Source organism: Neovison vison, chromosome 1, assembly GCF_020171115.1.
Source record: "Neovison vison isolate M4711 chromosome 1, ASM_NN_V1, whole genome shotgun sequence".
NCBI lineage: Eukaryota > Metazoa > Chordata > Mammalia > Carnivora > Mustelidae > Neogale > Neogale vison.
The window spans coordinates 119,989,932-120,062,020 of NC_058091.1; the positions used below are offsets into that span (position 1 = coordinate 119,989,932).

General features: G+C 39.9%; 3 protein-coding genes, 1 non-coding gene and 2 pseudogenes across 4 annotated transcripts in view; 2 read left to right on the plus strand and 4 right to left on the minus strand.

The window, feature by feature from the left end:
• Positions 1–2,537: 2,537 nt before the first annotated feature.
• Positions 2,538–6,681, minus strand: LOC122911259 (HLA class II histocompatibility antigen, DR alpha chain). The gene is made up of 5 exons (XM_044255767.1): positions 6,517–6,681; positions 4,812–5,057; positions 4,068–4,349; positions 3,597–3,761; positions 2,538–2,957 (listed from the first exon to the last, which is right to left on the minus strand). The coding sequence occupies exons 1-4, from the start codon at positions 6,596–6,598 to the stop codon at positions 3,607–3,609; spliced, it is 765 nt and encodes a 254-aa protein (XP_044111702.1). The 5' UTR covers positions 6,599–6,681; the 3' UTR covers positions 2,538–2,957; positions 3,597–3,606.
• A 5,766-nt stretch (positions 6,682–12,447) lies between these two features.
• On the minus strand, positions 12,448–12,599 carry LOC122896930 (annotated as a pseudogene).
• An 18,880-nt stretch (positions 12,600–31,479) lies between these two features.
• Positions 31,480–45,257, plus strand: BTNL2 (butyrophilin like 2). The gene is made up of 6 exons (XM_044238038.1): positions 31,480–31,558; positions 32,443–32,790; positions 34,401–34,682; positions 35,842–35,862; positions 43,602–43,949; positions 44,968–45,257. The coding sequence occupies exons 1-6, from the start codon at positions 31,480–31,482 to the stop codon at positions 45,255–45,257; spliced, it is 1,368 nt and encodes a 455-aa protein (XP_044093973.1).
• Positions 39,352–39,515, minus strand: LOC122896738. The gene has a single exon (XR_006382425.1). It is a non-coding gene; the product is annotated as a U1 spliceosomal RNA (small nuclear RNA).
• A 7,746-nt stretch (positions 45,258–53,003) lies between the features above and the next one.
• LOC122904779 lies at positions 53,004–53,298 on the plus strand (annotated as a pseudogene).
• Positions 53,299–56,041: 2,743 nt separating this feature from the next.
• The window catches only part of LOC122899871 (butyrophilin subfamily 1 member A1-like), an 18,936-nt gene continuing 2,888 nt past the window's right edge, over positions 56,042–72,089 (minus strand). Inside the window, exons 2-8 of the mRNA XM_044238051.1 lie at positions 60,151–60,432; positions 59,866–60,033; positions 59,510–59,530; positions 59,388–59,414; positions 58,600–58,626; positions 58,366–58,392; positions 56,042–56,945 (exon numbers count right to left, since the gene is read on the minus strand). Of these exons, the coding sequence (XP_044093986.1) occupies positions 56,290–56,945; positions 58,366–58,392; positions 58,600–58,626; positions 59,388–59,414; positions 59,510–59,530; positions 59,866–60,033; positions 60,151–60,432 (1,208 nt within the window). The 3' untranslated portion in view covers positions 56,042–56,289. The remainder of the gene's footprint in view (positions 56,946–58,365; positions 58,393–58,599; positions 58,627–59,387; positions 59,415–59,509; positions 59,531–59,865; positions 60,034–60,150; positions 60,433–72,089) is intronic.

Consider the following 72,089-nt stretch of genomic DNA (forward strand, 5'->3'; position numbering starts at 1 on the left):
AGCCTTTGGTACTGCCGCTTGTTCTTTTTTTTGTGGTGAATTTTTCCACCCTGTCATTTTGTCCAGATAAGAATATATGAAGGAGCAAGTAAAATACTAAAAGGGTGGCAACAACCCCAGGAAAATAGGCTTTAACCAAATCAGAAGAGATCCCAAATCGTGAGGGGGGAGAAAGGGGATAAAAAGATGTTCAAAAAGAAAGAAGGAAAAAAAAGAAAAAAAAAAGAAAGAAAAGAATTTAAAAAAAGAAAACGAATAAAGAAAAATATAAAAAAGAAAAAATATATATATATTAGATAAACTAGTAAAAAACGTTAAAAAAGAAAAGGGTAAAAGTTAAAAAAAATTTAGCAGAAGAAGTGAAAGAAAATGAAAAAGAAAAAAATTAAATTAACTGCAAGACTAAAATAATCACAGGGAGAAAGCCATGTGTTCCGTGCTTTGCTTTCTCCTCCTCTGGAATTCTGCTGCTCTCTCCTTGGTATTGAAACTGCACTCCTTGGTAGGTAAACTTGGTCTTGGCTGGATTTCTTGTTGATCTTCTGGGGGAGGGTCCTGGTGTAGTGATTCTCAAGTGTCTTTGCCCCAGGCGGAATTCCACCGCCCTTACCAGGGGCCCGGCCGAGTAATCCGCTCCGCTTTGGTTTCAGGAGCTTTTGTTCCCTGAGCGCTTTCCGTAGAGTTCCAGAGGACGGAAATACAAATGGCGGCCTCCTGGTCTCCGGCCCAGAAGAGCGAAAAGCCTGGGGCCCCTCTCCTCAGTGCGCCCTCAGAGAACAGCACCTAGTAACTCCCGTCTGCCTGACCTCCGGCCGCGCTCCGAGCTCACTGAGCCTGCGGCCGGTTCAAGGTAACCCTGAGCTGCGAACTTACTGTCAGCTCTGTCTTGTAGCCGGCTTTCCTGTTCCAATACCCGCAAGCTCTGCAACACTCAGACACCCCTGATCCTTCTGTGACCCTGCGGGACCTGAGGCCACGCTGACCCCGCATGGGCTTCGCCCCGGTTTAGCCTCTGGAGCGATGTCTGTCAGCAGAACAGACTTTTCAAAGTCCTGATTTTGTGCTCTGTTGCTCCGCAGCTTCCCGGGAGCCGGCCCCTCCCCCCGTGGTCTGTCTTCCTGTCGCTTTGGATTCACTTCTCCGCCAGTCCTACCTTTCAGAAAGTGGTTGTTTTTCTGTTTCCAGAATTGCTGTTCTTCTTCTCTTCGATCTGCCGATGGATTTGCAGGTGTTTGCAATCTTCAGATAAGCTATCTAGCTGATCTCCTGCCAGCTGAAGTAGTCTCAGCCTGCCACTTCTCCGCCACCTTGAATCCTCCCCTTCTGAGATTTTTTATTATCCAGGAGTAAAAATTTTAAGAAAAAATAATGGAATTTATAAATATTTTTGTTCACTAAGCATGGTACTTAATTACTCTTCTTGCATTTGCCCTTTAATTCTTATAATAATCCAGTAAAAACTACCATCAGTATTTTCATGAAAGGAATCAGGTAGTTTGAGTTAAGTTAGGTATGTAGAGTAAGATGAAGCCCAATTTTACACCCATTCAACAACCCTTATTTGCCATTCTACAAAACTGTCAGGATAATTGATCTTCAAGGTTTGGGTTAAGCTCTGGTAATCAATTAAAAATAAGTATCAAGTAATAGTTTCACAGAAAAATGGACAAAAGCCCACTATGTTGCAAACATTTTTTCATTCAATTTTAATGTTGTATTCCACCCAACTTCCCACTTTTTACTTGATTTTTCTTCTCAGGGATACACATTCAATTCAAGGTTATTCAGGAAAAAGAACATTCTTCTGTTAATGAAACAGGTATCAATGACCATGTTAATAAAATGGGTAATGATGATCCACAGTGTCCAATCCTATTTTTCAATAAACCTGAATGGGTGCCACTGATATGTAAATCCTGTCACATATATGAATCCTCCTCTCTTCTGCTCCCCTCTCCACCCCCATTTGTTCCCCATTATTGGTTTCATTCAGTATTTTAGGCTAAACACCAGGCTTTGCTATTCATTCTATCAAATATCCAGATATATCATTGACTTCAGGGTCAAGAACCAAAACCACATTCTGAAACCATTCCTAAATAGAGCTCTCTCAAAAAAAAATTCTACTCTAGGGTTTTAGGGTTTTCCAAAGAGGGGCTGGACCATAACAACTCGATTACTTGCAGATGCTCTGAATGAGGCATGGCCTTAATGAACATAGATATTTCTTTTTGAGGGGGGGTATTTATTTATTTATTTATTATTTAGAAAGCATGAGCGGGGGTGGGGGTAGAGGGAGAAAATTTCAAGCAGACTCAGATCTGCATGGGGCTTGATCTCACTATGCTGAGATCATGACCTGAACCAAAATCAGGAGTCAAACATTTAACTGACTGAGCCCCTCCAGGTGCCCTGAACCTAGATATTTCTGATTGCTTACTGAACTTAATACATACATTCAACATTCACACATTTCAGGGTGAAAGAATCACATATATGTCCTAGTCCCTGTGAAGAACTGGCTTAGACACCAAAACTTCATCTCAGACCCATCAAATAGTTTATTGTTTTCAAAAAAATCACAATCACAGTTTGAAGAAACCCAAGCAATAAGTGTAGAAGGTATGTCTGTATTGAACATTCACAAGGTTCCATAGCAGAGACAGGATCCTATTGGAGAGGGGGGGTGGGCTATTCCAGAAGCATTACCTGGTGATATTAAAATGATGGTAGAAAATGGAGGCAAACAGACCCCAGAAGGGGCAACAAACAAGGAATAACTAGATATCAGAATCTGGACAGAGAAGGAAGGCATCATTTTTCTTAGAATAGCTAACCGTCTGGACAATGTAGAAGAATGGTTGTCTTCAGCGAGGTAAATGGTTAGAATATTGCCATGTTTACAAAGCTATTGATGCAGATTTCTTCTTTGATCTTCTCTCTAGGAAAATCATTGCCTGTAGTGGGAAACACATAGATACTAAAGAGTTAAGATGATTATTTTAAGACTTGGGAAAAGTCTCTAAATATTCATCTGACCTCTGCCTAGAAAATACAACCTTTCAACATGAATTGCATCCCCTACTCTCCATGTGAGTATGAATGAGCAGACCATGACTTAGCTTTCCCTTATAAGTTTTAGCTACTTTTCAGATTGGAGAAGCAAAAAGCAGGACTTGACCTTCAAGGGATTTTCATTTCATGCACCAAATCTGCCCTAAACCCAAGTGAGTCAAATTCTGGTAATATTTTGGAGTTGAAGGCCTGTCTCTGGAATTACAAACCAGGAAGTGCCCACATCTTTTGTAGATCATCTGATTCACTAGTCTGATGTGAAACAATGACCTTAGGTAGTGGAGATAATTTCCAAGACTGAGGTTGTGGTGTAAGTTCATATGTATGGGAAAGAATTTGGGACCTAAAAGCTTTGGGATACCAGATGACTCCAATGTCTGATTCTGCCCTAGCAAAGATAAATCAAGAGTCATGACCTTCCTATCACTTTCCTTTAAAGATATCACACATCCTTCTCCCCACTCTGTTTCCTTCCTTTGGGTAATTCCATCCATGTTTTCCTCTGACCACATCAAACCCACCTGTAGTGCCTCACAGAGGCCCTCGGCGTTCTCCAGCATTGGCCTTGCGCATGCCCTTGATGATGAAGATGGTACCGACAATGATACCCACCAAACCCACAACCAGACCCAGGGCACACACCACATTCTCAGTTGTCTCTGGGAGAGGGGTTGGTGGTTCAAACTCTGGGAAAAAATAATACAGACCGTAGTATGGAAGTAATGACTGTGGTATGGAGTAGCACTTAGAACCAAATGTAGAGTACATAGTCAAAAGAATAGTCATTCATCAATTAAATAAGAGGAAGACAGAATGATGCCTTAAGGGAACACTGATTAAAAAGCAGGAGATCTGAATAATGGGAGAAGACAAGGAATAGAAGTTATAGCAATTGTTATGGACAAGTTAGGGAACTCTGGGTCCTAAAGCATCAGACCCATGCGTCACAGGAGGAAATCATAAAAGAAAGGAGAACGAAGAACGGTCCATACCCCAGTGCTTGAGAAGAGGCTCCTCCAAACCCCAGTGCTCCACCTTGCAGTCATAGACATCGTTGGCTGAGGGCAGGAAGGGGAGATAGTGGAACTTGCGGAAAAGGTGGTCTTCCCTGGGCAGGAAGACTGTCTCCGACACTCCTGTGGTGACAGGGTTTCCATTTCGAAGCCACGTGACATTGATCACTGGTGGGGAGAACTTATCAATGAAGCAGATGAGGGTGTTGGGCTCTCCCAGTTCCACAGGGGTGTTTGAGAGCACGGTCACCTCCGGAGGTACTGAGGAGAGAAGACAGCAATTAGCTTTCCCTGCTTAGGCTAGTCCCTCTCCCTCCCACGGAAGCAGAAAAAGCAGTGGAAACTCTGCCCCGAGAATCTGTGCCATACATGGTCTCAGAGGCCTATCTCTGATGCTCTCTCACAGGAACTGGAACCAGTGTTATGGTATAAGAGATAGAAGGATATTTTAGGTACTGGAGATGATTTCATTCCTGGTTCCTCCAGCATCGATTAGGGGCAATGATTGTGTGAGTGACTGTTGGTGGCAGGGACAAGATGTGAGCCCATCAGGAAAGGAATAAATTCATGTAAAGTTCTTGAGTCTGTGACCTGACATGTAGGCACTTGCTTATGGAGAGCCTAGGCCCCTAGGAGGAGAAGTCAGTTATAATAAAGTAACAGAACCAGCTGAAGCATCTATTTCAAAGTTAGGATTCCCTAGTCTAGGAGTGCAGGAGGTACCATTGGTGTTTGGGGTGTGGTTGGAGCGCTTTATCATGATGCCCAGGTTAGCTTTGTCCACAGCTATGTTGGCCAAGGCACCCTGCGCCTCAAAGCTGGCAAAGCGTCCAAATTCTTCCAGCCGCCACACTGTCTCCTTCTTTTCCATATCCACGTGGAAAATCTCATCACCATCGAAGTCAAACATATACTCGCCTGATTCGTCAGGGGTCAGATAGAACTCAGCCTGGATGATCACATGGTCCTCTGAAAAGGCCAGAAGGAGAGTTAGGATGAAAACCAGGAAGGGAGAGGAAGAAGAACCCAGGATGTGAGACAAACATGTAGGTGGGGGCAGTAGAAGGGGATTGCCCATATGGAGGGGAAGAGTGATGGAGAGCACGGATAAGCTGGAAAACGAGGCTCAGGTGCAGGATATCCATGTTGAACAGAGCGGGGGGTGGGGGGGAGAAGTAAAGGGGTGGAGCTAGGGTGGACTGAAGGAAATGGGGTCTGAAAAATCCCAGAGTCTTTTGAAGCTGTTGTTAGGTTCCATGTTATTAGCTGAGAAATGCTTCCCTCTTTGGAAATCCAGCAGCAGCTCCTAAAAGAGTATTGCTCACTCACTGTATTTTCCCAGGTATTAAATACAGTTAAACAAGAATTCTAGGGCATCTCTCAGAGCAGTGTAATATTAAGAGGAGGGAAACACTGTTTAAAAGTCTGGGTTTTGAGCTCTGGATCTACTTAAATCTTTAATTCTTATTTAGGTATTTATTTACTTACCTAGTGTTCTTGAATTGATTATTTTACCTTCTTATATTGTTTTCCTGTTATATTCTTATATTTCCCATTATATCCTTTTGTGGTTTTGCTTCTAGCTTGGATTTATCTTTAGAATTAAATGAGGGGTACCTCGGTGGCTCAGTCAGTTAAGTGTCCAGCTCTTGATTTCAGCTAAGGTCATAATCTCAGGGTACTGAGATCAAGCCCCAAGTTAGTCTCCACCCTGAGTGTGTAGACTGCCCAATTCCCTCTCTCCTTCTTTCTTTGCCCCTCCCCACCCAGCTTGTGCATTCATGCTGTCTCTTAAAAAGAATTAAATGAGATGAGGTAAGTAATTTCTTAGTATATCACCAGGCTTATAATCAGCATTTTATGTTAAAAACTGCTTTGCATTTAAGGAACAGAGCCATCTCTAGCTTCCCCTTCCAGCCCAAGGGAAGAGCCTCTATTTTTTCAGGTATGCGTTCCCATTTGTGGCTCTTTCTAGGCAACAGAAACCTACAATTGCTGTCATGGGTTTTGGAGCTGGATTATTACATTACCTATTTTCAGTGTACCTGACAACTTAGTGGGGTTCAGTCTGATCTAGGTAAAGATATTTTTTCACAATATATCTTCACAGCAGTAAACAGTTGCTCTGAAGATAGCAGAGAATAATAATAGAATCTCCATCCTTACTCACAGTTCTACCTTTTTGAGAAAATCACTAAGTAGCAGTGACCATAGATCATAGATTCGCTGAAGTGGTGAAGGAGACTTCAACTTATGAAAAGAGCAGAAATCCTCCAAACTACATTTTAAAAAATACTTTCAGATTTAGACTACATGATGCCTGCCACAATTTTCCTTCACTCCAAAGACTGTCTTGTAAGTATTTATAGTTTATTTCTCCAATGCTCTCATAGCTTATATCCCAAGTTTTGCTATGCTCAGGACTTACCTTTGATAGCCTGTGATTCTTGGAGACCCATCAGTAAAGTCATGATGAAAAATCCTAGCGCTGGGACTCCATTTATGGCCATTTTCTTCTTTGGAGATTTGTTGGGGCTCAGAAGAGCTTAAGAGTAGGGTAGAACTGACAAGAATAAAAGAAAAGAGAATATAGGGTATGGTAGGGTCATTGATTAAAATTCAAATAGGTTGAGCTGAAGCCAATCAGAAAAAGTTTTGAGATGACACATCTGTTGCTAAGGGAAGAGCTCTTGTAAAGGGTCAGTAAAGGAAAGACTTCATTCCTTAGATAAACAAGTAAAGCTCTTAATCAATCAATCAATCAAAACAAAAATAAATCACACACAACTAAACAGAAACAGCAAAAAATCAAGTTTTTGAAAATAACATTCACCCACAGACTGTTGGATTCCAATCCAGGTTCTAGAAAGTGATGTGCTTGAAGCACATTAGTGCTTATTATTTATTCTCACATTAGTGAGAATAAAATCAATAGAAACACCGTACATGACAGTTGGTGACCAATTATGCCCCTGTATTATGACAACTGAGGAGTTTATTTAAGGGACAACAAATCATCTAAAGAAAAGTTAAATTGTCATGCTATGGAGAATGTCTTATTCTTGGCAGCAGTGGATGACAGAGTTACATGCCAGAAAATTCTTAACACTCTAAGTTTATCTTCCAGTGTCCTAGACTCCCAGATGGCCGACTTAGCCCAAGAGCTGGGTATCCCTGGCACTGTGCTATATTGAGAGAACATTAGAGGAGAAACTCTGAATGCCAACACTCCTAAAGCTGGAGAAAGATGGTAGAGATACCATAGGTAGTGTTTACTGGAAACAGTGGACTACAATCCCTACCATCTTAAATATGACCAGAGATTGGGGGAGACTGCTGGGGACCCTTATTTGAGGACTCAGATTGATGAATAGGGTGGACTAAATTGGGCAGAGCTCACTTTACTAGGAAGGTTAGAGATAATAGCCCGCAGGAGGGCTTTATCATAATTTTCCTCATGTCATAACATTATGAAAGCTCTCATGTCATAAATTATTGAAGTTTCAATCCTAAGAATTTATTCTAATGTTCACCCTTGAGAAAACTGAAAGTTAAGATACTCTGACCCTCATGTTTCTGAAGGTACAGTGCAGTAGAAAGAAAAATTCAACCACACATAGACAGGGCTGGAATCTGAATACTTCCAATGAAGAGAGACCTGGCAGCGAGGCAGCCCATCAGATGATGCGTTCACTGCTTAATATCAGTCACGACACATATGCTCAGGGGGGATTTTCTGTGCTCTTTTGCTGAGATCTTATCCTGCTCCACAGTTCCCCTCACAAATCATGAGGGAAAAACTCTACACATTACCGATTATCTGAACACCTCTAAGAGCTTTGAAGATTCTCTGACGCTGACTTCTAGATCACTTGGAAGAGACCCACGCAGCACAGTTTTGCCCTAAGATTGTTAAGGAAAACACTTCTTAGAGACAAAGTGTGGGGCAGATGAGAGCTCTACAGTAACACTCCCTGCTGAGAGTCTGGTCCTATGATTTAGGCTTGCTCTCTCCTCTTCCATAGGAAAAAACAAGTATAATTTCTCTATGCTTGCCCTTTGCTTGTTACTATACTGCTTGGTTCTTATAAGTGGCTCACTGAATATATGGTAAACTCAGAGACACTTTAGAGAAGAATATTTTACTTGTCATAACAGCATCTTCAACCCAAGGTGTTGCTCAGCAACTTATGATATGGCTTAGTTTTAAAACACTGATTGGTTCTCCTCATGAGATTACCAAATTTGGAAATCTTTAGAAAATACTTTCATTTCCCTTTCCCTGTGACAGTAGAGAAGTTCCTATCCAGACACTGCTCGTGGTCCCCTGTCCCTGTACTCTAGCTTCCTACGTCTGAGGGGATTTCTGAGGGCACCTGAGTGAGGTCTTCTCATTGACATCAAATGGTGAGGAGCCACTGCCTTAGTCCGAATTTAGTCTGAGAATAGAAGGTCCTATAGACACTCTAAGCAGAATTCTTTACTACAGTATGTCTATATTACAGGGAATTACACCTTTAAAGTGTTAGAAAGCTGGAGGAGCACTGGTCAGTGCAGAACCCTAACTCCAAGAGGTCAGGAGTCTGTAGGAAGGCACTACCGACATCACAGCTCCTCTAGAGCCCCAGGGAAAGGACTGTCTTGGCAACACAAGGCTGCTGCCAAGAGTCCTTTCTGTGACACCCTTGTGTCCGCTGCATGAGATAGCTTCAGCCTACCTGCCACCTCCCAAATCTCACAATACTTTCACCAGTAGTGTGTAGGCCACGTCCAGATCCTGAGCAAGAGAATCTGGGGAATGTAATACTCTTAGACTCTATTCCCTGTGGTGTAGACAAGACATAAAAGCTAATGGGAATTTTTGAAATTATTAAATGCAAATATGTATACTTCACTCTTGCTCCTCCCACAGTACCAAACCTAGAACCGGAGGGATATTTATGGGTGATAGGTTAAGCCTTGGAAATGAGATAGCTTTCACATGGAACCTAAAGCCACAAGTGTGCATGCACACACGTGTGTGTGTTGCGGCAGGGGGAAGTTGGTAATTTGGAATCTACATTTCAGAATATTTTCCGGTTAGCCGACCACAGGTTCCATTGCTATGATTTGAGCAACTACAGTCAAGCTGTTTTATAACTCCCCAAGTTTTTGTCTGTTCTAAAAGGCACAAGCAGAATTCAATAACTGAGAGATTGTGAAGGAATAGATTAGGTTGGAAAATCACCACAGAAGCCCAAGAGCCGTTGCTTCCAATAGCTGCCCCCATCTGGCCAATTAATGATTTGACTCATTCACTCAGCACCAGTTCCTGTATTTTACACATACTGGAAACTTGTTTTCAGGGTCACTTCTAACTCCACATATCATCTTTGGGGCTCCAAATCCAGCATAAATACAAGACATTCCATTTGCAATGCAAATGCTGTTTTGCAATGCAAAGTTTTCATCTTCTGAAGATGTGCCTGCTCTCACCTGTGAATCCTCTTTTCAGCTATTCTTCCAGAAATAGGGAGACAGAGTCAAGACATGTAAGACAGAGTCAAGAAATGGCAATAGAGTATAATATAATAGAGTAGAATATAATATATATTATATATAATAGAGTATAATATAATACAATAGAGCATAATATAGTAATATTATACTCTATTCCATGAGGTCTAAAGTGCAGAATCTCATCTAGGTCTGAATGATTTTATAGGACGCAAATGATGTGGTTGTATGCAGACACCTATATTGTATGCATGTGTTTGGGGGTGAGGAGAGCTGGAAAAGTCTGCATTTTTGATCAATCACATTTATATAATTTTTGTTTAACAACTAATTCTTGAAGATATTTTATTGATGAGTTTGGTCAGCAATCATAGCCAAGGAGTTAGATTCTAAACATGCAAAACACTCAGAATTTAAGAAGACAGAGAGTGTGAAGGTGAGAAGTTAAGAAATATGAAGAATGAGGGGCCCTTGGGTGGCTCAGTGAGTTAAACTTCTGCCTTCAGCTCAGGTCATGATCCCAGGGTCCTGGGATAGTGCCCCCATCGGGCTCCCTGCCAGCAGGGAGCCTGCTTCTCCCTCTGCCTGCTGCTCCCCGTGCTTGTTCGTGTAAGAGTGGGTTAGTATAAGGATGGCCATCCTGAAGGCCAGGAAGCCATTTTACTGAGCGTCCCTAACCAGCCCACACACGCAGGTAACTTGAGATGAGAGAAAGTTGCTAAAACCTAAGAAAACAACTTAATCATATAACACCAGGGCAGTTAGGTGGTGGTGCCATAGGGACCAGATGTTAAAGAAAAACAAAGAGTTAACTTGCAGAGATCACAATCCTGCAAGACAGGAATCTCCCTTGGTTTGCAAACGTCCTGGTGATTTACAACAAAAAGGCCATCTCTTCAGTGGCCCAATTTCCAGAGACAAATGGCTCAGTGCCTCAAGGCCAAAGGTCGCCCTCCCTACCACGAAACTGTGGGAGGCTGAGGCAGAAGGAAATGTAGTTAAGGTGAAAGTTCTTCTAAACCTAAATCTCACTTAACCGCCAGGGTGATGCAGGGGTGGCAAAAGGTTAAACAAAGTTAACCTGTCAAAGTGGGGCACAAGATATGTGTGTAGCTATGAAGAAGTGCCTTGAAAATGCTATATAAACCCTTGGCTTTGAGTGCTTGGGGTCCATGTTGAAACCCGCTGCGCAGGGTGGATAATTGGACCCCAGCTAGCTGGAAATAAACCTCACTGTGTGACTTGCATTATTGAGAGTGTTCTCTGTCTAATTGAGGGGTGGTCGACTACGCACCCTAACAGTGCGCAATCTCTCTTTGTCAAATGAATAAATAAAATATAAAAAAAAAGGAAATATGAAGAATGAATCATTAGGCCCCAGACCTACTGGTTTAGGGGAAAGTGGTAGAAAATGACGAAAAACAAACAAGCTAAACCAAAACAAACAAACAACAACGACAAAACAACTAGTTAAAGCTTCAAGTCTACGTGTTGTGAATGAACGAAGAAAAATCTTTACACAAAAACAGAAGTCATAAGAAGGAGGTGGCCCTTGTTAGCCCTGGATGGGGCATGGGTTCGCACAGAGCGTGAGGGGAAATGTTAGTGAACACAGTAGGATGGGGGATAGCACGAGTGGGTAAATGGCATCTCAAGAACAGATCATTTTCAGAGTTAGGATTAATACATGAAAAGTGGTTACTGCTGAATAAGGTGTTAGAAAAACTTAGAGTAATGATAGAGAATAACTTATATTTTAGATTTCTGAGGGTTTTTTTGAACTTTGAAATTTTTAAAGAAAAAAGAAAGGACAGAAATAGGCCAGGGGATTGTTCATAATTTTATTAGAATTCTTCTTTTTGGTGCACTCTTCCTCACCAATTGAAAATATTACTAATAATAGCTATATTAAATCTTACTATTTTATTTGCTAGATAATAATTATATTTCTAATTTATTCTGAGAAACCCGATTTTTAAAGAAATCTAGTCTTTTGTTCAAGGTCCCACTTAGGAAGTAGGCACCGTGCTATTGCACCCTGGGTTTGGATGGATCCAAAGTACACATTCTTCAGTGATACATCTCCTAAAAAAGGATTAATTAAAGATAAAAATTAAATGTACAAAAAATAAATTGAGTCTCTAATTGTGTAACAAGTAACATGTGGCACCAAGAACAAGTCTGTTCAAAACACTGAAACCACTTCAACCTCCAACACAGTCTTGTGGGGGTTCTTTTCTCTTGTACACTGTCTTACAGGTGAATATTTCAAAGGTTCTCAGGAAACATCTTTCCCTGGTTTGTCTAAGCCACGGTAAAAGTGGCATCAGGCTTCTCTCTTGTGGCCAATGGCATATATTTCCTCATATTAGCATTTGAGTATTCAGGCAGCTTATGAAGGTCAAAGATAATAATTCTGGATTCTTTAACTTTTATTCCTCATGTACATATTCAAAAATGCCCAGGTGTGTTGACCTAATTAAATGCAACTTAATTGCTTAAATGAAACTTTAAAAATTTAAGGTCTGTTTATACTAATTATCACCACGCTTTTAAAAAATTTCATCATTTATTTATTTATTTTATTTTTATACTTATTTTAATTTATTTTTAAAATTAGCATATATTATTTGTTACAGGTGTACAGGTCTGTGATTCATCAGTCTTACACAATTCACAGCACTCACCATAGCACATACCCTCCCCAATGTCCAGCTCCCAGCCACCCCCTCCCTTCAAAACCCCTCCCCTCCAGCAACCCTCTGTTTCCTGAGATTAAGAGTTTCTTGTGGTTTCTCTCCCTCTCTGGTTTTGTCTTGTTTCCTTTTTCCCTCCCTTCCCCTATGAGTCTCTGTCTTGTTTTTTGTTTTTTGAAAAGCACACAAACAATATGGAATATGCTGCTTTCAAATAATTTGAAGAATTAAACAATGTCTAAAAAAGAAAAAAATCAACTGTAAATAACTTTGATTCTTCTGGGTACACTTGATCTTAGCCAAAAGGCCAAGAAGCGATTCTTCTGGGTAAATGCTCAACACTCTTTCTACTTCTCCACGGCAAATTTTACCTTCAGCTAATTTTCTAGCTATTTTCTGGAAATCTGATGAAGGATCAGTGTCAGCTGGATTTATAGACAAAATTGCTTGTGGTAAAAAGGGCCTTTGCTTGGTAAATTGTATCTTGCCTTGGAATACTTGCTGAACTGCAACGAATGGTGGGAACCCAGAGTCTGAGCATTGCTGAATGCAGTGACTGTTGTAGTGGGCGTGCCCCTGCAGGGGGATGGAAAGTTATGCCCATGGAGGTGCTATCAGAGGGACTGGTTCCAAGGGAGATAGGGTGCTAAGCCAGGGCAGAATCCACTCCCATAGATGTAAATTCTAAACTGTCCCTTGTGGATGGGTGGGCAGAGACTGCATTTTGGACTTTCTCAAGAATATCTCCTACCCAAGAGAAACATCTGCTGCTCCCCCCTTGGCATGCTTTGATTCCTGCCTGTCATCCTACTAAGTGAATCTGAGGGCCAAGTATGGCCTAGGGTTATCACGTGATCTGAATATTTAGTGTAAGAAGATCCCCTGGGTCTTGATATATGAGAGTTTTGAGTTTATTTCTTTTATTTTTGTCCATACGTGTGTGTGTGACACTGATTCTTTATGAGATTTCCAGAAAATAGCTAGAAAATTAACCTCAGGTTAAATTTGTCATGGAGAAGTAGAAGGAGTGTTGAGCATTTACCCAGAAGAATCAAAGTGATTTACAGTTATTTTTTTCTTTTTTAGACATTGTTTCATTCTTCAAATTATTTGAAAGCAGCATATTCCATATTGTTTGTGTGCTTTTCAAAATAAATAAGATAGAGACTCGTATTTTCATGATATCCATGAAAATGTATATATATAATATACAAATGATGTTATCTTATAAATAAATATAGTTTCCTATGATATTTTGAAATATGCATATTTTCATAACTTTGACATAATCTCACATCTGCTGTTTTAGATTAGCTTTCTTTTTGTTAATAAACAATTTACATTAAATAAACATAAAATACTTATCTAGGGATAAGTGTGTAGAATTTTAACGTATGTTTTCAAAGATGTCAAAATGAAATCTTGTCATTTTCAATGATGTGGATGGAACTAGAGAGTATTATGCTAAGTGAAGTAAGTCAATCAGAGAAAGCAATGACCTCACTGATGTGTGGAAGTTAAGGAACAAGGAGAAGGATCACAGAGGAAGAGAGGGAAAAAATAAAACAAGAGGAAACCAGAGAGGGAGACAAACTGTAAGAGACTCTTAACCATAGGAAACAAACTGAGGGTTGCTGGACCGGAAGGGGGTGGGAGGATGGAGTAACTGGGTGATGAACATTAAGGAAGGCAGGTGATGTAATGAGCACTGGGTATTATATAAGACTGGTAAATCACAGACCTGCACCTCTGAAACCAATATTACATTAAATGTTAATTAATTGAATTAATATAGTTTAAAAAAAGCAACTCCCCCTACCCCCCAAAAGAAAGAAATCTTACAGAATAGCAAAGGAAAGAGAGCTTCTATCTGGCTGGGTGATCAAAGTAAGTTTTATAGAAATGACTGGGGGCCACCTGGGTGGCTCAGTGGGTTAAAGCCTCTGCCTTTAGCTCAAGTCATGATCTCAGGGTCTTGGGATCAAGCCCCACATCAGGCTCTCTGCTCAGCAGGGAGCCTGCTTCCCCCTCTCTCTGCCTGCCTCTCTGCCTACTTGTGATCTCTGTCAAATGAATAAATAAATTCTTTAAAAAAAAAGAAATGATTGGGAGTAAAACTATGGATCTACTCTTCTTTTCTGTGGCCATTTTGATAGTAGGATGCTGCTTCTTTATCATTAGTTTCTCTCTTAGCATTGCAAGTCACTGCGCTATTTTTCTGAAAATATGCTTGCTGGATGTCTTTTGCTTTTGTGAAGTGCGTTATCTCATGGAGGTTGGACTGTTTCTAATGTAACCTTTTTTCTTCCCCAGGTTGGTGCTTAGTTCATTCCAGCCCTAAAAAGTTTATTTAGGTCTGTTCTAAACTGCCTTGCATTGTGATGTCCAACAACTCAGCTCATCTAGTCTGTGTGTGATACATCAGCCTGGCACTCTAAGAGTTTGGGGGAATTTTTTTTAGCATATTTATTTATCCCTTGGTATATGGTGCTGTGTTTATGCCTCATGTTGATGGGTTGTGTATCATTTTTTAATGGGAAAAGTATGACTTTACCAACATTTTCTGAACAACTAAATTTACTTATGGTTGGAGAAAAAATGAAAGATGTCAAAATTTTATGGTGAGAGATTTCTGGTATTAGGACAAGACAGAGTAGATACAATTCTACCTATTCTTTTTATTAAGTACAGCTAAAGACAAGCAAAAGGAGACTCCAAAAGGTAGAGAGAAGAAGGCAGATTAACTGTAGTCCTTGGGACTGAGGAATGACATATGGTGAGTTCCTTGGTTTTGCTTTTTGCCTAATATATTCAGGAGCAGATGCTGGAGAATGTGGAAACTAAGGAACACCAATAGGCAATACCAATAGACAAAAATATCCCGAGGAAATGATCCCCCCTCCCACATATAGAAAAGGGCAGCCTACAAGGCAGAACATGTAGGCAATAACCACACTACTCTATTACAGAAAAATCTGTGTCCCACCCTCTGATTTCAGGTAGAAAAAGGCTGAGTGGGGAGCCTAGACTATCCCCCATCCTGACCTTACCCATTGGGATTGTGTCAGGCAGGGGAAACCTACTTGGAATCCAGGACTTTCACCACTGCCTATCAGTCATGGACCACCTCCACTCTGTGGCATTAGTGAAGTCTCTACAGGAGGCCTGGACTTCTACCCAACCCAGTGTTGATGAGGCAGCCCTTGCCTTCCCCAGGGTATTGTCACAAGAAGTCAAGTGGAAATCTTGGACTTTTACCACTACCACCTGCAATGCAGTACTCCTACTGTCCTTGTGTCAGTGGAAGCTGTGTGCGGACAGTGACAAGATGACCCTCATCCACCAGCCTGGGTAGCAGAAGCAGAGGCCTCATGGGGAGCCTGAATTTTTATCCCAACTGTGATGTCACAAGTCATTCCTGATACCTCAGGAATCAGTGGAGCTAGATGGAGAACGTGGAATTTCACACCCATCTGCCTGTAACGAGGTGGCATATCTTCTCCTCCTGGCCTGGTATCTGGGGAATGAGGGTAAAATGAGATCTAAATAAGATCCAGAGTCTTTTAACATAATAACAAAATGTCCAAGACATGCTAATAAAGTATTTGTCAGGTCAAGAACCAGAAAAATCCTAACAAAAATAGGAAAAGACAATCAGCACACAGCAATGCTGAGATGACATGCATGTCAGAATTATTTTACAAAGATTTTAAAGCTAACATCATAAAAAATGTTTGGATGCATAATTATGAGCAAGCTTTTAAAAAGTGGAAAAACCAGAAAATCAAGCAAAGAATTAGAAGATACAAAGACCAAATGAAAAATTTTGAACTTAAAATAGTGATTGAAAATGAAAATCTTGGGTGCCTGGGTGGCTCAGTTGGTTGAACAACTGCCTTTGGCTTGGGTCATGATCCTGGGGCCCCAGAATCAAGTCCCAGGATTGAGTCCTGTATTGGGGTCCCAGCTCTTTGGGGAGTCTGCTTCTCCCTCTGACCTTCTCCCCTCTCATGCCTTCTAAATGGCTTCTGGTCTCACTATCTAGATTTTCAGTGTCATTAAAAGACTCCCTAAAGTGTTTGTTTCCACATTTACACAAATAAAGAGTAATACTAATGTTCCTCTTACTTTGATCACTTCTTCCTCATTTTCCCATAGTAAGATCATAACCAAAGCCAAGTCTCCTTATCACCACCATTTGGTGATTCATCAAAGTGGCAGTAAATTTGGGGGTGGCTAGTTCCCCCGTACATTCATAATTAAGTCCAACAATCGATGGGTTTAACTTCCATGTGTCATTTAATATTTGTATTTCTTCTGACTTATCCCAATCTCTCTTACAGAAAACACTGAGAGAGAGAGAGAGAGAGAGAGAGAGAGAGAGAAAGAGAGAGTTAGTTGTTAAAAATCCATGTAATTGCCTTAGGGTGATATTTCTAGTCTTTAAACTGTCTTATAAATTTTATTTCTTTGCTGAAAGTCACTCCTACTGCCTATGAATGTTGCTTTTGGAATCAAGAAATCCTACTTCTTTGTTTTGCTCCTGACTGGGTGGGTAATTTAATTTTCGATATATGTGGATCGAAGAAACACTGATTATCTTTACTCTGTAAGTGCTCATAGCTCCTGCTCCTCTGGTGCTATCCTGTCTGTAATGTTTTGATGCCCAGTGCCAGGGAGATGTGCTCCTGCAGCCTCTTATCCCAGTACAAAGCTATGAGTTTCCCTAAAGGGCCCTCTGGACTTCAGTTAGCAAGACATTGGCAAAGGGACCCCCACGTCTTACATGGTTTGATCCTCCCTTGGACTCTGTGGCTATTCCTAAGATTCTGGGGAAAAAGGTAAGGATACAGCGAGCAGTGAGTCTTCTATGAAAAAATGAGAGAAGGGTTAACATCTTATCCCTCTGGGCACGTGTTGTCCATCATTCAGAAGGTCTAGTCTTGAGAGGATCTTCAGTAGCATCAGGAGTCCCTGATGGTGACCTCATATGAATGGCGGAAATGTGTTCCATTTATTTCTGCTTACACCATGTGACACATGGATCATGCAGAAGTGTACTCATTAAACAACTAGTGCATCATTGAACAGTCAGGCACCGGATGATGACACTGTCCCCATGAGTGCCAGACACTCCTTTTCCTGTCTCATTTAGGCAGACTTTCTGTTAGACTTCTGTGAGACTGATGTCATGTGTGGTAAAATAAGTCAACACATCCAGCTACAACACCATGTTTTGCAATGGATGAGACAGCAAAGCAATGGATGGTCATGGCCAGCAGCTGGAAACCCATACCTGCTTTTATGCAGAGCTTTGTATCTGTGTCTGGAGACCAAAAGGGAAAGTCAATGGTGAAAATCAGGTCCTTAATCAAACTGCACAGTGTCAGAGTGTCTGCTTTATGCTGGCTCCCACCTAGTGAAGGTGTAAACATAAGGTTTCAACCAGGATGAATGTGCAGTGACTGGTGGTGAAATGAGGATGGAGGGTAGGTGATAAGGTTGCCAGTGGCCCCCATCCTTACCAGAGATCCAGTACTACAATGCAAGAGACACTGGAGAAGAGGTAGGAGACTCAGACATATATTCTTTTTTTTTTTTTTTTTTTGTGAAGAATTTGGTACTTTATGGTGAGTTTCCCTGAGAGAGAATCCTGTTCTTTGAATAGTATTCAAGTTCTAGAAGCATCTCTTACCCTTGAAAATCTGAGAAGGAAGGTGGCACTACTTACATGCTCAGCAACATTAAGGTTGAAGGGCTTTGGCAAGTTGGAGCAATACTGGTGCAGAAAGTCAGTCCATAAATCCATAAAAAAATGGCTCTAAGATTGTTTCCAATGTGCTAGGGTGCATGCTAGGGTTTGAGGGGGCTCTAGTATTTTCTTGATGAAAGTTTCTGCAATACTTCTTCCTCATTTTGTTTTATTGCTTCTCAGCCCCACAGTGAAAGCTGCCCAAGGTGTATGTGGAGCTATTCATGCAAAATTATGCGTAACAGGAAAAGACTGTTAAAACAGTCCAGATGCCCATTACAGTGACTGGCTGAGCAAATGTAGCCCCACAATGCAGCATAGTGCAGCTGTTAAAGTAACCAATAAAGGAAGGGAGGGGAAGCAGAGAGGTCTTCAAATAGAAGACTTTGGGCCGGGCTGTGCAGCTACTGGTAATTGGAGCAGCAGAAGCTGCAACAGAAGTCAGAAGGTAGAACTGGTTTCAGAAAGAAAGTCTGACTGGGCGCTGGAGCAAAATATATATAACTGTGGATAGCTGCCTAATTTCTTCAGCCATTCTTGGATTTCTGTCCATTGTTAATCTCTGTTAATCTAGATGTTTCTTCCTGATCCTCATCCTCATCTCCAGGTTGCCAATTCTGCTGAGACTGAAGCATATTGGACTGCAGCAATTCTCCTATACTTTCCCCATTCCTCACAATATATGAAAAGAGGAGTTTGGAAGAGAAGATCTGGGACATTTTAGGACATAACTTGGTTCGTCTCCATCACTTTGAAGTCATTGTGCCTACTTGAAACCTAGTGCATGTTCTTGGCAAGCTTGCCATCTACTGGTCACATGAGGAACTGCAATAGCCCGCTTGGGCGGGGCGTAGAGGGTGGAGTGCAAGAAACCTAGAAAGTTTGGCAGGGCCAGTGGGTGCAAGTTCGAGGGATTTAGTAGGTTGATGTACTTTTCTTAGCCCTCTTTCTCTCAGTCTTCAGAAGGTTCTCCTCTTTCCAGTGGAGGACATGCCTCGCTATCTCTGGGGATGCATTCTCTGGGTGCCGGAAAGGGTGGAAAGGCGTTAACACACATTCATGATTTTCCTAATCCTCCAAGTGAGGCATCTGTGCTGGTCTGGTAGTTGACTGGTGCGAGTTTCATCCATACTTGTATCTCTTCTCAGGACCTGACTCCTATAGACTAAAACCCACAGTGGAATCCATTTATTTTAATTTTGCCATTTTCAAAAAATCATGGTTGATATTAGTGATTTTTTTTAAAACTTCTGCCACTTTTTTATAAAAGTAAAATTAGAAGTAAAATTTTAACTTAAAAGTATATAAATTTTTTTAAATTTGAGAGGAATTGGTTTGTCAGAGATGTTTTGGATTCTGAGCAGTGATGGATGGGACAGTACCTCTTCTTTTCAGACTGTAGGTCTGTCAGAACAAGGATATACCTCAGTCCCCCATCCCTACATGTCTGGGTCTTTCAAGTACCACTATGCAGAAGTTGTATTGCCTTTTTGAGAAATTCTACTGACTTCTCAAATGAAAATGAAAATACGACAGTTCAAAACCTTTGGGATGCAGCAAAGGCCATCCTAAGAGGGATGTATATAGCAATACAGGCCTTTCTCAAGAAACAAGAAAGGTCTCAAATATACAAGCTAAATATACACCCGAAGGAGCTGGGAAGAGAACAGCAAATAAAGCCTAATCCCAGCAGAAGAAGAGAAATAATAAAGATTAGAGCAGAAGTCAGTGACCGTAGAAATTAAAAAACAAAAAACAAAAACAGAACAGATCAATGAAAGTAGGAACTGATTCTTTGAAAGAATAAAATTGATAAACACTTACCCAGACTTATCAAAAAGAAATGACCCAGATAAATGCAATCATGAATGAAAGAGGAGAGATCACAACCAAAATTGACAAAATATAATTATTAAGAGAATATTATGAGTGTTATATGCCAACAAACTTAGGCAATCTGGAAGAAATGGATGCATTCTTAGAGACATATAAACTACCAAAACTGAAACAGGGAGAAATAGAAAAGCTTAGCAGACCCATAACCAGAAAAGAAATTGAATCAGTAATCAAAAATCTTCCAACACACAAGAGTTCAGGTCTAGTTGGCTTCCTAGGGGAATTTTATCAAACATTTAAAGAAGAATTAATACCTAGTCTTCTGAAACTTTTCCAAAAAAATAAAAATAGAAGGAAAATTTCCAAACTGTTTCTATGAAGCCAGCATTACCTTGATTCCAAAACCAAAGACCCCACTTAAAAGGAGAAGTACAGATCAATATCCCTGATGAACATGGGTGCCAAAATTCTAGTAGGATCCAACTGTACCTTAGAGGGATTATTGAGGCACTTGTGTGGCTCAGTGAGTTAATCGTCTGTCTTTGGCTCAGGTCATGATCGCATAGTCTAGAGAATGAACCCTGCTTCGGGATCCCTGCTCAGTGGAGAACCTGCTTCTCCCTCTCCTTCTGCCTGCTGATCCCCATTTGTACTCTCTGTAAAATAAGTTAAAAAATCTCAAAAACAAAAACAAAAAAAGGATGATCCATGACAGCCAAGTGGGATTTATTCCTGGGTTGTAGCAGTAATTCAACATTTGCAAATCAATCAGTGTGATACACCACATTAACAAAAGAAAAGACAAGAACCATATAATCTTCTCAATAGATGCAGAACAAGCATGTGACAAAATCTGGCATCCTGTTTAAAATAAAAATCCTCCAGCATGTAAGGATAAAGGGAATAGTTCTCAACATCATCATAAAATATGTCCATTGACAGAGGAATGGATTAAGAAGATGTGATACACACACACACACACACACACACAGAGTAGAATATTACTCAGCCATCATAAAGAATGAAACTTTGCCATTTACAGCAACATGGATGGGACTAGAGGGTATTAGGCTAAGTGAAATAAGTCAGTCAGAGAAAGACAAATACTACGTGATTTCACTCATACGTGGAACTTCAGAAATGAAACAGATGAACATAGGGGAAGGGAAGGGGAAAAAAAAAAAAGATGAAGTCAGAGAGGGAGACAGACCATAAGAGACTCTTAACTCTAGGAAACAAATTGAGGTTTTCCAGAGGGCAGGTGAGTGGGAGGATGGTGTAACTGGGCGTTAAGGAGAACATGTGATGTGATGAGCACTGGGTGTTATATGCAACTGATGAATCACTAAATTCTACCTCTGAAACTAATAATACACTATCTGTTAATTAAACTGAATTTAAATAAAAAATTTAGAAAGAATTCTACTGACTTCTAGTAACAAATCTATAATGTGGGGAGATTTTGCTAAGAAAGCTAAGTCTGGAGGAGTGTCCTTGAGGACACTGCAGTTACCTTTTCTTCTGGCATGAACTTTAGAAGTCACAATCTTCATTCTTCTCTTAATGCCTCCTCAGTCCATAGGATGTCACTTTGTCACTGACTCTTTGTCTTCCTTGGCCAGATGGCAATGCTGTGCTTCCCTTTGATCTGAAGGAGCACTGTCACAGTCTTAAGCCCTGGAGATCTCAGGAGGGGAAGCTCAGTTCCACGTCCATTGTGTCCCCTGATGAGGCCAAGGTGACACTGGGTAAGGTAGGTAGGATGAGGAGATGTACACACCAAGGAGACCTCATAGCTCTTTCCCAAGAGTTCATTCTCAGATCACCCCCATCTTGATGGCCCAGAGATATCGCAGAAGGTCTCCAGTATAGTCAGGGACACAAAAGAACTTGTTTCTCTCCCAGCAGGGTTTCAGTTGATCTTCAGGCTCTTTATATCTTGGAACACAGTGTTCTGAGGTGTAAGATCCCAGAAGTCAGGGTCGTTGACTGGATTCAGTCAGCTTTCTCCTGCACCCTAACCCCAACCCTAACCCTAATTTGACCTCTGACCTTGCTGATCCTATAATGGGCAGCCTGAACTCACCATTTAAGCCTTAAATATTACTTTAAAGTGAGGGAATCATTCCCTTTCTCAAAGCCAACTATCTTCTATCCTGTGTCAGAAAAAAATACACTTGCAAGAGGAACAAATATAAGAAATATTTTTAAACATTATTTCAAAGCCTCAAACTTCTAAATAGCAACAATGAGAGTCAGGCTTTTTTGTCTGACTGATGTTGTTCAGTCAGACAAGACTGAATGTTGTTCCAAAGCATAAAGGGTGGTGGAGGAGGGAGAAAGAGAAGGGCATGATCCCCTCCCCAAAGTGCTCACTGAACTGCAGTGGTACTTGTGAAGAGAAGCCATCATCCACTTCCCAGCAGCCGCCCTCCCTCAGTTCTCCTGAGTGCTCCCTCAGGGAACCCAGCATCTGGGTGGGATCTCAGGGCTCTGCCAGTGCTGTCTCTCCTCCTGTCAGAAAACAAACCAAGAAGACTATGAAATGACATATTGCTGTATCACCAGGATATGAGAGTTGATCATTTTTCTTTCTTTTCCCTGAGAGAACTCTACAGTTATAAGACCCATTGTTATGGGACTCCAGGAAATAAATAACTATTATCTTTCTGGTGAATTGAACTGACAATTCTCAAAAAAGATTTCTATCAGGCCATCACCTAAATTTCTCCAAATTTTTAACAAGGCTCCGTACGTCTCTTGCATTACTGTTTTCTTGTCATTTCTTAACTCCTCTGTTGTCTTATTCTCCCTTCTTTCCACAATGCCACTCCCAATAATGAAATCTATACCTAAATAGGAATTTTGTGTCATGATTATATTCTCACACTACCCTTTTAGAAATGTTTTAATATGAGGAGCGCACATATTATCCTTATTCTTATCTTAAAGCTCAGGAAATTGAATTCCCAGAAATAGACTTATCCAAAATAAAACTTATCCAAATTTATAGCAAAATTATAAATATATACAATCTCAGACATCATAATATCACGGTTCCTTTTGTCATACTGGCTGAGGAAGTCATTAATGTGGGTCCCACATGACAGCAGCATTTGAAGGAGGAAACGTCTGAGTGAATAAGGTCTTGAAGAAAATCCTGTGAAGGTGGAATAGAGAGCATGTCTCTGCTGCCCTCTGGTGACCATGTAGATGCATGACTTGCCTTCCCTTCTGTTCTCCCCCCTGCCTTCTCTGAGATCCTTGTTCTGCCTACTCTTCCTCAGAGTTTCCTGCCTTTTCTTCCCCCACATGTCAACATGTCCCTACAGAAAAATGGACGTCTGTAATTCATAGCATAATTCAGGACACAGTTCTTATTTCCAAAGTAGAAGACCCTTGAGAAAGTAGATGTAAGGGCTTTTTGAGAAGAGATGTACAAAAATTGAAAGGAGCTTCCTTAAGTGGACATTTGCTACTACTGTGACTGACCACAAACAAAATGCGAAAATAGGTATTAAAGACTCCCAGGGGAATCCCAACATGTTTTATAATTGAGGTGATGCAGAATATCTGCAATGGGTAGAATATTTTCACACTACAAATTTAGGTGTAAAAATAATTCTGTAGTTTCCTATTATTGATTCCAATTTTTATAGCAAGCACTGTAATGTCTTACAGAAGAGGAATTAAGCTAGTAACTGCTGGGGAAGCTCAGTGGCATTCACAACAATTAATAATTTAGAAGCAGCCCTCTGCCTAGGGTTATTTCTAAGTCCTGAGGTAGAGATGATTCAGGGTTGGTATGGACGGCTGTCCTCGTATTTCCACCATGATGCCATACATCTTGGTCACATCTTGTGTCCTGGTGGTCATTGTCCATCCCACACTGGTGATGGCTATTCTTTTCACAACATCACTCCCTTCTTGCCGTATCATTCCACACCAGCATTCTAATTAGCAAACTTTTCCTCCATATTTGAACCTTATAAGGTCTTCTTGCCTTGGGTGCCTTTCCTTTGCTGCTTCCATGTTATTATGGGACATGGCAGTGTGTGGCACTGCAGCCATTCTGGGAACCAGAGGTAAAGTGGGGGCACTTCTCCCATCTACCTAATTGAGAGAGAGAAAGTGTAAAGAGACAAAGTCCTCTTTCTCCACAGTGGGAAGGGTCTTTGTCTATGCTGAAGGATAAAGGGTAAAAAATCTTACATCAAGAATAGCAATTTCAAGTTAGGTGCCCAATAATGGGCTTAATGGGCTTATCATAACAGGGGAGGGAGGACACTTTAGGGGAAAAAATCAGCTCAAGCCATATCACATCATAATAGCACAAATGTTTATATTTTATATTGAAATGGACATCTAAATTAAATTTTATTTTATTATTTTTTAAGATTTTATTTATTTATTTGAGAGAGACAGAGAGAGCGAGCGAGAGTGGGGAAAGGGGCAGAGAGAAAAAGACTCCCTGCTGAGCAGGAAGCCTGACTCCGGACTCAATCCCAAGACTCTGGGATCATGACCTGAGTTGAAAGCAGACACTTAACTGACAGAGACTCCCAGGCCCCCTAACATTAAATTTTAAATTATTCTGGAGACTCTTGAATCCCTGAGAGTATCTCTGCAGAACCCCAGGGGGACGTGCTCTCTGATTCAAGAAAATTGACTTAAGGAGATTTTTTTTTTTAAGATTTTTATTTATTTATTTTCCAATTTATTTATTTTCAGAAAAATATTATTCATTATTTTTTCACCACACCCAGTGCTCCATGCAAGCCGTGCCCTCTATAATACCCACCACCTGGTACCCCAACCTCCCACCCCCCGCCACTTCAAACCCCTCAGACTGTTTTTCAGAGTCCATAGTCTCTCATGGTTCACCTCCCCTTCCAATTTACCCAAATTCCCTACTCCTCTCTAACGCCACTTGTCCTCCATGCTATTTGTTATGCTCCACAAATAAGTGAAACCATATGATAATTACTCTCTCTGCTTGACTTATTTCACTCAGCATAATCTCTTCCAGTCCTGTCCATGTTGCTACAAAAGTTGGGTATTCATCCTTTCTGATGGAGGCATAATACTCCATAGTGTATAAGGACCACATCTTCCTTATCCATTCATCCGTTGAAGGGCATCTTGGTTCTTTCCATAGTTTGGCGACCGTGGCCATTGCTGCTATAAACATTGGGGTACAGATGGCCCTTCTTTTCACAACATCTGTGTCTTTGGGGTAAATACCCAGGAGTGCAATTGCAGGGTCATAGGGAAGCTCTATTTTTAATTTCTTGAGGAATCTCCACACTGTTCTCCAAAGAGGCTGCACCAACTTGCATTCCCACCAACAGTGTAAGAGGGTTCCTCTTTCTCCACATCCTCTCCAACACATGTTGTTTCCTGTTTTGTTAATTTTGGCCATTCTAACTGGTGTAAGGTGATATCTCAATGTGGTTTTAATTTGAATCTCCCTGAGGGCTAATGATGATGAGCATTTTTTCATGTGTCTGATAGCCATTTGTATTTCTTGATTGGAGAAGTGTCTGTTCATATCTTCTGCCCATTTTTTGATGCGTTTGCCTGTTTCGTGTGGGTTGAGTTTGAGGAGTTCATTATAGATCCTGGATATCAACCTTTTGTCTGTACTGTCATTTGCAAATATCTTCTCCCATTCCGTGGGTTGCCTCTTTGTTTTGTTGACTGTTTCCTTTGCTGTGCAGAAGCTTTTGATTTTGATGAAGTCCCAGAAGTTTATTTTCGCTTTTGTTTCCTTTGCCTTTGGAGACGTATCTTGAAAGAAGTTGCTGTGGCTGACATCAAAGAGATTACTGCCTATGTTCTCCTCTAAGATTCTGATGGATTCCTGTCTCACGTTGAGGTCTTTTATCCATTTTGAGTTGATCTTTGTGTACGGTGTAAGAGAATGGTCGAGTTTCATTCTTCTACATACAGCTGTCCAGTTTTCCCAGCACCATTTATTGAAGAGACTGTCTTTTTTCCACTGTATATTTTTTCCTGTTTTGTCAAAGATTAATTGACCATAGAGTTGAGGGTCCATATCTGGGCTCTCTACTCTGTTCCACTGGTCTATGTGTCTGTTTTTATGCCAGTACCATGCTGTCTTGGTGATCACAGCTTTGTAATAAAGCTTGAAATCAGGTAAGGTGATGCCGCCAGCTGTATTTTTGTTTTTCAACATTTTCTTAGCAATTCGGGGTCTCTTCTGATTCCATACAAATTTTAGGATTATTTGCTCCAGCTCTTTGAAGAATGCCGGTATTATTTTGATCGGAATGGCATTAAAAGTATAGATTGCTCTAGGCAGTATAGACATTTTAACAATGTTTATTCTTCCGATCCAAGAGCATGGAATGGTCTTCCATCTATTTGTGTCTTCTTCAGTTTCTTTCATGAGTGTTCTGTAGTTCCTCAAGTACAGATCCTTTACCTCTTTAGTTAGGTTTATTCCCAGGTATCTTATGGTTCTTGGTGCTATAGTAAATGGAATTGATTCTCTAATTTCCCTTTCTATATTTTCATTGTTAGTGTATAAGAAAGCCACTGATTTCTGCACATTGACTTTGTATCCTGCCACGTTGCTGAATTGCTGTATGAGTTCTAGTAGTTTGGGGGTGGAGTCTTTTGGGTTTTCCATATAAAGAATCATGTCATCTGCGAAGAGAGAGAGTTTGACTTCTTCATTACCAATTTGGATACCTTTTATTTCTCTTTTTCTTTGATTGCTGTTGCTAGGACTTCTAATACTATGTTGAACAAGAGTGGTGAAAGTGGGCATCCTTGTCTTGTTCCTGATCTCAGTGGGAAGGCTGCAAGCTTTTTCCCATTGAGGATGATATTTGCTGTGTGTCTTTCATAGATAGATTTGATGAGGTTCAGGAATGTTCCCTCTATCCCTATACTTTGAAGTGTTTTAATCAGGAACGGATGTTGGATTTTGTCAAATGCTTTTTCTGCATCAATTGAGAGGACCATGTGGCTCTTCTCTCTTCTCATATTAATTTGTTGTATCACATTGATTGATTTGCGAATGTTGAACCATCCTTTAGCCCAGGGATGAATCACACCTGATCATGGTGGATAATCTTTTTAATGTGCTGTTGGATCCTGTTGGCTAGGATCTTGTTGAGAATCTTAGCATCCATATTCATCAGTGATATTGGTCTGAAATTCTCCTTTTTGGTAGGGTCCTTGCCTGGTTTGGGGATCAGGGTAATGCTGGCTTCATAGAAAGAGTCTGGAAGTTTTCCTTCTGCTTCAATGTTTTGAAACAGCTTCAGGAGAATAGGTGTTATTTCTTCTTGGAAGGTTTGGTAGAATTCCCCAGGGAATGACTTAAGGAGATTTTTTAAGGGTAAATCTAACCTAAACAAGAACACACACCAAAAAAAAAAAAAAAAAAAAAAGTGCCTATAGCCTTAATCATTATAATTTTTGTGCCCAATTTGTTAAGAAGCATTTTAAATTTCCATAGTATCTGAGAGTTGGTATCTAAGTCAGCAAAGGGGGATAAAGAACCAAGATAAAAAGAGAATTAACTTGCACATATGAGACTTTGACTGGGTGCGTGATGCTGGGAGGGTAATCCTTTTCTCTGGCATCTGTTTTCTCACTAGTAAAAGCAGGGATGGGGCATTTGCTTTTCAATCGTACTTCCAACTCTGAGTAAGCAAACAGCGTTCATATGCAAACTTGACAGTAGATGGAGGGGACCTTTGATGTATAAGAGGTGGAGAGAAGGTGAGGACAGATCTCCAGTACCAGGTGCTCTGTGAGGACCTGACTGGAGATGGCACAAACTGGCTGTCAGCAGTAGTGCCCTGGCTTTCTGAGGTTGGTGAGGAGCGCTAAGGTCACAAGTCTGTCTGCAAGCCTGAAGATTGCTCATAACTAAGCCCAGTCAAAGTCCACTTCTCGGAGTTTCACTTTTCTGAAGATTACAGCTGGTGGGTGGTGAGTGTGCTCTTCCGACTGGAATCTCATGTTTAGCGGGGGCCTCCAGGTCTAGGCTGTCCCTTCAGTTTGGGTGAAGCAGCACAATCTCCCTTCACCCAAAGCTGGGGGTCCCAGGGGACTATCTCATACTGTCGGGCTGTCCCACAGTTCTCACTCCAGTCAGCACCCCAGGACTCTGACCTGCCTTTGGACACCTGCTGCGTGCATGAAGGGTACACCTGAGACCCACTGAGGAGAAGACCCAGCAGTCCCCAGTTTTACGCTGAAGGAGAAAGGAGACACGTGAGTGGCTTGACGAGTCCTTGGTGGAGGATGACCAGGGAAGTTAGGGACGGCAACTAAGATGAGGAGGTGGGGCATGTGGACAGTCGGCATCCACAGGGAAACTCTGCCACTTGCCATAATGCCTTCTACTTGCCTCTGATACTCGTACCCCACTCCATGTTTTTCAAGGTCTACCATAGCTTACGCGATCCTCATAGTATTGCTGTGCAATGGGCCAGGTGAGAGTCTTAGATTACAGCGCAGAGCAGCAGGATCACGTTACTCGTTTGTCATGCGTGATGTTGTGCTTGTGTCTCTGGGCCCCGCTAGTCCGTCATGTGGTGATGATGCAGCTGAAAAAATGTTAGGGATGAGTGTCTCTGTCAGAGAAGAGAGACAGGAGAGGTTCAAGAAAACAGAGTGAGACTCTTGGGGTCCCAGAAGTAAACTCAAAGTTACCTTGTCTCCTAGAATTTTTAGTTTACGTTGCTTTCTGTCTTTAAAAATGTGTTAACCTATGATCAGTTATATCTATTTTTTTAAAATTAATATAGATTTATCAACTTCAAACTTTGTGACCTGAATAAATTTGTTCTCACCAGTTAATTACCGTGGTCACTTGGCATTTTGAGAATTTAACATTCGAGGGTTTTTACTGAAAAAAAAAAAAAAAACCCACCTCTAATGACCTGTGAAACGTAGTAATTTGTAATTTTTTAAATTAACATATAATGTATTATTAGCCCCAGAGGTACAGGTCTGTGAATCGCCAGGCTTACACACTTCACAGCACTCACCACAGCACATACCCTCCCCAATATCCATAACCCCACCACCCTCTCCCTACCCCTACCCCCTGGCAACCCTCAGTTTGTTTTGTGAGATTAAGAGTCTCTTACGGTTTGTCTCCCTCCAGATCCCATCTTGTTCCATTTATTCCTTTCCTGCCCCCCACCCAAAGCTCCCACATTGCCTCTCAACTTCCTCATATCAGGGGGATCATATGATAATTGTCTTTCTCTGATTGACTTATTTGGCTAAGCATAATACCCTCTAGTTCCATCCATGAGTAATTTGTAATTTTTCTTTGCTGTGAATTTTAACAGTGCATGCATAGACCTTGGAATTCAGAATTGTTATTCACCTAATACCTCAACACAAATCATTACTTATCACTCATTTATCATCCCATCTTAAGACGTACATTTTATCCAGAAGATTAAATGAAATGTGGGTTTTTGAATATTTGATACTGCATATATATATGAGGTCACATCTCTTGATGATACTGAAGTTTACTATATTTAGTAGCAACGGCAGTTTCAGAAGAGTCTAGGCCTATGGTAGGTTCAAATGGTAAAACAGGGATGTCAAAAACCTGATAATGAAAATGTTTTCAAGTTTGCAATGTAAATTCAGTTGTTTATTTAGTAAAAATCTGCCAAGCATTTTCAGCATACTGACAGCAGATGGTCTATGGTAGTGTTTTCCTTTGGCATTAATGGCACTTTAAGCTGGATAATTCTTTGCTCTAGAGGCTGTCCTGTGAATTGTAGGATATGTAGCAACTCATCGGATGTCCCCTTTCCCCAGTTGTGACCACAGAAAATTTCTGCAGACATTGCCAAATACCCCCCAGGGGCAAGATTCTCCCTTTCCCCTTTCAGAACCCTAGTCTAAGGCAGTTACTCTCCCTGTTTATACTGGCTCATGAATTTCTCTGAGCACCAGTGAGGGTTAAGATGCATTTTCACAACTTTCTGCAAAAGCTTCGTTAATTTGGGCAATTTTTTTCTAGTTGCATTTGAAGGTTCTCCCTCTGCTTTAAAATGAAAGACCTAAAAGAACACGTATCTGTAAACTGTTTATAGCAAATGTGAGTCCTTTTAGTTCACAGGACTGAAGGATGCTGCTTGGCATGGGTTTTACCTCTTGTTACTTGCTCTTACTTGTTCAAACAAAATGTTTCTGCTTTTCACAAGAGGAGGCATCTGCAACCTCCTTTGTTCAGAAGGGAAGTGACTGATGTCTCCAGTGGTGAACTAGGGATTGTCCATGATGTCTGTTAATGCTCAGCCCCATTTTCATATAGATATTTGAGTCTCATGTATATCTATGTATTGTGACTGGGTTTGTATCATCTTCCTAGGGCATTTTAGATGAACGTATGCATCATTTTAAAAAGCAGTTATAATAGAGTATAAATCATCTCCTGAACCATTTGGTTTATAATCTGTATTTCAGTGACTGTTGCATTCCCCCTGCCCTATAGAATCTTACTGGTACTAGTTTCTGGGGAAAAAGAAGCAATCACCAGCTTATCATTGCTCCCAAACAGATTCTTCTAGTTGAAGGTGTGAAGCAGTAAGAAGCCGGACATGTTAAATGGAATGAGTCTTGGGCTTCTTTCACTCTGAATTTTTCAGTTTTCAAAACTAAAGCTGGCATTCGATTTTTGTTCTGGTAGTTTTAAAACTTTTTAGCTGTGTGGAAGCATTTTTTTTTTTTTTTTAATTTGATAGACAGAGATCACAAGTGGGCAGAGAGGCAGGCAGAGAGTGGAAGGGAAGCAGGCTCTCCTCCGAGCAGAAAGCCAGATGCGGGGCTCAATCTCAGGACCCTGGGATCACGACCCGAGCTGAAGGCAGAGGCTTTAAATCACTGAGCCACCCGGGTGCCCCTGGAAGCATTTTTATAGTGCTGGTATAATGGGCATGTTGGGTTTGCGGTTCTCTGTAGTTGGGCTATTTCTTTTACTCAACCCTTTGTGTTTCAAAATGACACTGAAAGGCAATTTAGGGTGGTTTCCTTGGTGGTCTCTTCCTGTAGCACCATTTCCACCACTCTTCCATTCACTTTCCAAGGTGTGCCCTGGGCTTTGGGTTCTCCCAAGGCACTCGCGATGGCTTCCTGGCTGAAGAGTGAGGAGGCAGAACCTTTCTGCTCTTTCCTGTACACTTAGGAGAAGGTAGTGATGAAGAAATTTGCAGGAGGGGCTGGGAGGCAGGCAAGAAAAAATATTTGAATCCTACTATAAAATTTCTGCATGCTCCAAATAAATGGACCTTAAGAGATTTTTAAAAATAAAAGAATATTATTCCTTTAACTCAAGAGGAATTTTCATTTCATTCAGAAATCTTCCCTCAGGCCTAAAAAAATAGCTTGAAGTACAACACATGAGGTGAGGGGTCAGAAATGATCAGGGAAACTGTGGAGAAATTGAGCCAAGGTCATTTCCTTGTTTGATTGTGGAGGGATTGATGTTGATTCCTTGTTGTAACTATGTACCTGCTGGAAACCACAGAGCGACTTGCTCCATTACAGTATCGGTTGGGTGTACTCATATTTTTCTTTTGTATTGCCTGCAGGGAGAATGGTGGATTTACCAGGACACAGTGTGTCTGGTGCAGTTGCCTCTTTCTTCTTTGTACTGCTCACCCTAAGGGAGCCAGGTAGGGTGCCCTTCTTCCCTTTACTGTACACCTAAATGTCCCAGTGATAGAATCCACAGGCAGAACTCTAAATCAGCAGCACTAGGACAATAGTAGGACTGAGGGACCAGGAACCAATGCATCTGTGTTCCGGAAAGGGTCTTCCACTTCCAGCTGGCTTACCTTTGAAAAGCTACTTGCGTGCCTTCTGCCTTATAGTTTTCTCATCTTTATGATAATAACAACATACCTATGTCTTAAAGTCTAGGACAGGCTTTAAGATTAAATGAGGCTGCCCAGGAAGAAGTACCTGGAACACATTAAGTTATTTATCCATTTTCCTGCTTCCACACAGGACAGCACTTTGGGTGCAAGAAAAATGGCTGCTTCTTACCACAAATTAAACATCATAAAAATATTTGGAAACTAAGAAATTAGAAGATTTCCAATAAATGGATTTGGAAATCTCAGTGGCTGAATTGTACCTTAAAAAGGGATTATGAAAATTCAGTGTCAGGGGGAAATATCAACTTACACATTAACTTACTTGAGAATAAAAACAACCCATAGATGGTGGCCTTAGTATCTTAAAGATGAAGAACTTGAGATTCCAAATCTCAAATCTCATTGAAAATAATGAGTTTGTGCACCCCCCCAAATCACACTGTTGTGATAGATTTAGCACTAACACTCAAATTTTTGAACTGCATCTTATTTTCAGTACACAGAATTCTCTTTTGAACAGCCAAATGTGCAAACCATCATGTCAGATTTCTCTAAATTATTGAAAATAAAGCCTTCCCTCCTCCAGGTGCCTCCATTTTGATAGGCTGGACATCCCAAAACCAGTATATTAATCTTCTAATTGGCATTTCCTGGTTCTTCTTTTTCACTCTGTTTTGTAGATACCTGGAGAGTGGTTGGTCCTACATACCCTATCCTAGCCAGGATTGGGGAAGATGCCCTACTAACCTGTCAGCTCCTCCCCAAGAGGACCACAATGCACATGAAAGTGATATGGTACTCCTCAGAGCCCAGCACACCTGTGTTTGCATACTGGGATGGAGCCGATATGACTGAGATGCAGATGGAGGAGTACAGAGACCGTGTAGAGTGGATAAAGGATGGCAATCACGAGGGAAATGTGACTCTGAAGATAAACAACATCCAACCATCTGATAATGGACAATACTGGTGCCATTTCCAAGAGAATAACTACTGTGGAGAAACAAGCTTACTGCTTCAAGTAGCAGGTGAATATTTTGGAATAGACAGAGTCTTGGAGAGAGAAGTATATTAATTTGTGGTAAGCCTATTACCACTTGAAAAATTCCTTTCTAATCCTCAAGGCAGTTCCTAAATGCCAGTCCACTGTCCTGACTCATCCGAAGGCAAGTAAACCTGAAGTCTTCAAAGCAAGCTCACTTAAAAAATCTTCTCAAATTTAACTTAACCAGTTTTGACTATTTGTGACCACTAATTGCAATCCATGACATCTGGTCATTAGCAGTTTCACTGAGGTACCAATGAGGCTGGTGTATCAGGCTGGTGTGATACAACAAGCCAATCTCTGTGTCTAGCAGACTGCCCAGCAGCCATATCTCAGTGGAATGCATTGTCCTCTACCCAACCTCCAACACGCAATAAGTAAATATGAAAATTTTGTTTCTTTGTGGAGTGCCTCCAGTTAGAAAGCTAGTGCTAGGAAGAAAGAGGATAAGAACTGTGCTTATATGGAGATTATTAAATATTAGTGTTCAATGATGTGGGGACTCCAGATGCATTTGTGAATGACAGGGTTTTGCCTGATGCTTTTGTAGTGACAAAGTGAGGAACAGTTGAGAAAAGGGGATCTGTCCTAGGGAAAAAACATGTATCTGAAAAGTAAATTATCATCTATTTCCCTGGCAAGAATAACTCCCCCCATATGCCAAAGACAAAATCAGGCAAATCCACTTACCTTCTCAGGGACATAGTTCTCTGGAGATGTCACCATCTCTGACTCACACTAAGGCTGTTTCCTAACATAATTTTTTCTTAACACCCATGACTATGATTATTATTATTATGTTATAGGTAATCGAAGATGGATGAAAGAATCTATGTATTTCTGAGATATGGAGAGAGGAAGGCAGCTGTTCACTATCAGGAACCTTTGAAAATAAGTCACACGTTTTCTAAGGCTGTAGGTGAAGGGAGTGAGTCTCTTTCTCCACCAAATGATAGAGAATTATCATCTATGGGAAACAGAGTCCCTTTGTTTTGGTTTGAAAGCAGTGTTGGTTGAAGAAAGAATTTCATGACTACATAAAACTAGAATTTCTCAAAAACATTTTCCCATTGACTGTAAGGAATGTTTAGAAACCAGAGCTCTTCATTCTATATACCCAGGTTATCTACTTGCTCCCCCAAGGTCACAACTACCAACAGAAAGAATGTGAAGAGTAGTTCCTGGAGATGATTTCTGGCTTATATTAAAGGCTTATATTAAACCTTATAATTAATCAGAGTCTAGATATCATCTAAAGTGTCAGACAGAGTTTGTGGCCTGGGGAAGCTCAATGAATAAATTATAACACATCTTTGTTGGCAGCACTAGTGACATAAGCAAAATGTCACTATGTCCCTTTCTCTTATTTTCCTCCTGTCTGGATCTGAAGAAAAATACTGCTCATATGCTAAAGTTTAAAGATCCAGAATGAGGAACAAGCAAAGTGTGTATGAACTCCAATTTGAAGGGGAAGAGGACTTTGGACCCACAAACTTCTGCCTTCTCCCTACATGCAATGTCACTGGGATCTTGGTTTCTATGGTTTGTGCCTCCATGGGATCCAGGCCTTAGGGATGTGTCTTCCCTCCACAGGTCTGGGGTCTGCCCCTTACATCCACGTTGGGGGAGTTGTGGAAAGTGGAGTCCAGCTTGTGTGCACTGCAAAAGGCTGGTTCCCAGAGCCCCAGGTTTATTGGACAGATATCACAGGAGAGAAGTTGCTGGCTGTCTCTGAGCATTTCATCCAAGATGTCAATGGCCTGTTCTATGTGGAAACGACTCTTGTGGTCAGGAACGATTCTGTGCAAGCTGTGTCCTGTTTCATCCGCAACCCCATCCTCAATGAGGAGAAGAGCTCTGTCATCTCCATTCCAGGTCAGAGCTCTGCTTCTAGGACCAATATGCTAATACACAATGTGATTAACAGGAAAGGTTCAAAGGACTGTTCCATAGCACCTAATATTTTTTTATTAAGGAAAATATCTAAAATTTAGTCCTATATATCAAAAAGTATAAACTATTTATGTCTGGAAATATATACTATATTTTGATTAAATGGCTATTGTTAATGGTATTCCAGTTATTTTCAAGTTCCACCTTTAATTCTTTCTGTACTAATTTTCTTTACTCACAAGTATGCATCACATGATAAAGAAAATAAAACTATAGTCTTTCAATTAAAATGTTGTCCTATACCACATTTTGCCAGTTGCTTCTAGCAACCTGCATTGTGAAGATAATCAGAGATGGAGACAACTATTTATATAATAGCATCTTAATTATAGCCTCATTTATAAATAGTAATAAAACAACAGTAAAAAAGGGCACAATACAACAGTGGAGTGAGTGTTAAGTACCTAATGTGACTATAAATTGATATATGAAAGAATTTAAAGTAAATGTCACATGTGAAAGTTAAAAGGAACTGAGTATATATTATATAATATGAATATATATGATGTAATATATATCTGAATGCATATTATAAATGCTTTATATATGTTTTACTTCTCAGTTTGGGATTATAGGGGATAATTGTCTATATCCATATACTTTTGTACTTACCATGCACTTATAAGAAGGATATATATAATTTTTACAAGATGTTAAATATCAGTATGTTAAATATCAGCATAAATAAGCTATCATGAGGTAAAGAACTGGGAGACTTTTTGTTGTGCAAACAAAAGGAAAAACAGTTGGATCACTGGATGATCTACAGGAAGGAATATTTTTCTGTATTTAATTTCCTTTTTAGGAGTTGAGATTTATTTATTTATATGTTTGTTTGTTTATTTATTTTATTATATTAGTCAACATACAGTACATCATTAGTTCTTGATATAGTGTTCCATGATTCATTTTTTCTGTATAACACACAGTGCTCCATGCTATACATGCCCTCCTTATTACCCATAGCCTGGTGATGAATTGAGTTTTTAATAACATATAGAGCTTTCTTTTCTTTTTAAATATTTTCTCTCATTTTCTTTAGGTCAAATTCCTTAATATATTTTTCTTTTTCTTTTTCCAGAGAAACTCCAGAGTGAGCTAGGTAAGTAGACATTGGATGCATTAGTATAAAAGAGATACTGCTTGCCCCAAAGGGAATTGGTAATCCCTGGACAAAGCCAGTGGGAGCTAACATGACAATTCATAATCCAGATGAGAAACAGAGGCATGACTTTACCAAGTCTCAAGTTCAGTTAGTACTAGAGGGGACTGGCAAAGCACAGCTTCCTTCAGGCACATTTGCACTGTGTAGCCTATGACTTTAAGTGTTCACAGGGATCCCACTGAACCTCAGATGGATGCCTGTGAGGGGCGAAGACCATCTCTGCTCTATCTGGCTGGAGAAAAAGAGTGCTGCCTTTGTGTGTAAGAGATGGTATAGGACAATTGGTGGGTCTCTGGAGGCCCTTTTAAAATCTTTCCAGCATGAAGACAGTATCATGGTAACTGGAGGTCACCACCTACCATCTCAACCCTCTGGCCTTGCTGTGGTTTCTGCACCTTCTCCTCATGCCAGTGGATCCTAACCTCATCACTACTGGGCAGGAGCCATTACTTTTCCCAGATGTAGCCTGGGATACTGTCTTGGTTGATCAGCCATTTTCCCGTTTTTCCTCTTTTTCTTTCTTTCTTTCTGTCTTTTTTTTTTTTTTAACTTAATGGTTGAACTGTAGTATTATTTTATTGTACCTAAGATATAGATAAATGGTTTAAAAAGTAACCAACTGATATTTGAGCCACTTTGAGTTTCTCCTTTACTCCCTTACCATCTTCCTCTTTTCTGTGACCTCTTCTCCCAGCCCATGATAACTAGCCTGCTCCCTACCCACGTGCATATGACCTTGCATCATTCATTTTCCATCAATATCCTTCTTACCCTCAAGACACTGGTTACAGGAATGTTTCTGTACACTTGCCTATTGCAGATTAGTGAGACTGAGCATACTTTTCAGCCTGTGTAGGAATTTTTGAGGAAAATCAGGGTGGGAAACACACCCCAATCTAGTCTAGTCTAGCCAGGGTCTAGTGTGACACTTTCAACCCCATCTGGCCATAAAGATAAAGGGAACAGCCTCAGGAAGGTCAAAGGTAAATCCACAAACTGAGGAGGCCTATACCCCTGTAAACCATACCTTTCAAGTCAGATTCCCTTCTGCCTGCGTAGCATCTGCTTAGGATCAGACAGAAAACTTTGACGCTTCCAGTCTGCAAACGGGAGAAGAATTAGGCACAAACAAGTCAGCTGCAAGAGATTGGGAGCAGGGGACAACAGTCGAAAAGACTGCTGCCCCAAGCAACTCCACAGTCTCGCTTTTATTAGATAGAAACAGGAACCAACAGAAGAGTCGATGAAGGTCAAACGTTAGTTATATGTCATGGAGATAGACAATAAGGAGGGCAGTATATGTCTGTACAAGCAGTATAAAGTTTATAGTTGAACAAGCACATTCAGAGGACTTATCTAAGTAGCCACAGGTGCTCTCTGGGGAGAAAGAGGAGATAAGGGAAAAACGAAGCAGGTGGCGTTCAGCCCTGAGTGGGCCAGGCGTTCCCAGCTGTTCAGCTTCAAGGCCATATATTGTTCTCTCCCCCAGAGGCCTGTTGCAGTATCTATTTTTCTTAAGGCTGTATCTAAATGTGCTTGGTAACTAGTAAAATTTCCCGGGGGTTATATTTTAAGTAATACATTGTTCTGAGGGGCAGTTGCAACCTTAACTGGCAGAACTTGTTAGTTACATGTCAGAAAGTCAAGCCAGTGTTTTGGGCAGGTTGACACATGTCTCTGTCCCTCGGGAGGACTTTGTATTTTTAAATTTTTATTTATTTATTATTATTATTTTACTTCTAAAATCCCTTATTTTTTGTTTTGTTTTTTCATGCAATATGTTTCCCTTACTTTTAAAAATATTAACATACAATGTATTATTTGTTTCAAGGGTACATCAGTCTTACACAATTCACAGTGCTCATCACAACACATACCTTCCTCAATGTCCATCACCCAGCCACTCCATCTTTCACCCCACTCCGTTTCAGCAACCCTCACTTTGTTTCCTGAGATTAAGAGTCTCTTATGGTTTGTCTACCTTTCTGGTTTCATCTTGTTTCATTTTTTTCCACTCTTCCCCTATGATCTTCTGCCTTGTTTCTCAAATTCCACATGTCAGTGAGATCATATAATTGTCTTTCCCTGATTGACTTATTTCACTTAGCATAATACCCTCTAGTTCCACCCACATTGTTAAAAATTGCAAGATTTCAAATTTTTTGATGGCTGCATAACATTCCATTGTATGTACATTACAACATCTTCTTTATCCATTCATCTGTTGATGGACATTTGGGCTCTTTCCATAGTTTGGCTATTATAGACTTTGCTGCTATAAACATTGGGGAGCAAGTGCCATTCAGATCACTACATTTCTATCTTTGGGGTAAATACCTAGCAGGGCAACTGCTGGGTCATAAAGTAGCTCTATTTTCAACTCTTTGAGGAGCATCCATACTGTTTTCCAGAGTGGCCTACCCATTTGCATTCCCATCAACAGTGTAGGAGGGTTCCCCTTTCTCTGGATCCTGGCCAATATCTTGTCATTTCCTGGCTTGTTAATTTTAGCCATTCTGACTGGTGTGAGGTGCTATCTCATTGTGGTTTTGATTTGTATTTTCCTGAAACTGAGTGGTGTTGAACACTTTTTCATGGGTCTGTTGGCCATTTAGATGTCTTCTTTGCAGAAATGTCTGTTCACACCTGCCCATTTCTTGACTGGATTATTTGTTCTTTGGGTGTTGAGTTTGAGAAGTTCTTTGTAGATTTTGGATACCAGCCTTTTATCTGATATGTCATTTGCAAATATCTTCTCTCATTTTGTTGGCTGTCTTTTGGTTTTGTTGACTGTTTCTTTTGTTGTACAAAAGCTCTCCAACAAAAAGGAGAATTACAGACCAATATCCCTGATAAATGTGGATGCAAAAATTCTCACCAAAATCCTAGCCAATAGGATCCAACAGTACATTAAAAGGATTATTGACCACAACTAAGTGAGATTTATTCCTGGGCTACAAGGTTGGTTCGACATCTGTAAATCAATCAAAGTGATACACAACATAATAAAAGAACGGACAAGAACTATATGATCCTCTCAGTAGGTGCAGAAAAAGCATTTGACAAAATATAGCATCCTTTCTTTTTTTTTTTTAAAGATTTTATTTATTTATTTGACAGGCAGAGATCACAAGTAGGCAGAGAGGCAGGCAGAAAGAGAGAAAGAAGCAGGCTTCCTGGTGAGCAGAGAACTCGATGTGGGGCTCAAACCAAGAACCCCGGAATCACGACCCGAGCAAAAGGCAGCGGCTTTAGCCCACTGAACCACCCAAGCACTCCTCTTCCTATGTTTTCAAAAAACACTCCACTTCAAAGACCACCAGAAAAAAATCGAACACGTAAACCCCACCTCAAGCCTCTTCTTACAAAAGTAGAAAAACCAAAAAAGAGAAAACCACTAAAGCCTAATTTTTAAACATACAAGCTCAGGGGAGAGCGCGAACGCAGTCCCCCACTACCACAAATTATGCAGTCGAGTTTCCCACATTTGGGGAAATCGCAGGGGTCAGCACATCCGGAGTGCAATGGATAAGCCTCGCCCTGGGAAAACCACCTTCGTGATCATGGTATCTCCCTTTCTTGATTAAAACTCTTCACAGGGGCATCTGGGTGGCTCAGTTGTTAAGCATTTGCCTTTGGCTCAGGTGATGATCCCAGAGTCCTGGATCAAGGCTTACATTGGGCTCCATGCTTAGCAGGAAGACTACTTCCCCCTTTCCTACTCTCCCTGCTTGTGTTCCCATTCTCACTGTGTCTCTCTCTCTCTCTCAAACAAATAAAATCTTAAAACAATAACAACAACAAAACCTTCGTCACAGTGTAGGGATAGAGAGTACATACCTCAATAGCATAGAAGCCATCTATGAAAACACACAGCAAATATCATCTTCAGGAAGACTTTGGGTGATGAGTCACTCCTCTGAGTAATTCGAACCATGTTAACATGTCCATTGGAGACCCAGTACACAGAATACAATCTGGTGTTGTGCTGTTCCTAGTTGTGCTGACCTTCTGGGCCCACAGTAAAACATGATGAAAATATGGAGCTCTGCCTGGCTCCTGTTAGGTGGATTTTAGAGGTCTGCACCCTTAGGAGCTTTGAGGGCTGTTGATTGAGGATACCAGAAGTTTCACAGCTACCTCTATATTTTCCTCATGAATTAGAACTCAGAGACAAGGACCCACTGCAGTTGGCTGCTGGCAAACAGTTGCAGTTCCCATTCTGGCAAATAATCTTTTTTAAAAAAATAATTTAAATTTTAGTTAGTTAACATACAGTGCAATTTTGATTTCTGGAGTAGAATTCAGTGATTCATCACTTACATACAACACCCAGTGCTCATCACAACAAGTGCCCTCTTTAATACCCATCACTCATCTAGCCCAACCTCCACCATCCCCCACTCATCAAATAATCTTATAAAATTAATGACTAGTTTTCATGCTTCTGAATGTTTACAGCAGCAATATGCACAATAGCCAAACTATGGAAAGAACCTAAATGTTCATCAACAGATGAATGGATAAAGAAGATGTGGTATGTATACCACATATATATATATGTGGTATATAGGAATATATATGTGGTATATAATGGAATACTATGCAGGCATCAAAAAAACCCCAAATCTTGCCATTTGCAGTGAGAAACTAGAGGGTATTAAGCTAAGTGAAATAAGTCAATCAGAGAAAGACAATTATCATATGATCTGTCTGATATGAGGAATTTGAGAGGCAGGGCAGGGGTTCATGGGGGAAGGGAGGGAAAAATGAAACAAGATGTGACTGTGGAGGGAGACAAAGTATAAGAGACTTTCAATCTCAGGAAACAAACTAAGGGCTTCTGGGAGAGGGAGAAGAGATAGGACTGGGTGATGGACACTGGAGAGGGTATGTGCTATGGTAAGTGCTGTGAATTGTGTAAGACTGATGATTCACACAAATAGTACATTATATGTTAATTATATTTAAAAAAGCATTCTGAAGTTGGAAAAATAAACAGAAAAATAAAAAAATAAGAATGAGTAGTTTTTAAAAATATTAATTATATGCCAAGTCTGATGCTAAATGCTTTACAGAGATTATTTCTTTTTATTATAATAATTATAAAAGTTAATAGATTTACCCTCATTTTATAGCTGGCAACAATTTTGTAGACATTTGTGGTTTGTAGGAAACCACTGAGAAGTTGTGAATATTTGTCCTCTCATCTGACTTAAGAGTGCAAGTTCTTAATTACTTATGTGAGATTTTTGTAAATCATTGTAAATCATTGTCTCTATTTTCCTCATCTTCAAAATGACTATGCTTGAAAGACTAAATCTTTGATTTAGTGTCAAGCTCTAAGAGTGAGAATATGATATGATATAATTAATATTATATTATATAATATAAAAATATAAGATATTGAGGAAATGAGATAGTCCACTAAATTGAATATGCTGATTGAAAAAGGATTATATGACATGATGATGGGATTATTATGTTTTAAGGAATTGGTGTATTATTCAGTAAACTGCACACTCCAGAGAAGATTTAATTTTTGGTGAATATTCAGAAGCCATTTTAGCAACATACATATAATACACCAAAAATATAACAAAACAATAAATGTGGGCACAAATTGTGTAGAAGGCACACGTGTATATAAAAGTATATAAAGAAAGGGGAATATGCAGAGCTTCTCTCAAGGAGCTTGTATTCTAGAAGAATATCACCTATTAACAGATTGGGCTGCATGATTTTTTCCCTGTACTTTCAACTTTATTTTTTACTTGGATTCTGGAATAACAGGGGTTTCATATATCTATCACGCACCTACTCATATGGGTAATGGAGATAAGGAAATTGTCTTTTTGTTAAGTAATTTACTGTAAATACATGGACGAAGAAATAGCAGCAGACAAATCCCTAGTTTATTTTTTCTGACTTGCCGCTTCCAGTTGGCGAATGGGAGAAGAATTAGGCACAAACAAGTCAGCTGCAAGAGATTGGGAGCAGGGGACAACAGTTGAAAAGACTGCTGCCCTGAGCAACTCCACAGTCTCGCTTTTATTAGATAGAAACAGGAACCATCAGAAGAGTCGATGAAGGTCAAACGTTAGTCATATGTCATGTAGATAAACAAGAAGGAGGGCAGAATATGTCTGTACAATATAAAGTTTATTGTTGAACAAGCACATTCAAAGGACTTATCTAAGTAGCCACAGGTGCTCTCTGGGGAGAAAGGGGAGATAAGGGAAAAACGAAGCAGGTGGCGTTCAGCCCTGAGCTGGCTGGGTGTTCCCAGCTGCTCGGCTTCCATGAAGCAGGCAATGTTCTGCCCTGAGCAAGCCAGGCATCCCCAGCTGCTCAGCTTCAAGGCCATATATCGTCCTCTCCCCCAGAGGCCTGTTGCAGTATCTGTTTTGCTTAAGGCTGTATCTAAATGCGCTTGGTAACTAGTAAAATTTCCTGGGGGTTATATTTTAAGTAATACATTGTTCTGAGGGGCACTTGCACTGACTCCTACTTTTGTCTTTGTATTTTAACAGATATATTATTTTAGGTAAAATTGAAGGATAAAGCAAACAAAATGCTAGAGGTAATCGGGAGTCAAATTTTAGCTAGTATAGGAGATAATAATCTAAAAATTAGGATCATGTTGATTGATAATAAGTTTCCTTTCTAAAGAAATACCTTGAAGATTGTAGCTAATTACATAATGAGGACATTTTTACCTTTGATCATTGACTCTCATCCAACAATATACACATTTATGCCTTTATTTCTATTATAAATGACCATAACTTATGTGAAAGTATTTTTGCCATTCTATAGGAAAGGATGATTCTTAATTTAGAACAGAGAAAAACTGGTATGGCTAGAGCCTGATGAACTGGCTGTGAAACATAGCTTGTGTCCAGGAAAGCCATCAGATAAAATCTCCAATTTTTCACAATGGGAGAATTAGACTTTTTGTGTATCCATTTTTTTGTGTGTTTTGTATTTTGCCAACCTCCCCAATTCTTGGTCTTAAAATGTTTCTTAAAATAATCAGGATATTGAACCTGATGGGTGTTTAGAGCTCCAAATATGTTGGACCTCACAGAACTAAAATATGGTGGTTGGATCTGACTCATAAGGTGTTATAAAAATCAAACCAGGGGAAGCTTTCTTCACATTTCATTACTAAAAATCCACCTGAAACTCATTTTTATCCTTATCATTATCAAGGCAAAGGGATTGGCTTCAGTGTCCTCAGGTTTCACAGTCTGCATGCCTCCACTCACAGTGCATAGTCAGAGCAATCTTAGGATTTTGATAGTGATATATTTATTTCACAATTTAAGAAACTGAGGCATACACGGATTGAGAAGTAGTTTAAGGAGGTCATACAGATATGGAGTGATACAAATATTTTTATTCCAGGAGTATTTATTACAAAATTATTTTTTGAGTTATAATCTGAATAAAATAGGTTGAGATGGGTGTGGGTTCCATTAATCATTCTTTTTTTCCAGGGACAAGCACTATCCTGATTCCACCAAACCTCCCCCTCTCTGAAGGATGACCTTGTGCCTCTCAGCTCCACTAAGATGCCCATGGGTTCTAAACCCACTGGAGATGTTCCTACTGATGACACTATTTGCTCCATTTTTTGTCTTTCATTGTGTTTTCTCTGTTGTATTTTACAGCTTCCTTAAAAGTGATTGGACCGTCCCAGCCCATTCTTGTCAGAGTGGGAGAAGACATACAATTAACTTGTTACCTGTCCCCCAAGACTAATGCACAGAGCATGGAGGTGAGATGGGTCCAATCACGCCGTTATCCTGCTGTTTACACATATGTGGATGGGGAACATGTGACTGAAGAGCAGATGGCAGAATATAGAGGGAGGACATTGTTGGTGAGTGACGCCATTGATGAAGGGAGACTGACACTGCAGATATACAATGCTACAACATCAGATAATGGGCAGTACCGGTGCCTTTTTGAAAAAGACGGTGTGTATCAGGAGGCCAGTTTGGATCTGAAGATAGTAGGTAAGGATTCCAGATGTTTTGGATTCAACCTCTGTTCCTACGGCTTTAACATTCTAGTTCTTGGAAATTTTCCCAGGGACCTGAAATTTTTGGATTTTCACTTGTCAAATTTATACTCAACCCTCTGAAGGATAAGAACTGTAGTACATACTTCAAGTTCACAAACTCAAATGGACCAGATATAATTCTCTGGGTGTAAAAATTGTGTACTTCCCATGATCTCTGTAAAATGACCACACATTTAGTAAAATTTGAGATTTTACTCCACAACTATACACAAAGCTCATTGTTTCATAGAGTGTTCTTAAAATTCTGAACAATGTATAGTTACTGGGAAGTATAGTTATGTGAAGACTAAACTATATCCATATAAAAGAAAAAGTAATAAGCATCAACAGAACTGGCAGGATGGAAGAAGAAAGACAAAATCATTCCTTGCATCATAATTTCCCACTGTTTATATTTGTGAGTAAGAATTGATTTTTCAAGATCAGCTAATGCCATTGAAGGCACAGGCCAACATCTTGGATAATTAGTTTGTTTCTCCCATTGATTTTGAGTCTTAATTCATAAACATAATCATAAAATATCCACAGGGGTACATATTGAGAAATTAAATGGACTCTTATTTTCTGCCACTGGATGAACATGTTTATAAAATGCTGATATTTGAGGATATTCTTTTACTCACTTTCTTTAATCCTGTCCATGTGATTCATATCTTGGTCAAAGCTATTTTGTTTTCAGATACAGAAGAGAAAAGATTGGATTTAAAATTTATCATTCCTGTGACTTTAACTGAGGATGACTGTAGGAATACAAAAAATAAAAATAAGCCTAACATAACAAAACTAGAAGCCATTCCAGCTAGTCTCTCTCATCCCTAGATGGAGTATAATTCCACTATAAACATTGTTCTCTCAGCCAAGGCCTTCCCATCTTTCCTCTCAGTGAAGTTACTGACGGTATAACCACTTGCAGATGCTCTAGGTTTTGTTCCTTGATCTCTATTCTCCAGGTCTGGGGTCGTCCCCACTCATCACTGTAAAAGAACAGAAGGATGGAGAAATAGAACTGATATGCAGTTCAGAAGGGTGGTTCCCAGAGCCCCATGCGCAATGGAAGGACATGGAAGGAAAGATAATACCATCATTTTCAGAGGTTCTGACTAAAGATAGCCATGGACTGTTCCATGTGGAGACATCTCTATTGGTCACGAACAGCTCTATTGTGAACATAACTTGTTCCATTCGCAACCCCCTTCTTGACGAGGAGAAAAAGGCAACTTTTTCTCTCTCAGGTTGGTGACTCCATGTGTTCCTCTCAACTTTGGGAAATACATATGAAGGTAAACCAAGACTTACTTATTTTATCACTATATTATTTTTAATTTTTATTTTTCTCTTTCTTATAAAATCACCTGCTATCACTTCAGGACACCTGGAGATCCTACTGACATCTCTTGACTAAAGCCCTAAGGTTATATTGTTGCATATACACTAACTTCTAAGACTTGTCTCTACCATCACTGCAAGGACAAACTCTCTTCTTCTGATGTGAAAGCAGTATCACTTTTTTTTCCTTATTGTGGATTGTCTTTGTGATTCTAAACTAGTTTTTCTTAACACCATCTTCATGCCTGTGGATTAGGTAATTTTATCCTTTTCCTACCCTTGTTATTTCAGTGATGGCAGTGATATAATTGGAAAAGAGACAAGAAAAAAATGTGTGTGTGTGTGTGTGTGTGTGTGTGTGTATGTGTGTGTGTGTTTCTGACAGGAGCAAACAATAAAGTTAGCATAAACTTTGGGTCTCCCCTCAGCTTCTGCAGAGTAGAGAGGAACAGATCAGCTTCTTCCTTAAGAGACCCACTTTTCACTGTCTTCTCTAACTCAAGAGCTGCTCAGATAAAAAGAATGATCTTGGAATTTTCCCAGCTTCATGATTTAATGGCATTCTGGATTTTCAGTTTTAGAGCCCATGATGAGTTTTTCATGGAAGATAGTGCTTATTTTGGTATTAACTCTTGCTGCAACTGTAGTCCTGGTCAAGAGGAAGAGATGTTAAAAAGGTAAGTCAGGTATGGAGCATCCTTTGTAGGGGGAGCCTTGCTGTCCGCCTTCCCTAGCTTCTTTTTTGAGCAGTCACATGGGGGAGGCATGCAGTGAACATTCAGTCATTAATGAAACATGAGATTCTATGGCTTACATTCATTTAATGGAGGATCTGTGCTGAATGATACCAGAATTTATAGTGATAAAAGGAACAAAAGGATTAAAAGACAGTAATTTAAAAGGATTAAAAGATAGTAATTTGTTCCTCCTGTGAACATTCCCAAGTTACCTACTTAAAGGCAAAGAAGAAAAAGGTAGCAGAGCCATCCATGCTTTCTCAGCTGAGAGCTGAGACCTGATTGAGATTCTGTTGGCATGAACATTTCACTAAGACCTTTAAAAATATGGTGACATGTTTATTGATGTTTCTTGCTCTGTGGATGAAGGACTTCTGTGTGTCAATAGGTTGTTTTGTGTGCCCTATAAACTCCCTTCACTTCAAATTTCTTATGTCACCAAAAACTTTGGTTTGCCTGTTTAGATGTTGATATCATGGAATTTATATTTTAAAATGCTCCACACATTGGTTATGATCAGAATTTATTTTTTTTTCTCTATAGCAAATGTGACATTGGATCCAAATACAGCTCACCCAGGACTTATCCTTTCTGAGGCATACAAGCATGTGAACTATGAACATTTGTACAGCCATACATCTGATGGTGATTCAACAGCTTGCTCAATGGACAAGGCCAGGAGGGGCTCATATGAGGGATATGGTGCTGAGAAATGGAGGCCAGGGATAAGACAGTATAGGTCCCAGGTATTGCCAAGAGCAATATAGGGAGGGAGGGAGTCATCCCTCTGTCACCTGACAATGTGTTCAGACAATGGGTTGCTATAGAAGCCAGTACTGGGCCACTACATTTCCTCCAAGCCTCCTTTCCCTAATGACTCCAGAAAGGGTCAAAATCTTCCTTGACTAGCCTCCGGACACCTCTCCTTATAATATGACCAACAAGTATCCTATCTATACTTTTCTTCTCTGAAAATCTTTATGTCTTCTTCATTCTTTAATGTGGGTTCTCCTGATATCTTTCCTACACTCAGGAGATTTTACAACACCTACAAGGGAAAAAACAACCTTGGATTCAGGAAACAAAGATTATATTCCAATTCTGAGTCTTCTTTACTCAGCTGCTTGAGTAAAGGGGCTCACACTATCATCCAGTTACCAAATAAAGATGCTTTAATGTCACTCTGGCTTCAAATTTGATCTGGAGGCTGATCCCTTCAGAGAACTCTATCCCAAGTTCTCTGATATCCTGCCACTGATCACAACCTGATATGTGAGACCAAAGAAAATCCAATGGGAAATGAAATTAGGCATAGAGAAGGAAATGCAAGGAAGTTTATTTATAAGTTTCTTTATAAAGGTGATAATTTTCCAAGTGGGGCTGAGGAAATAAGAAATACAGTTAAAAAGTAAATGAAAATACAGCTGAATAGGATGAAATCTGATCACTGAGATATAAACTTGAATATCATATGAAATGTGGAATTCCTATTCCAGTCCTTTTTAAGAAAGTGGATATTTAGTGGAAAAAAATTTAGAAATTCTATTCCAAGACAAATACCATATGATCTCATTTATATGTGGAACCTAAAAGCAAAACAAATGAATAAACAAACAAAAACCAGAATCAGACCTGTAAGTACAGAGAACAAATTGATGGTTGCCAGAAGGGAGAGGGTAGGGGTATGGGCAAAATGGGTGAAGGGGTGAAGGCTTCACGTTATGCAATGAATAAGTCATGAGAATAAAAGTACAGCATAGGGAATATAATCAATAACATTGTAATAATGTTATATGGTAACAGATGGTAGCTACTTTTGTGAGCACTACATAACCTATAGACTTGTCAAATCACCACATTGTACACCTGAAACTAATGTAACATTGTGTGTTGACTTCACTCATATTAAAAAAAATTTAAAGAAAAAGAAATTCTGGTCCCAGAAGAAAATTAATTTCTTTACATTGTATCTATATGAGATGACAGATGTTAACTAAATCAATTGTGGTAATCAATTTATAATATATACAAATTGAACCATCATGCTGTACACCTTAAATTTACATAGTGATTATATATGTAAATTGTTTCACAATAAAACTGGAAAAAAGAGAAAAATTAACTTATATTATGTATATGAAGATGTAAACTTTATTTTTAAAACAAAAAAGTACACAATTAAAATAAATAATTACAAAACAAATAAATAGAAGGAATAAATACAACATACAGTAAACATATTTTAAAGCTATAATGAATTAAGAGAAACTATAAGTGGAAGAAGAAAGAATATGGGAAAAGAAAGACTTGGAGAAAGTCTTGAAGTATTTTGAAGTGAGAATGAGGCATGCCTACTAATGACAATCTGCTGCTTTCTAGGACGGCAGCCATCATAGTCACTCATATATCACATCCTCGAGTGTCTCTTTTGGCTCCTAGTATTTTTTCTTTTTTAAAGACTCATATGTTTATGCTTGAGACTAAGTATTATTTTCCCACTAGTATTTACATATTTATTTTACTTAGTTTTAAAATTTTTAAACATAACACATAACATAAAACTCATTATTATAGCCATTTATTTATTTATTTATATTGTTTTTTAAATTGTGTTATGTTAATCACAATATATGATTAGTTTTTGATGTAGTGTGGCAAGATTCATTGTTTATGTATAACACCCAGTGCTCCATGCAATACATGCCCTCCTTAATATCTACCACCATGCTCACCCATCCCCCCACTCCACTCCCCTCTAAAACTCTCCAGTTTCTCAGAGTCCACTGTCTCTCATGGTTCGTCTCTCCCTATGATTTACCCCAATTATTTTTCCGTTCCTTCTCCTAATGTCCTCCATGTTATTCTTTATGTTCCACAAGTAAGTGAAACCATATGATAATTTATTTTCTCTGCTTGATTTATTTCACTCAGCATAATCTCCTCCAGTCCAATCCACGTTGATGCAAATTTGGGTATTCATCCTTTCTGATGGTTGAGTAATTAATATTCCATTGCATATATGGACCTCATTTTTATCCATTCATCTGTTGAAGAGCATCTCAGCTCTTTCCACAGTTTGACTATTTTGGACATTGCTGTTATGAACCTTGGGGTGCATGTGGCCCTTCTTTTCAATGCATCTGTATCTTCGGGGTAAATACCCAGTAGTGCAATTGCTGGGTCATACGGTACCTCTATTTTTAATTTTTTGAGGAATTTCCACATTGTTTTCCAAAGTGGATGCACCAACTTGGATTCCCACCAACAGTGTAAAGAGGGTTCCCCTTTGTCCACATCCTCTCCAATGTTTGTTGTTTCTTGCCTTGTTAATTTTTGCCATTCTAACTGGTGTAAGGTGGTATCTCAGTGTGGTATTGATTTGAATTTCCCTGATGGCTAATGATGAACAACACCCCCCCAACGCCCCCCCCAAACCAAGAAACAAAAAAACAGATAATCAAGTTAAAAAATGGGTATTTTAGGGAGAGGAGTCAAGATGGTGGAGAAGTAGCAGGCTGAGACTACTTCAGCTAGCAGGAGATCAGCTAGATAGCTTATCTAAAGATTGCAAACACCTGCAAATCCGTCGGCAGATCAAAGAGAAGAAGAACAGCAATTCTGGAAACAGAAAAACAACCACTTTCTGAAAGGTAGGACTGGCAGAGAAGTGAATCCAAAGCGACAGGAAGACAGACGCCGGGGGGAGGGGCCGGCTCCCGGCAAGCGGCGGAGCAACGGAGCACAAAATCAGGACTTTTAAAAGTCTGTTCCGCTGAGGGACATCGCTCCAGAGGCTAAACCGGGGCGAAGCCCATGCGGGGTCAGCGTGGCCCAGGTCCCGCAGGGTCACAGAAGGATCGGGGGTGTCTGAGTGTCGCAGAGCTTGCGGGTATTGGAACGGGAAAGCCGGCTGCAGAGACAGAGCTGACAGTAAGTTCGCAGCTCAGGTTTACCTTGAACCGGTCGCAGGCTCAGTGAGCTCGGAGCGCGGCCGGAGGTCAGGCAGACGGGAGTAACTGGGCGCTGTTCTCTGAGGGTGCACTGAGGAGTGGGGCCCTGGGCTCTCGGCTCCTCCAGGCCGGAGACCAGGAGGCCGCCATTTGTATTCCCGTCCTCCGGAACTAAAATTAAAAAAAAAAAAGAAATTCCAAAAATAGAAATGCAAAAGAAAAACACAGGTGTATGTATCAAAAAGTTCAGGTTAGAAGGTTATTATGGAATTTGATGTACTGGACAGCTCACTGTGATGGTAAATAGGTTTGTGATGGTAAAAAATTATCTATATATATAAAAAAAAAGAACCAGAATAGTGGGAACGAGTAAAATATAAAAGTTTTCCTATGACGTAGTGGTGGTTGTTCTCTTGTTGTCCTTTTTTTTTCCTTTCTTGGTTTGTTTTCTGGGGGAGGGGCCTGCCACGTGGGTTTTTAGTCAATGATGTTCCCTGAGTTAAGTCCTCCCGCCTCTCTAAAGGGGGTGGGCTCTGAGAAAACTGATTTTTTTCAGGCTTTTGTTCTCTGGCGGTTTTTATGTTTGTTAACTTTTTTTTTTCTCTCACCTTGACCACTTTTGATGGTTTTTGTAGTTTTAGAGTAAAACAAACCGCACCCTGACCTCCCTCTCAGAGAGAAGCCTCAGTCTGGCTGCAGAGCCCAAATAAGTTCCCCCTTGGCTGCTGGCAGAGCAGGTTCCGAGTTGTGGTCCCTGGGGACGCAGGATCTTTTGCTTGTACCCAAAGCCACGGCAGCAGCAGCTGTCTGGGAGCTCCAGACTGCCAGAGAGGTTCCAAGCAGCGATCGCACACTGAGATTTTCCCGCTGTCCCGGTCTGGGAGTGCCTGGTCTTTCTGGGTCTAAGAGCGCCTGGCTTGTGCACACCTCTTTCAGGGGAGGCTGTGGGTCGTGTGTGGGTCTCAGGCTCTGAGAATAAGACGCAGGTCCAAAAGCACCAGGCTGGGCCTTCATGCACCTCTCTGGGGGGAGAGTTTGGTGCACGTCTTAGGCTCTGAAACAATGGCGCGTATCAAAGGGCGCCGGCTGGGCCTTTATACCTCTCTCAGGGGAGGAGGAGGGGCGTGCATATCTCAGGCTCTATAGCAGGGCTCTCGCGTTGTGCCATCAGGTGTGGCTCCTATCCCCTCACAGGAAATGGACCCCACGCGTTCTTGGGCGTGCCGGCGGCTTAGGGACCAAGACCTGCTTTCTCTGCCGCACTCTCTCTGGCTCAGCGCCAGGGGAGGCTGTACTGGGTCTGGGGACTTAAGCCCCTGTCCCTAGCTGCCCCGATTCCCACAATTTCTTCCCCCCACCCTGCAATCCTTTGCTCTTTTGTAGTGTTTTCAATCAGTCTCCAAGTTAATGCTGGTCCCCAGACGCAAGGCAGTCTTGCTCGTATTGGGGTATTACTTTCGCACCGGTCGCTTCTGGTGGCTCCCTCCCCCTTTTGTTTATCTTCCGATATCAGTCCACCGTTCCCATTCCACTTTACCTGCCCACTGGCATCTTCTGCCCCTGTAGAGATCCAAACGTGTATAATTCTGATCTCAGGCTGATTTCATGGGTGATCAGAGTTCTTTGGTAGGTAATCAGCTCACTTTAGGGTACAGGTTGAAAAGGCGCCTCCTCCTACTTCCCCGCCATCTTGTCCCCCCTTTGCTTGTTATTTTTATCTGCTTGTGCAGGCCCAATATATAATTTATAGGATTTCCCTTGGAAGATCTCATGAAAATGTGTTTTTTATCAGTCAAATTCTTTAACGATGTATTAAGAAGCATGTTTTTCTTTAGCTCACCAAATTGGGGCTTAATTTATTTTCTCAGCTCCAACGTCAGTTTGAAAACACATGGGGAAAGAGAATGAGTGGTGGCTTGATGAAGACACCGCAATCTCTGATGCAGTCTCTGTGGCTGATGGATGAGTGACTGGATTGCCCCATCAAGGATCCAGTTCCCTATCACTCCTGATTTACTTGGAGCTGGTTGTAGTCATGCAAAGCATGGTGATTCTCAGAAGAGATGTATGGACTTGACAGATCTCAGTTTAAGGGAGAGGACCAGAGGAAATCAGAAACCAAATTTTTTAACCCTTCTGCAGGAATTTTTCCTCATTGTCAGTAGACTTTAAGTTCCATTAGGGCAGTGATGTTTTTCTCTTTTTGTGTGTCCTCACAAAGTAGAAAACTGTCATATATTAGGAATATTATGAAGTAGAGGAATAGATTCATAAATAGGATATTTAATATCTTATCTGTAGAATACACTGGGCTGGGCTGTAGAGGTAAAATGCTTAGTAAGGCATAATTCCCGCCTTAAGATAGTTCTTTATTCTAGTAAAGTCTCTTTGTTTTTTGAATGTTTTATCATTCCCTCATATAGTCTACTCAGAATGGGATTGCCAGAACAGTCTGGCAACAAATATTTAATTGATGGTGTCAGATGGTGAATTCAAGGTCACTACTTTGTCAGGAACTGTGGGCTACTTGGAGACCCTTCATTGCTTGTGGATTTGCCCAACCTTAGAGATAAAGATATAATGTATGATATCATCCCTGACATTTCTACAACTGTGATTTCAATAGAACATCACCCTTCACATTTTCTTTCATTGCCCACCTCTAGCCTTTGATCCTGAATCTCTAAGTTGAAAAGGACAAAATCCATTAAAATAAGTGGAGGAGCTGCAGCAGCTTGCTGGCTCAGTTGGTGGAGCATGCAGCTCTTGATCTCTGATTCCTGACTTCAAGCCAACATTGGGCATTGAGCTTACTTAAAACAACAACAACATTTGAAAGCCAGAGAGCCACCCCCAGGTCACCTGTTGATCAGCCTGCCTGACCAGCATTTGCCACAGTAGCTGTCATGGGAGTGCAAGGGAGACCATCTCCCTGGAGTTGGATTCACTTTCCCCAAGTGTGGTCAAACATACATGGTGCACTATCTGGGGATACTTGAAGATGGAAAGAAACTTGATTATCTCAGGGACAGAAACAAGCTCTTTAGGTTTATCTTAGGCAGCAAGAGGTTACCTGAGGCTTAGAAGAAGGGGTTGCCCTCAAGAATATGGATCAGAGAGCCAAACTGACTATCTCTCCAGACTACATTTCTGGTGTGGTGCCACTGGGCATCCAGTCATCATCCCACCAAATGCCACTATCCTCTTTGACTCGGAGCTTCTTTTTATTTATTTATTTTTTTTCCCGGAGCTTCTGAAGCTGGAATAACAGGAATGGCCTCCTCCCTGAGCTCCCCATCCTTAGGTGTGTCATGGAAGGATCTGGTACGTCCAGATGCACATGTGAATCCTATGGCGCTTTTCCTGACTTTCCACTATACTCTTTGTATAAACATGACCCATGAATGTATTCTGGAACTCAACTTTGCTCTTTCCTTCTCTCCTTCTATGTGTGTTGGCTTAAATTATATGCCATAAATCTCAAGTTACTCATTTTATTTTGTTTTTGTTTTGGGGTGAAGGTTCAGTTTCAGTCTTTTGGATCTAGATTTCTAGATCCAAATCCATCTAATACTTAAGTATTAGTAAAGTACAAATAGCACAAGTAATGGGTTAACTTTATTTTTAAAAAAATTTTTAAAGATTTTATTTATTTACTTGAGAGGGAGAGTGCACACACAAACAGTGAGGAGGGGCAGAGAGAGAGGGAGAAGCAGACTCCCCTCTCAGGAGGGAGCCTGATGTGGATGGGGCTTGATCCCGGGACCCTGAGATCATGACCTGAACCTAAGGCAGACACTTTACCGACTGAACCACGAGGGTGCCCCATGGTTTGATTAGTGTGGGAGGGAATGCAAGAATCTTTATTTTGTTATTATTTTTTTGGATGAAATTTTCATCTATTACAAATTAAACATTTTTGCTGTTGCACTGAAAGCTATAGCAGATTTGAGGTTCTGTTGAGGGCTGAATTACTCTCCAAGTTGAGAGATGTCCCTGGGTCAAATTAAAAGCCCTACCTGAAACTGAGGAAGAATCTTTGCCTCCACTGCCCAGCCCCAGCCTCACCTTAAATTCTCTGCCTTATGAAAGCAGATCATTTTCTCCAACATCAGTTGGACACTACAGGTATCTGTCCCCAGACCAGCAATGATCGCTGAAGACTTCTTTGTGGCCTAGTTTTATTATTATTATTATTGTTGTTGTTGTTGTTTTCCATCCTGTGGTTTTTCTAATGGATATTCAGGACTTTTGTAATCTCATAGCTATCCAAGTTCCACTTCCCAAATTTTAGGAACTTAATCAAAAGCTTGAACGTGCTGTTCATAGACACCCAATGAAAAGTCCAGCCATCATGACAAACCCTGGGGTATTGTCTTGAGGAAATGATGCTGGTCATCACAGCTTCAGCATCACCTGGTTTTGATGTTCAGCTCCCCATCTGAGCTCAGTTTCCTGGCTTTTCCTCCCCCTCCCACTCCTCTGCTGTCCTGCATAGTGAATTGGTGAGAGAAAATTATTGCTGCCTACCCCACCTCCACCACGCCACACTACATAAGGATTTTGAGTTTTATGATTGCAATAAAAGTGTTTTATGCTGACTTTCCTCAAAAAAAAATGAGTGGAGGTGACAGGTGGAGGAATCCCATTATAGAACAAAATATGAATTTAGTTTCTTCAGGTGAGGTACTTAAAAACTCATTTAGAAATCTCATGCTGATTGCTCTGAGTATATAAAAAAGTAACATATCCCAAACTGAACTCATTATCCTTCCTGTCCTATATCATAGTTCCAATCTCTTTTGTTCCTATTTTGTGGTTATCTCCATGTAAAGGGTTCTCATGTCCAGAAATCCCTTCTCATCTACCATGTCCATTTGATTATAGCTATTAACATTTGTCTACCATTCATTACCTCTCTCCTTCCTTTATTTTTGCTTGCTTTTGATATAAGTATTCTCTTTACTGTCAGTAATGGGCTCTGGCTTCATTCTTCCTGGTTCCAATACTGGTTTTACCTATTAGTGTGTCAGTGAAATTTTGCTAAGAAGATATATCTTCCAAGAGAGGTGGTTAATGGGACTTACGGTTTAAAAATCGGTTAATAGTATGGAAAAATCTAAGTGGATTCTTCTATCTCCAGAAAGAGAGAGCTCATTTAATAAGAGAGACTCATATTTTATATCCTTGAAGACATAAGCTTATTGAAACCTTAGTTGCACTAACAGCAAAAAAACCCTCAATAGTTGTAAGAAGATGATCAGAACAGGAAAAAAAATATGTCGGTGTTAGCAGTGCCTTTCTCCATGAAGCCTCCAGATGTTTTTTCATTCTTATTTGAACATTTTTCTCTGAAAGCGTTAAGTGCAACATCAATTCTTTTTTCATTCACATATTCACATATGACACAATTCAGGACTTGCTAACCAGTGAGAATTTGTTAATAAAAAAAAGTGTGTGTGTGTGTGTGTGTGTGTGTGTGTCTTTCATCACAGAAGCCTTGGGCTCCTGCTCAAATGGTTTATAGTTCTACATCAGTCCTTCCCACTGCATGGCAAACTCCAGGTTTCAAGGTCAGTGGACATGAACCTGAAGAAAGGGCAAGCCAAACTATTAACTTTCATGAGGCTTGAACAAATTTGTGTATCTACAATAGTAGTAATATGCATTAAGGACCCACTTAACTGTGATTCTTCCCTTCAAACACCACCGCTCCTTCATATTTGATAACAAAAATAATAGGAAGAGAGATTTTTCTTTTTAATGTAGTTTTTTTTTTCAATTTATTTATTTTCAGAAAAACATTATTCATTATTTTTTCACCACACCCAGTGCTCCATGCAAGCCGTGCCCTCTATAATACCCACCACCTGGTACCCCAACCTCCCACCCCCCCGCCACTTCAAACCCCTCAGATTGTTTTTCAGAGTCCATAGGCTCTCATGTTTTAATGTAGTTTTAAAAATATTTACTTCAACACACAGTACCAGAACAGGAGAGGTCATGCATTTTTTTGGAATTTTCTTATGACAAATCGTTGCTGCTCAAAAAGACACTGTATTTCCCCAAAAATAACACAAGAGGAAATTCGCCCAGATATTTTTCAGTTGTCCCATTTCTCTTTCTGCCTTTGCCTCTCTGAAAGGGGCTGAAATCACACGTAGTAAAGCTGACCTACTCTACACAAAGACAGCTTTCTTGGAGAACATACCAATAAGAAGCTTGAGCAAGAGCAGCAGAGGTGCTGACACTTCACTTCTTATGCAGGTAATAGACGGTTAGCTTCTTGGGGGACACCCATGTCACCACTCCTTAAATGAGTTACAGAGGTATTTGGAGAAGAATCAGGACAATTTTCAGTGTCATCTGAAGTAGAGCAGATGGTCACAGATGTGCCAGCACCCTGAAGGCTAAAATAAGGACGCAGGGTCGTAGATAAGGTGACTCCAAGAAAAGAAAAGATGTGAGACCCATCAAGCATGTTGTAAAATGACAAATCTCCATCTTCCTGGTCCAAGAAAACTCCTATCCTTTGAGGATGCTGTCTCAGTGACAGTGACTCTGAGGCGGTGGGAACCTTGAATTCTCTTTCCTTGTATGTTAACACCCAAAAACCCTTCTCTGGACTTTCTACAAACCACCCCTCTCTTGTTACTGAATCTAAGCAAACACCCACAGCCCATTTAGTTTCAGGTCCAGCTTTTGTCCCCATATTGATTTCTACCTCCCAATAATGTCTCTTTGTTTCAAAGTAAGTCTTGCCCAGAACACTGAAGACAGCTTCAGATTCCTCTTGTTTTTGGTATACTGAGGCATCATGGTTCTGAAGAACATTTGGCTTTAAAGAAACTTGTTTTTTATTACCAGATATGGTGAGACTCTTATGAGCACTGCCTGGATCCAGAGTAACAGCAACTGCAGGTATGGGGGGAAATAGGTCATTTCACAGTGGAGACCAGTTGGCCTTAGGATAAATGCAAATACAGGGAAAAGAGAATGAAGGAAAATAAGAGGGAGAGCCACAGAAGAGGAGGTAAGACAATTTATGGTTTGTTCTGTGTCCTTCCTCAGGAGATATGTGTATATATCCTAGAAAGCCAAGGCTGGATGACCTTGAGTAACCATTTGTTCCAGAGGGGTTGAGACTATCTAACTGAGAGGGCTGTCTGCCTGGTCTGCCAGAGTCAGGTATTTCAAGATGGGGTCCCTCTAGCTATCCTCTAATGCTTGACATAATAAGAAAGCCCTGTCAGAGTCCAATCACAGTTATCTACTTTCATTAAGCTTCTTTGGTATCGTTTTCATTTGATATAATTTATTATGTAATTATTAAGTCACCCACTTCTCATGTATTTTTATTAGATTTCTGATGGTTGAAATTGTAGACTTTGTAGTCAGACAGTTATGAATTTTTATAATTAATTTATCCTTAGTGAGTGTGATCTTGAAACTACTTTGCTTCTCTTGTCCTTAATTTACCTTCATAATAATATATGCAATTATGATACCTCAGCATAGGACTATTGTGAGAAATAAACAAGGTAATGTGTAGAGAACTTACAACTATATCTTGCCCATAATGAACACTTGGTAAATTCTTTAAGCTTCCAATAGTTATAGTAACACTAATACCAGCAGTAATAGCAGCAGTAGTATACCTGCAGTAATTACTTTGTTTCTTCTCAAATAAAAAATCTTAAATAGTTAGAATTTTTCTCATAAGAATTTGTATGTGGGGATAGTAGAATGTGTTTTAGTTTTTGGAGGATTAAATTGACTAGGAAATATTCGTGGATGCAGGGATATTCAGAGTAAACCAGCATGCACTAGAACTGATAATCAACTAATAATTCTGGAAAGATTCCAAGATGGTTTTCCACTTACACTGAGATACAACAAGCTCCTCTGACTCAGGCCAGTGTAACAGACTTCCTTCTGACCAAATTGCTCTTTCACTGTTATTCCCATGTCACTTGAGTCTCAGATTAAAAATCAGTTCCTCGGGGAAATTCCTTAAATCTACCATTTTTTTCTCATGGAAATTTATTATTCCTTCATAAACTTCATCACAATTTGTACATGTACTTCTCCATGAAGTCAGAGATCAGATCTGCTTTATTTATTTGGCATTGAATAAATAGTTCTATAAATTAATGCTGGATGAATGAATGATATCAGAAAAGTAAGAAATCTGTTCACAGTTCAGCATGAGATTGAGACTGAACTGAAAGTCATGAAATAAATAACCAACCAGGTTTTACTGGGAGTTTATATAAATGTAAAAGTTTCTCATTTGTGTAAGAGATTATGTGGATAAAATAATAAAGTTGCTCACCTTCTTTGAATTGTTCCTTTCTCCAGTCTAAAAAGAAAAAAAATCATATGGGAAAATACATAAAGAACATGTCTTCTCAACTAGTGGGATGCTTAACCCTTATTCCTTTATTCTTTTGGACTCCCACATTCAAAATAAAATTTCTGGAATATACCACATCTCTGAAAAATGCTCTTGAAATGCCTCATAAAATTCTGGGGTACCTGAAGTCTCAAGACAACATGAGTTACTCACCAGCATACAATTTTGCTTTTCTCCAGTCTGAAATAAAATAAAGGAATTAGATTTTCCCATTCACAAGACCTTTGCTCCTGAGTATTAAATTGCTGCAACCATGTGAAATTCACATGAAATCAACCATATTAAGACTTATGATAGTGCTATATTTCTGTATTCATCACTTCAATGACAATTCTAGGGTATTTGCCTTCTTTGATCTCTTCTTTTATTTCTCATATTTCCCACATCCCACTAACCTATTGTGATAAAATATGAGGTTCTGATTTTTGGGGGAGAGGAGAAGTGTACTGTAAAGCCAAAATTTCATGTGCTGTCTGATGACTTTGAGCTTCAAAGGGCTCTAAATACCTGTAAGCTCCCCTGTTCTCACCAGATATGCCTCCACCCAGTAGAAGAAACTCCACACTCAACTAATTTTCCTATCAGTTGAGCCAGCTGAACCCCACCTGGTCACTTCCATAGAAACCAGTTACTAAATCATCTTATGGTTACTCATGGTTACTAAAAAGCTTGCCTCCCTCAGCCCCTGCTTGTTCACTCTGTTCCCAAGTGCAGCATGTGATCCTGCATGGCTTATGTCGTCCTCCTCCCCAGGATGTGAGTATAGGTGATGAATAAACTGCAGTCAAGCTCATATGTTCAGTGGTGGGTATCATGTGTCTAAATATCTTATCCTATTTAGAGTGGAGAAGCCCTCCCTCACTAACAAGGTGAACAGGAGATGATTAGAACAGAGGGACAGACAAGATGCTTGGTCCAACTATAACATTGATATTACTCACCTTGTTGATATAACTGCTTCCTTCTGTCTGAAATGGAACAACAACCTGTGAGGTGCAAAGTACATAGCATGGAGGAAGGACTTTATTTCATCTATTACAACAAGGGAAAATGGAACACTTACCAAGCTCTTTCTTAAGAAGCTCTAAAAAGGAAAGAAAACAAGTCTAAGGTTTATTTTCTAGACTATATTACCTAAGCCCAGATCCTGAATGAACTTCCACATACTTAGATCAAGAAATTCACCCTGAGAATTACTACAACCATTTTTTCTAACTCCATGTTTATACCAATGAATTTTCTCTCTCCACTGGACTCTATTATATTTTTCTCATAAAGGCTCTTGACTCCATGTCTTACTGGAGGTTGTGAGGTTGTAACTAAATGCACTCATGCCTCTCTTCCAACAGATTCCATCAATATGCTCAGCTAGAAGCCCATAAGTTCACAGATTCCACCCAGCCTGATTCACAGTTTTACCTTTGGCTTCACTTTCCTTCTCTTTTTCTTTCTGAACCTCCTGTACTCTTTTCTTCCCCTGTCGTTCTTTCCAGGCCAAAAATACAACAGCACCGAGGAAAATCCCAAGTAAGAGGAGAGTCCCAGCAAATGCTCCCTTCCAAGGAGAGGTCCTAGGGAAGAAGGATTCTGATACAGAAACACCCAAAACCTGATTAAAAACATTACCAAGCAATCTTATTCCATCCCAATTCCTAAATATCCCCTCCTCACAACTATCCTGTCCCCCAAATGAGCAACACTGACCTGGAATAGAAATGGTTTCCACCTGCTCTTGTCCAAAGAAGGGGTTCTTCATGGAACAGGACACTTCTGTCTTTGAACTGTCTCTCACAATAAGAGATGCCTCTATTTGAAACAACCCATCATCGTCTTGGTTCTCATCCTCAGAGAGAGATGGTATCTTCTCTCCTCTTGCATCTGTCCATTGTACCTCAGGTTGGGGAAACCACCCCTTGCCTGTGCATGTCAGCCTTATTCCTTTATCTTCTGGACCTACCATAAAAACACGAGGACCAGAACCCAGGCCTGGAGAGGAGAAAGTCATTTGAGACCTAGACGCCTTTGATCCAGAGTTCTTAATTTTACACAATAACACCAATGTGGGGACACGGACAAAGCACCATCATTCTTGGTGGGAAGAGAGCGTAGGGTTTCTTTTCTTCTCTCATGAAAAAATGGGTAATTGTGGCTAAATCTCAAGAAATTTGGAGCTGATACTAGGACTACTGATGCCTACCACATCTGCTCTACCCAGGGATATCTGCAATTGGCCATAGAAGGAAAAGAGCAGAGTAAATTTTACAAATGTTAAGTTCTTTCAGAAAAACACCAGGGGTGCCTGGGTGGCTCAGTGGGTTAAAATCTCTGCCTTCGGCTCAGGTCATGATCCCAGGGTTTTGGGATCGAGCCCCTCATCCAGCTCTCTGCTCAACAGGAAGCCTGCTTCCTCCTCTCTCTCTGTATGCTTCTCTGCCTACTTGTGATCTCTGTCTGTCACATAAATAAGTAAAATCTGAAAAAAAAGAAAAGAAAAAGAAAAACACCAATACTCCTATATCTATCTGTTTCACTTACTGAAGTCTTAAGGAAGACTATCTTTGATTAAATTGATTCTTCCTGTAGCAACTTCTTTAAACAATATCATTTTGTTTGTTTCCAAATTTTCTTTTTTCCCCTGAGTAGAAAATATCTAAAAGATGAAGGTTGCCATATTCCATGAAGGAGTTGATCTATTTTTATTTTTTTAACTTTTCCACTCTCACTTATTTCTTTTCTCTCTACCACCTCTCCTCTTTAACTTTGCACATGGGCCCACTAGGGGATCCATGTCATCAGCACTTATATTAAAACATTACAGTACCAGAATGTTAGAAAAATCCATTGTCTCTTTGAGAATAATGGCTATCCAGGCTTCTAAGGCTATATATTATTTTATCCTTTTAAAATTTAATATTCATGGTATGGTCCTCTTACACCTAGCTCAGTCCTACTGTGATTCCTCAGATATAGGAAATATATACAGATATATACAATAGAAATACAGATATATACTATATATATATATACACAAAAATACAGATATATACAATAGAAACCTCAGAGATCTTATCTTTTTTGACTAAAAATAAGGCAGCTAATAGTTTTTACTACCAAATCCCGACCTCCCTGGGAGGGCCACACTTCTAAAAAACAGAAAGCAATCTGAAAGACAATTTTCAGAATTGTTTGAGGGAGCTGCCAACTGTCCTGAACAAAGGAAATTAATAGAAGTGAATAAAACTGGTCATAAGCAAAACAGACTCAACTATAGAGCACAAACTGATAGTTACGAGAGGTTGTGTGTGTTGGGGGGTAGGGTGGGGGGGTGAAATAGATGAAGATTACCATGATGCACACTGAATTCTTGTATCACAATATTGTACACCTGAAACTAATATAACAATGTATGTTAACTACACTTGAATTAAAAAAAAGAAGTTAAGAGGAAATAGAAAACAGAAGACATCAAAGAGGAAAAAAAGAAACTGGTCATGAGCAAAATGCAACAGTCAAGGCCTAAGAAGAAAATATTAACAGACAAAAATAGATCTTGTGTCTCCTGGAAGAATATAACCAATGAAGTTCTAAGCTGAAATAAGCAAAAACTATACCTATGTTGAGAAAGAGGAACAGGACACCTGGGTGGCTCAGTCAGTGTCAGCCTTCACTCAGATCATAATCCCAGGGTCCCGGGATCAAGCCCCATATTAGACTGCTTGCTCAGTGGGGATCCTGATTCTTCCTCTGCCTACTGCTGCCTGTGTTTGTGGTCTCTCTCTCTCTGACAAATGAATAAATAATTCTTCAGAAAAAGAGAGAGAGAGAAAGGAGAACAGACAGACATATTCCTGAGCATAAAAACAGCTGTACTAGGTAGGTCAAGTTTAACTAACAGAAGATAAGTGTAGATATATAATCAATCAAGTGTTTCTAAAGATTGGATTTATGTGCATCAGCCAATGAACAGATATAGGAAAGGTACTGAAAAAAAGCGACATGATTTATGTGAGGTTAGTTTTGGAACTGAAAAACTTTGACCTCCTACTTAGAAGACACTAGAGTGGTAGGTATTAAGGAGGGCACATATTGCATGGAACACTGGGTGTGGTGCATAAACAATGAATCTTGAAACACTGAAAAAATAAATTAAAAAAAGGAGATACTAGAGTGGGATCACAGTAACAAGGCTCAGAAGAGTTTGTCACTCTTTCCTTCAAGACCTAATGGATTTGGATTTTTCTTATTAAAGTGATACATAAAGAAGATGGATAAAGTAAGTCTACAGATATCTTGTTGGAAAAATAAAATAAGAAGTATTAATTTAAGATAGGCCTAACACATGCAAAAATGAATAAAAACATTACAATTAAGAAATTTTGGGCAGAGAATATGGTTTAGAAATAGAAACACTGCGATATTGTCATTATAAGTGCAAAGTATGTATAATTTGCCCTGGTGTTATGAGTTCATGGAAAATATGCATTTGTAAATTGGTACAGATTTTCTACATCATTTGCTAATAGTATAGAAATAAGTGGTATAATTAGGAACAAATATTTTAAGTGTTCTATAAACTCTAATACCAAAATAATACTCATATAGGTTAAAAATATAAATGTAAAAAGCAAAGCAATAAAACAGAGATAGGAATGAACTACAACCATATGCATTTAACCACATAGAAAAATCTCACAAAAACAAAAAACAAGCAAAATAAAAACAGACAAAAGAGTCCATCCACATATGTGAAATTCATAAACATACAAAAAGTAATCTGTGAGATTAGAAATCGTAATAGTGATTACTCCTGAGAGAATCATAACTGAAAAAGAAAAAAAAATGGATTTTCCTGGATTCTAATTAAGCTCTGTTTCTTGATTTGAGTGCTGATTTCTCAGGTGTATTCACTTTGTGAATATTCATTATGTGGCATTTAAAATCGGTAGTAAATTCTCTGTGTATGTTATATTTCAATATATTTTACAGAAAAGATATTAGGAGGAAGGAAGGTGAAATATTTTTTTTTGATGTTGGTATAAAGGTGTACATCTAAGAGCACTAAAAAACTAAAAAGACATAGATAATGTTGACAGATCAGACTATGTAATACTTCTGAATTTCCATAATAATGATATGATCATAACCATGAAATCATGATCACATGATTTCACTTATATATAGAATCTATAAAACAAATGAACAAACAAACAAAACACCAAAAACAAATTCATAAATACAGGAAACAAACTGGCAGTTGCCAGAGGGTAAGGGAGTGTGGGATGGAAGAAATAAGTAAAGGAGATTAAGAGGTACAAACTTCCATTGGAAAGAAGATAGCAGAGGAATAGGAGGACCCTAGGCTCACCTCATCTCATGAACACACTGTATAACTATCAAATCACCCTAAATGTCCCCCAAATTGGCCTGAAGATGTATGGAACAAACTCCATAACTAAAGGGAGAGAAGAGCCACATAGAAAAATGTAGGAGGTGGGAGATGTGGTTTAGGGGAGAAAGGGATTCTGAGTACTATGACAGGAATGGAGCCATAGTTATGGAGAATGGCAAGAGAGAGGGAGGAGCACACAGGACAACACACAAGGAGAACATTTCTCCAAAGCCATCAGCTTAGAAAACAAGAATGGATGAATTTCATTAGTTCTTTCAATCCTATAAATTGAAAATGACAGAATGGAGATACATTTAACATGCAGTTGGATGTCAAAAGGAAGCCCAAGTAGCAATGTTTACATGGGACAAACTAGACCTTAAATAAAGACTATAACAAGTGATAAAGAAGAGCACTCTATCATACTAAAAGGGAAAATCCAATCAGAAGTTCTAACAATTGTAAATATCTATGCACCCAAAATGGGAGCACTCAAATATAAAAGACAATAACCAACATGAAGGAACTAATTGATAAAAATATAATAATAGGGTGGAGGAGTCAAGATGGCAGAGAAGTAGCAGGCTGAGATTACTTCAGCTAGCAGGAGATCAGCTAGGTAGCTTATCTAAAGATTGCAAACACCTACAAATCCAACGGCAGATCGAAGAGAAGAACAGCAATTCTAGAAACAGAAAATCAACCACTTTCTGAAAGGTCGGACTGGCGGAGAAGTGAATCCAAAGCGACGGGAAGATAGACCCCGGGGGGAGGGGCCGGCTCCCGGCAAGCAGAAGAGCAACGGAGCACAAAATCAGGACTTTTTTTTTTTTCCAATTTATTTTCAGAAAAACAGTATTCATTATTTTTTCACCACACCCAGTGCTCCATGCAAGCCGTGCCCTCTATAATACCCACCACCTGGTACCCCAACCTCCCCCCCCCCGCCATTTGTGACAACATGGATGGAACTAGAGCGTATCATGCTTAGTGAAATAAGTCAAGCGGAGAAAGACAACTATCATATGATCTCCCTGATATGAGGAAGTGGTGATGCAACATGGGGGCTTAAGTGGGTAGGAGAAGAATCCATGAAACAAGATGGGATAGGGAGGGAGACAAACCATAAGTGACTCTTAATCTCACGAAACAAACTGTGGGTTGCTGGGGGGAGGGGGGTTGGGAGAAGGGGGGTAGGGTTATGGACATTGGGGAGGGTATGTGCTTTTGGGTAAATTGGAAGGGGAGGTGAACCATGAGAGACTATGGACTTGTCCATCAACAGATGAATGGATAAAGAAGATGTGGTATATATACACAATGGAATACTATGCAGCCATCAAAAGAAACGAAATCTTGCCATTTGCGACAAAATCAGGACTTTTAAAAGTCTGTTCCACTGAGGGACATCACTCCAGATGCTAAACCGGGGTGAAGCCCACGTGGGGTCAGCGTGGCCTCAGGTCCCGCAGGGTCACAGAAGGATTGGGGGTGTCTGAGTGTCAAAGAGCTTACAGGTATTAGAACAGGGAAGCTGGCTACAGAGACAGCCGAGGAGTGAGCTCCCAGCTCGGGGTTACCTTGAACGGGTCACATGCTCGGTGAGCTCGAGCGCGGCCGGGACACCACGGAAACCAGAGTAATTGGGCATGGTTCTCTGAGTGCGCAATGAGGAGTGGGGCCCTGGGCTCTCGGCTTCTCCAGGCCAGAGACCAGGAGGCCGCCATTTTCATTCCCATCCTCCAGAACTCTATGGAAAGAGCTCAGGGAACAAAAGCTCCCGAAAGCAAACCCCTGCGGATTACTCAGCCCGGCCCCTGATAAGGGCGGTGCAATTCTGCCTGGGGCAAAGACATTTGAGAATCACTACAACAGGCCCTCCCCTAGAAGATCAATAAGAAATCCAGCCAGGACCAAATTCACCTACCAAGGAGTGCAGTTTCAATACCAAGGAGAGGAGCGGAATTCCAGAAGAGGAGAAAGCAAAGCACGGAACTCACGGCTTTATCCCCATGATTCTTTAGTCTTGCAGTTAATTTTTTTTCAATTTTTTTCTCTTCTGCTAAAATTTTTTAACTTTCACGCTTTTTTAAACATTTTTTAACTAGCTTATCTAATATATATATATATATATATATTTTTTTTTTCTTTTTTATACCTATTCTTTGTTTTCTTTTTTTTAATTTTTTCCTTTGCTTTTTTTTTTTTTTTTTCTCTTTCTTTTGAACCTCTTTTTATCCCCTTTCTCCGCTCTCACAATTTGGGATCTCTTCTGATTTGGCTAAAGCATATTTTCCTGGGGTTGTTGCCACCCTTTGAGTATTTTACTTGATCTTTCATATACTCTTATCTGGACAAAATTACAAGGTGGAAAAATTCACCACAAAAAAAAAGAACAAGAGGCAGTACCGAAGGCTAGGGACCTAATCAATACAGACATTGGTAATATGTCAGCTCTAGAGTTCAGAATGATGATTCTCAAGGTTCTAGCCGGAAAAAGGCATGGAAGATATTAGAGAAACCCTCTTGGGAGATATAAAAGCCCTTTTGGGAGAAATAAAAGAACTAAAATCTAACCAAGTTGAAATCAAAAAAGCTATTAATGAGGTTCAATCAAAAATGGAGGCTCTCACTGCTAGGATAAATGAGGCAGAAGAAAGAATTAGTGATATAGAAGACCAAATGACAGAGAATAAAGAAGCTGAGCAAAAGAGGGACAAACAGCTACTGGACCATGAGGGGAGAATTCGAGAGATAAGTGACACCATAAGATGAAACAACATTAGAATAATTGGGATTCCAGAAGAAGAAGAAAGAGAGAGGGGAGCAGAAGGTATACTGGAGAGAATTATTGGGGAGAATTTCCCCAATATGGCAAAGGGAACAAGCATCAAAATTCAGGAGGTGCAGTGAACGCCCCTGAAAATCAGTAAGAATAGGTCTACACCCCATCACCTAATAGTAAAATTTACAAGTCTAGTGACAAAGAGAAAATCCTGAAAGCATCCCGGGAAAAGAAGTCTGTAACAAAGAATGGTAAAAATGTTAGATTGGCAGCAGACCTGGCAGGTCAGAAAGAGCTGGCATGATATATTCAGAGCACTAAACGAGAAAAACATGCAGCCAAGAAGACTATATCCAGCTAGGCTATCATTGAAAATAGAAGGAGAGATTAAAAGCTTCCAGGACAAACAAAAACTGAAAGAATTTGCAAACACCAAACCAGCTCTATTGGAAATATTGAAAGGGGTCCTCTAAGCAAAGAGAGAACCTAAAAGTAGCAGGCCAGAAAGGAACAGAGACAATATACAGTAAGAGTCACCTTACAGGCAATACAATGGCACTAAATTCATATCTCTCAATATTTACCCTGAATGTTAATGGGCTCAATGCCCCAATCAAAAGACACAGGGTATCAGAATGGATAAAAAAACAAAACCCATCTATATGTTGCCTCCAAGAAACTCATTTTAAGCCCGAAGACACCTCCAGATTTAAAGTGAGGGGGTGGAAAAGAATTTACCAAGCTAATGGACATCAGAAGAAAGCAGGAGTGGAAATCCTTATATCGGATCAATTGGATTTTAAGCCAAAGACTATAATAAGAGATGAGGAAGTACACTATATCATACTCAAAGGATCTATCCAACAAGAAGATCTAACAATTTTAAATATCTATGCCTCCAACATGGGAGCAGCCAACTATATAAACCAATTAATAACAAAATCAAAGAAACACATCAACAATAATACAATAATAGTGGGGGACTTTAACACTCCCCTCACTGAAATGGACAGATCATCCAAGAAAAAGATAAACAAGGAAATAAAGGCCTTAAATGACACACTGGACCAAATGGACATCACAGATATATTCAGAACATTTCATTCCAAAGCAACAGAATACACATTCTTCTCTAGTGCACATGGAACATTCTCCAGAATAGATCACATCCTCGGTCCTAAATCAGGTCTCAACCGGTATCAAAAGATTGGGATCATTCCCTGCATATTTTCAGACCAAAATGCTCTGAAGCTAGAACTCAATCACAAGAGGAAATTTGGAAAGAACCCAAATACATGGAGACTAAACAGCATCCTTCTAAAGAATGAATGGGTCAACCAGGAAATTAAAGGAGAATTGAAAAAAATCATGGAAACAAATGATAATGAAAATGCAATAGTTTAAAATCTGTGGGACACAACAAAGGCAGTACTGAGAGGAAAATACATAGTGGTACAAGCCTTTTTCAAGAAACAAGAAAGGTCTCAAGTACACAACCTAACCCTACATTTAAAGGAGCTGGAGAAAGAACAAGAAAGAAACCCTAACCCCACCAGGAGAAGAGAAATCATAAAGATCAGAGCAGAAATCAATGAAATAGAAACAAACAAACAAACAAACAAAAAACAATAGAACAAATCAACAAAACTAGGAGCTGGTTCTTTGAAAGAATAAGATTGATAAACCCTTGGCCAGACTTATCAAAAATAAAAGAGAAAGGACCCAAATAAATAAAATCATGGATGAAAGAGGAGAGTTCACAACTAACACCAAAGAAATACAGACCATTATAAGAACATACTATGAGCAATTCTACGCAAACAAATTTGACAATCTGGAAGAAATGGATGCATTTCTAGAGACATATAAACTACCACAACTGAACCAGGAAGAAATAGAATGCCTGAACAAGCCCATAACCAGTAAGGAGATCGAAACAGTCATCAAAAATCTCCAAACAAACAAAAGCCCAGGGCCAGACGGCTTCCCGGGGGAATTCTACCAAAGATTTAAAGAAGAACTAATTCCTATTCTCCTGAAACTGTTCCAAAAAATAGAAATGGAAGGAAAACTTCCAAACTCATTTTATGAGGCCAGCATTCCCTTGATCCCAAAACCAGACAAGGATCCCATCAAAGAAGAGAACTACAGACCAATATCCTTGATGAACACAGATGTGAAAATTCTCACCAAAATACTAGCCAATAGGATTCAACAGTACATTAAAAGGATTATTCACCACGACCAAGTGGGATTTATTCCAGGGCTGCAACGTTGGTTCAACATCTGCAAATCAGTCAATGTGATACAACACATCAATAAAAGTAAGAACAAGAACCATATGATAGTCTCAATAGATGCTGAAAAAGCATTTGACAAAGTACAGCATACCTTCCTGATCAAAACTCTTCAAAGTGTAGGGATGGAGGGCACATATCTCAATATCATCAAAGCCATCTATGAAAAACCCACGGCAAATATCGTTCTCAATGAAGAAAAACTGAAAGCTTTTCCGCTAAGGTCAGGAACATGGTAGGGATGTCCATTATCACCACTGCTATTCAACATAGTACTAGAAGTCCTAGCCTCAGCAATCAGACAATAAAAGGAAATTAAAGGCATCCAAATCGGCAAAGAAGTCAAACTATCACTCTTTGCAGAAAATATGATACTATATGTGGAAAACCCAAAGACTCCACTCCAAAACTGCTAGAACTTGTACAGGAATTCAGTAAAGTGTCAGGATATAAAATCAATGCACAGAAATCAGTTGCATTTCTCTACACCTACAACAAAACAGAAGAAAGAGAAATTAAGGAGTCAGTCCCATTTACAATTGCACCCAAAACCGTAAGATACCTGGGAATAAACCTAACCAAAGAGGCAAAGAATCTATACTATAAAGTACTCATGGAACAAATTGAGGAAGACACAAGGAAATGGAAAAATGTTCCATCCTCCTGGATTGGAAGAATAAATATTGTGAAAATGTCTATGCTACCTAAAGCAATCTACACATTTAATGCAATTCCTATCAAAGTACCATCCATCTTTTTCAAAGAAATGGAACAAATAATCCTAAAATTTATATGGAACCAGAAAAGACCTCGAATAGCCAAAGGGATATTGAAAAAGAAAGCCCAAGTTGGTGGCATCACAATTCCAGACTTCAAGCTCTATTACAAAGCTGTCATCATCAAGACAGCATGGTACTAGCACAAAAACAGACACATAGATCAATGGAACAGAATAGAGAGCCCAGAAATAGACCCTCAACTCTATGGTCAACTAATCTTTGACAAAGCAGGAAAGAATGTCCAGTGGGAAAAAGGCAGCCTTTTCAATAAATGGTGTTGGGAAAATTGGACAGCCACATGCAGAAAAATGAAATTGGACCATTTCCTTACACCACACACGAAAATAGACTCCAAAAGGATGAAGGACCTCAGTGTGAGAAAGGAATCCATCTAAATCCTTGAGGAGAACACAGGCAGCAACCTCTTCGACCTCAGCCGCAGCAACATCATCCTAGGAACATTGCCAAAGGCAAGGGAAGCAAGGGCAAAAATGAAATATTGGGATTTTATCAAGATCAAAAGCTTTTGCATAGCAAAGGAAACAGTTAACAAAACCAAAAGACAACTGACAGAATGGGAGAAGATATTTGCAAACGACATATCAGATAAAGGGCTAGTGTCCAAAATCTATAAAGAACTTAGCAAGCTCAACACCCAAAGAACAAATAATCCAATCAAGAAATGGGCAGAGGACATGAACAGACATTTCTGCAAAGAAGACATCCAGATGGCCAACAGACACATGAAAAAGTGCTCCATATCACTTGGCATCAGGGAAATACAAATCAAAACCTCAATGCGATATTACCTCACACCAGTCAGAATGGCTAAAATTAACAAGTCAGGAAATGACAGATGCTGGCAAGGATGCGGAGAAAGGGGAACCCTCCTGCACTGTTGGTGGGAATGCAAGCTGGTGCAACCACTCTAAAAAACAGCATGGAGGTTCCTCAAAATGTTTAAAATAGAACTACCCTATGACCCAGCAATTGCACTACTGGGTATTTACCCTAAAGATACAAACTTAGCAATCCGAAGGGGTACATGCACCCGAACGTTTATAGCAGCAATGTCCACAATAGCCAAACTATGGAAAGAACCTAGATGTCCATCAACAGATGAATGGATAAAGAAGAGGTGGTATATATACACAATGTGATACTATGCAGCCATCAAAAGAAATGAAATCTTGCCATTTGAGATGACGTGGATGGAACTAGAGGGTATCATGCTTAGCGAAATAAGTCAAGCGGAGAAAGACAACTATCATATGATCTCCCTGATATGAGGAAGTGGAGATGCAAAGGGGCGGGGGGTTTAAGGGAGTAGGGGAAGAATAAATGCAACAAGATGGGATTAGGAGGGAGACAAACCATAAGTGACTCTTAATCTCACAAAACAAACTGAGGGTTGCTGGGGGGAGGGGGGTTGGGGAAACGGGGGTTGGGTTATGGACATTGGGGAGGATATGTGCTATGGTGAGTGCTGTGAAGTGTGTAAACCTGGTGATTCACATACCTGTACCCCGGGGGATAAAAATATATTATATATTTATAAAAAATTAAAAATTAAAAAAATAATAATAATAGTAGGGGACAGATCATTTAAACAGAAAATCAACCAGGAAACAATGGCTTTGATCGATACACAGGTCCAGATGGACTTTACAGATATATTCAGAGTATTCTATTCTAAAACAACAGAATAAACATTCTTTTCAAATGCATATGGAACATTCTTCAGAATAGATCACATATTAGGTCACAGATCAGGCCTCAACGTGATTTTTCTGATCACAATGCTATGAAACATGAAGTAAATCACACACACACACACACACACACATACACACAAAGTCTGTAAAGACCACAAATCCATGGAAGTTAAACAACATGCTACTAGCCAATGAATGGGTCAACCAAGAAATCAAATCATAGAATAAAAACACACATGGAAACAAATGAAAATGAAAACACAGTGGTTTAAAACCTGTGGGTTGCAGCAAAAGCTGTACTATGAGGTAAGTGTATACCAATACTGGCCTACCTCGAGAAGCAAGAAAAATCTCAAATAAACAACCTAACCATACACATTAAGGAACTAGATAAAAGAACAACAACTGAAGCCTAAAGACAGTAAAAGGAGAGCAATAATGGAGATTTGAGCAGGGGCGCCTGGGTGGCTGAGTGAGGTAAACGTGCAACTCTTGTTTTTGGCTCTGGTCATGATCTTGAGGATCATGAGATCAAACCCTGCACTAGAAGTGGAGCCTGCTTCAGATCCTCTCTCCCCTTTCTCCATATCCTCACCAACACCTGTTGTTCCTTGTGTTGTTAATGTTAGCTCTCCTGACAGGTTTAAAATGGTATCTCATTGTGGTTTTGTTTTATAT

Coding starts and splice junctions, on each gene's coding strand:
- LOC122911259 (XM_044255767.1), bottom strand. CDS start 6,598: ATGGCCATAAATGGAGTCCCAGCGCTAGGATTTTTCATCATGACTTTA. Junction 4,350..4,811: donor CCACACCCCAAACACCAATG/GTACCTCCTGCA, acceptor TTCTCTCCTCAG/TACCTCCGGAGGTGACCGTG. Junction 3,762..4,067: donor GCCTCTTCTCAAGCACTGGG/GTATGGACCGTT, acceptor ATTTTTTCCCAG/AGTTTGAACCACCAACCCCT.
- BTNL2 (XM_044238038.1), top strand. CDS start 31,480: ATGGTGGATTTACCAGGACACAGTGTGTCTGGTGCAGTTGCCTCTTTC. Junction 34,683..35,841: donor CTCTGTCATCTCCATTCCAG/GTCAGAGCTCTG, acceptor TTCTTTTTCCAG/AGAAACTCCAGAGTGAGCTA. Junction 43,950..44,967: donor TTTGGATCTGAAGATAGTAG/GTAAGGATTCCA, acceptor TCTATTCTCCAG/GTCTGGGGTCGTCCCCACTC.